Source organism: Dermacentor variabilis, chromosome 4, assembly GCF_050947875.1.
Source record: "Dermacentor variabilis isolate Ectoservices chromosome 4, ASM5094787v1, whole genome shotgun sequence".
In the NCBI taxonomy this organism is placed as follows: Eukaryota; Metazoa; Arthropoda; class Arachnida; order Ixodida; family Ixodidae; genus Dermacentor; species Dermacentor variabilis.
In genome coordinates this window covers 166,642,074-166,714,162 of record NC_134571.1, presented here as the reverse complement: position 1 = coordinate 166,714,162, position 72,089 = coordinate 166,642,074, and the positions used below count along the sequence as shown (strand labels likewise).

General features: G+C 44.0%; 1 protein-coding gene and 1 non-coding gene across 3 annotated transcripts; one reads left to right on the top strand and one right to left on the bottom strand.

Moving 5' to 3' along the window:
- The first annotated feature begins 19,173 nt into the window (after positions 1-19,173).
- On the top strand, positions 19,174-19,244 carry TRNAG-GCC (transfer RNA glycine (anticodon GCC)). Its single transcript has one exon. It is a non-coding gene; the product is annotated as a tRNA-Gly (tRNA).
- Positions 19,245-33,847: 14,603 nt separating this feature from the next.
- Positions 33,848-70,867, bottom strand: LOC142579921 (phosducin-like protein). 2 transcript variants are annotated; one of them, XR_012827502.1, is made up of 8 exons: positions 70,336-70,867; positions 61,556-61,681; positions 59,191-59,312; positions 53,690-53,795; positions 53,078-53,191; positions 44,443-44,567; positions 38,006-41,980; positions 33,848-37,974 (listed from the first exon to the last, which is right to left on the bottom strand). XR_012827502.1 is itself a non-coding variant. In XM_075690594.1 (7 exons), the coding sequence occupies exons 1-7, from the start codon at positions 70,510-70,512 to the stop codon at positions 41,890-41,892; spliced, it is 861 nt and encodes a 286-aa protein (XP_075546709.1). In that variant the 5' UTR covers positions 70,513-70,867; the 3' UTR covers positions 33,848-41,889. The 2 variants fall into 2 exon arrangements, 1 of the variants encoding a protein (XP_075546709.1); XM_075690594.1 differs by having other exon boundaries at positions 33,848-41,980.
- Between the last annotated feature and the right edge of the window lie 1,222 nt (positions 70,868-72,089).

Sequence of the window (72,089 nt, the reverse complement as noted above, 5' to 3'; positions counted from 1 at the left end):
CATTGAAGTCGTTGCGTGTTTGTGTTGTGCCTAAAACGAGCGAGTAGTGCAAGTGATGGCATAAGAGAGAAAGTGGTAAGCTAAGTCCGCGAAAAGTACTCCGTGTTGAAGAGTAAACCAGTGACTTCAGTTGCTCAGGTGGCTAGGAAGGCCTGATTAGCAGGTTAGCGCTGGGCATATTTGGTAACTACGGCGATAGACATATGTCTCGGAAATAAACAGAAGGAATTAGCTGCCGAGTTAGTTGAAAAATAACTTAATAGGAGCACCCGTATGGCATATTAAGGGACTGAAGAAGACAACCAGGTCAGATGGACGCAAACTGCGGCAGAGTTAATATGTGGTGCCCTAACGCCGCACAAAATAGAACTTGCCAACCAAAATGGCAGTAGCGGCGCGAACAGCACTGGATCATTCGCATGGACTGACAGCAGTATCTTTTTGCTGCAGGTTCGATAATCAGTTCATTCTGATCATCCGTCTTTTCCTCTCTACGTCCTGGGCCTACCTGTCACGTGGGGTCAAGTTTCGCCCTTCGGCCGCTACCCCGAGCAAAGCACTGACCTCAAGACAAAACATGCGGACTGTTCCTAGCTGCTGGTTCGCTAAAACGTTTTGACGTCATCAGCGAAAAGGCTACAAATACCGGCACCTTATTGGACACGGACCAAATGGCATGAACAGCACTCGATCATTCGCATGGACTGACAGCAGTATTTTTTGCTGCAGGTTGATGAAATCCGTTTACTCCTTTTGTAACTTCGTCACTGCACTTGAAATTGTGCCACGCCACTGCTGCCTTACAATAGCACACCAGTGTTTGTTGTAACTTACTGTTGGTGATCATGGCAAAAATAAGTAAACAATTGGTAAGTGCCCTTGAGTACCTGAAGAGAGAAATCAGAATCTACCTCAAGAATTTGAAAGATTCTCTGGAACGAGTCTTTCGAAATGAACTCAGATAAGTAAAAGCTAATCTCAAATTTACTGATGACAAATTTGATGATATGGTAAGCAATCTGAAAGCAGTTCTAGAAGAAAATAAACACTTGGGCACTGAAAATGACAACCTAAAGTCACGTTGTGATCAGATAGAAAGTCAAACGAAATCGAACGAGTCTCGAATCGTGGACTGCGAAGAGTATTCGCGACACGCCAATATAGAAATAAAAGGAATACCAGTGAATGCTAATGAAAAACTGACGGAAATCATGATGAAGCTTAGCGACTGTATTGGGGAACCCATATTACCGTCTGATATTGAGGTGTGCCACCGGGTTTGAGTACCAGAAAACCAAACTGGAAAGAACATTATTGTCCAGTTTGCCTCCGAAGGAAATAAAATGCAGTATTGGAGCAATGACGACGAAAGCGACTAACGGTTAGTGAACTTAGGTTTTCTGAATCTGTGCCCATTTACGTCAATTAGCACCTATGTCCTCAAAGTAAGCCCCACCTTGTGCAGGCCATTGCGGAAAAACGTGAAACGAACTGGAAGTTTCTTTGGGTGCGTGATGGACACATTTATGCCCCCAAATCTGAAAACAGTGCCAGACTAAGGATCACTAGCTCGAACGATTTGAATAAAATGATCTAAAAACATGGATGCCCCCATGAGCTGCCTCGGGAGAGGGTAAAGCATATTTATTAATAATATTTGAATGGCGAGAGCAGTGTGGGAAGAACCCTCAGTCCAGGGTCCCTAAGATGATTCCGACGATGTTTCGAGCCCGTTGTATCACAGCTCGGAGGACCTCGGGAGGTCAGTCGCGGAGGGCATCGTCAAACTTCCTTCTATCGCAGATCTAGATAGCGTTTACTGTGAAAATAGCGTTGCTGTTTTTCCTATGAACTGTCGTTCTGTATACAACAAGGCTGATGAAATACATAGCCTGTTTACTTCCCTTAATTTTTAGTTCCATGCAATAATATTTACTGAACCCTGGTACCACGATGATTCAACATATTTTGCACTAGACAATTATATTCACTTCGCTAATAACAGGCAAACTCGAAGAGATGGCGGTGTATCCCTGCAAATTGTAAATTCGCTTCCTGCAGCGACACTTGAGAAATTCACGTTCTGCACTCCGGACTGTAAAGTGTTAACCGCCCTCCAGACGGAAAACATTAAAAAAAATTTTCTCCTCCTTAGAAGCCCTTTTTGATTATGTGTCTATAAATGAGCATGTGCTATACCTTTCCGATGATATGAATATTGATATGGGAACCGCATCACCAAAGCAGACAGAATTTGCTTCTTTATTTTATTCTTACGCTCTTGTGAATGTAATAACTGCACCAAAGCGCGTAACTTGTTCCAATTCATCTACCTTAGATTTAATTATCACTAACAACGATAAAAGCACTATAACTTCCGGAACTTTGGTAACTGACATCAGTGATCATTTTCCAGTATTTGCCTTTATTGCTAATACCAACCCTAAACATGTATCTAATCACCGCTGCATTGATTCATAATATCTCGTACCTTTCGTAATGAAATATTTACAGCCGACTTCTCCCATACATTGTCACTATCTGATGCAGATGTTGCATACGATACACTAATGACCGAGTTAAAACACATATATCAAAACTTCTTTTCTTTAAAATGCTGTCAAAAACGAAAACCGAGGAAGCCATGGATTACCAACGCCTTATTGAAAAAAATAGAAAAAAAACTATATGCTCAATTCGTTTAATCCAAGGATCCCGTGAAATTGTCTCAATATAAGTAATATCGAAATAACTTGAACAAATAACCTCGTCTAGCCAAGTACGAATACTTCAGCTATTCGTTTTCAGATCATTCTAGCACGAACCCTCAGCATCGATGGCATCAACTAGGCAAACTACTTGGGCGTCACTACAAAAGTGGTCCAAACTGAAATATGAGCGATGGTGCTGTGCTGACAAGGCAGGATTTCTCGAATGCCTTTACCGATTTCTTTGTAAATATCACAAATACAGTATGCTCTCCTATTCGTTCGATAAACACGTCAATTCACCAAGCACCAGGAGTCTCGATGTCGATGTCCATGTCCCCTACAACAGAAAATGAAATCATTTCTGTATTCAGAAATCTTAAAAACAGTAGGGCTTTATATATTACCGGTTTTCAAATAAAACCTCTAAAATATGTAATTGATTTGTTAGCTCCAATCCCTACATACATATTCAACATTTGTCTCAGTAGTGGAGTACTTCCTAAGCAGATGCAGGTTACAAAAGTTATTATGATACACAAAGGAGGCGATACCTCTGAATTGCCAAATTATAGGCCAATTTCTATGCTACCGGTAATTTCTAAAGGTATACAGAACATTATTCACACGAGAATAAGTAATTTCTTAGATAAGCATTCCGTTTGGTCGAATGATCAGTTGTGGTTCAGACCAATAAGATCCACTCAGTTGGCACTGCTCAAGCAAAGGAAACTCATCATGAATGCATTTGGAGACAAGCTCCTTGTCCTCGGAATTTATATTGACTTTTCCAAAGCCTTTAATTTAATCAATCTTGACTTGTTAGTAAATAAGCTAAACCACTATGGTATAACGGGAATTCCTAATTCTTTGATACGGTCATGTCTTCAACATCGTAAACAAATTGTAGCACACAATGATGCTCTGTCTGATGGCCAATACATAAAAACGGGCGTGCCGCAAGGCAGCATCTTAGGCTCATTGTTGTTTTTAGTTTACTTAAATGATAGATTTTACACTAAGCTAACGGTGAACCTTACTGCCTACGCTGATGACCTTACGGTGCTCATTGCGGGTAGAAGAGAAAATGACTTATCGTCTACAGGTAATGAGTTGTTGCGATACATGTGTTAGTGGTCGCAGTAAAATTACCTAAACGTGAACGCAAGCAAAAATAAAGCCATGGTATTTCGAGCAAAAAACAAAGTTGTAAAAGATAATATGCTTCAGTTTGCGGACAACTATATTGAAATCGTGCGTAGTATCAAATGTCTGGGAGTAACCTTCTCGCAATCGCTTAATTTGGATGGCCAAATTAATAACATACGATCAAAAATGAACAAAGTCAATGGGGTGCTATGTCGTCAACGGTATGTGCTATCAACAATAATTAAACTAATAATCTACAACGCATTCTTAGTTCCGATGTCTAACGATTGCCACAGTGTCTGGGGCACAAGTACGAAGCATAATTTATGCAAGATTATTGTTACTCAGAAACGTGCGATAAGGTTAGTTGCTAAAATACCATGGTATTCCCACGAAGAAAACTATTATTCCCAGTTTAACATCATTCAAGTGCTTGATCTTTATGCCTTCAGGTTAATTCTAATGTACAAGAATGCTATCAGAATAAACAACGCAGATATGCTGACACTATTCAACCTTCAAAGCCATGTGCCCATCTACAGTGTATGCCACTGCACCGCTTGGTCAACACCGCTTTGTCGGACTGTGTAGCGATTTCAATCAAGCGCCTGTAAACTTCCCTGTTACCTTAACACACTTGAACGGAATAACATCTCACTGTAAGACATCGAAAAGTAGGTTAATTAGTATTTTGCCGCTCTTCCACTAATCAATGGTGTTTGATTCTGTTTCTTGAGTGTTGCGTTATTGTTTGTTACGTCACACAATGTAAACAAATGCAGTAAGGCAGTTCTCAATCTTGTACGTATACTTTCTGACTGATCCATACTGTAAGTATTTTTGCCCTTGTACGTTCACAAATTCAGAATGTATCCCAATGTTTCAAGTATTTCTCTGCGTTTGTCATGACTAAGCTGTTTCCTCGTCATACTGTCACGTAGGGCGTAATGGGGTTTTCTCAAGCCCCTGCTTGCGGCTTTTAGCCTTACGTCCGCTTTCATTCTGTTTTCTGTGGAAAGAGAGAAATAAAGGTTATTATTATATTAAAAAAACAATCAACATGGTCATACTTGCGTGACACGCCGTGGTGGCCTACCGCCAGCACACCATGGTGTTGCGCGATGTCGGTTTCTATTGGGTGCTTGAGATAAAAAACTAGCTCATAAGAAACAGGCGAGGGACGTTTTTTTACCCTACAAGATGACTTGCTGAAAAAATAAGCTTACGAAAAGAGGTATCAGCCGATTGAGTACCACGATCCGTGTTTATCTTGTTCAGGATGACATCAGCGCTTTCATCATCATCATCAGCCTGGCTATGCCCACTGCAGGGCAAAGGCCTCATATCGTATACCAGGCCTCGACCTGGTATCGCCATACTTCTCCAACTACCTCCGTCATGGGCTAATTGTGGCCATGTTGTCCCTGCAAACTTCCTAATCTCATCCGCCCACCTAACTTTCTGCCGCCCCCTGCTACGCTTCCCTTCTTTTGGAATCCAGTCCGTAATCCTTAATGACCATCGGTTATCTTCCATCCTCATTACATGTCCTGCCCATGCCCCCCCCCCATTCCTTTTTCTTGATTTCAACTAAGATGTCATTAACTCGCGTTTGTTCCATCACCCAATCTGCTCTTTTCTTATCCCTTAACGTGACACCCATCCTTCTTTCCATAGCTCGTTGCGTCGTCTTCAATTTAAGTAGAAGCCTATTCGTAGGCCTCCAGATTTCTGCCCCGTAGGTGAGTACTGGTAAGACACAGCTGTTATACACTTTCCTCTTGAGGGATAATGGCAAGCTGCTGTTCATGATCTGAGAATGCCTGCCAAACGCACCCCAGCCCATTCTTATTCTTCTGATTATTACAGTCTCATGATCCGGATCCGCGGTCACTACCTGTCCTAAGTAGATGTATTCCCTTACCACTTCCAGTGCCTCGCTACCTATCGTAAACTGCTGCTCTCTTCCGAGACTGTTAAACATTACTTTAGTTTTCTGAAGATTAATTTTTAGACCCACCCTGCTGCTTTGTCTCTCCAGGTCAGTGAGCATGCATTGCAATCTGTCCCATGAGTTACTAAGCAAGGCAATATCATCAGCGAATGGCAAGTTACTATCCAGGTCTCTGGGTGCCTACTGTAAACACGCTGTGAGTAGCATTGGAGAGATCATATCTCCTTGCCTGACGCCCTTATTTATTGGGATTTTGTTGCTTTTTTTATGGAGGACTACTGTAGCTGTGGAGCCGCTATAGATGTCTTTCAGTATTTTTACATACGGCTCGTCTACACTCTGATTCCGTAATGCCTGCGTTACTGATCACCTGATTGATAGTATGAATATGGTCTATTGTTGAATAGCCTTTACGAAATCCTGCCGGGTCATTTGGTTGACAGAAGTCTAAGGTGTTCCTGATTCTATTTACGATTACCTTAGTAAATATTTGTAGACAACGGACAGTAAGCTGGTCGGTCTATAATTTTTCAAGCCTTTGGCGTCCCCTCTCTTATGGATTAAGATTATGTTTGCGCATCAGCGCTTTATTCAGCGTTTATTTCTGAGAATCTCAGTTCAAGTTACGTTTATTTGCATAACAATGGCAGGCATGCTCAGGAAAAAGTGAAGGTGTATAATTTGAGGGTGCCCGAGTACTCTGCGTAGATTATGGACGACACTAATAGAAAGAATACAGCATTATAATGTAATAGAATTCTTAAACAAGTTCCCTCATCAGTACAGTGTAGTATAAAGGAATCACCTCCACAGTATAGCTGTGGAGGATGCAAATATTGGACAGGCTGCAAAAAAACATTCTTGTACGTCTGTAGTAAAGTGAATAGACCATTCACATCTTGGCAACAGGATAAGGTTACTCCTGAAGGCAAAAAGTGTAGCGGGCCAATCGGCCAGTTGGCTCTCGCTGTGATGAAATACCGCAAAGGACGAGATGATGCCACAACGCGTGACTGTGCGCCAACAAATGAAAACAATTTTTAAACCTAAGCTTTTTTTGCCTCTTCGACTTTTCCGCTTCTTCTGCTGCTGTCTTCCACACCGTGTCGGGTGTGTTGTGTGTTTAGAGCGTGCATATACGGAAGAAGTGTGGCAGAGAGGAAAGGCGACGCGAGATACTCGCTTCAACCTTTCCATAGTGTTGCATGTGCACAATGCCCCCTGAAACTTACTGGGCGTTGTCACATTAGCCTCTTGACAGCTGCAATAATCGGGGACCCCCCCCCCACACCGAAAAAGAACATCGCAGAAACTGCAGTCTTTTCCCTTCTACTAAGGCGCAAGTCCTGAGAAAAGGTAGATCGAATGGTAAAGAGGTGGAAGAAAATGGGTAGAACACGAGCGGTCGCTAAACGAGTGAATACCAGTCTTGGCACTCTTCGATTGATGTTCCCATACAGGGGGAAGGTCGCGACAGGAAGAAGGCGACGTGAGAAGGCAAGGAAATATTACCACTATATACATGACAACGGTTGCTGGAAAACGCGAGAAATTTAAGTTCAAGGCACGATACGGTACGGTTCTGCTATTTCTGAAAAACGAACACCATGCGAATTTGTCAAATGGACAACTTACCCAGGGTGTGTAGAAGCAGAGCCACCTTAAAGCACGCGGTAGGGTCTAGGCGATATAACAGAAGCGGTCACACGTCAAATTAATATTCCTGTGCCCGCCGCCGTAGATTTGTGGTTATGGCGTTGCTCGAGGTTGGGGGTTCTATCCCGACACGGCAGCCGCATTGAGAACGGGGACGTGATTTAAAGCGCCCTTGCATTTAGATTTAGGGACACGTTAAAGAATACGGCGTCAAAATTGATCCGGAGTCCGTCACCACGGCATGCCTCATAATCCGATTGAAGTTTTGGCACGTACAGCGCCAGAATTCAAATAATGTTTAATACTACTGTCACGATGCGATGTGAGGTGTGCGCCAATACGTATGCTCAATGCGCTCAGACGTCATGAAGTATGGTGCACAACAGCGCCTCAAACAAGCACCTCCCCCTGATTGTTCTGTGTACTACGCAGACTAACAGAAGTTGTGCACGCAAGGTAGCGTTTAAGATGAACTCACCACTCTCTTGTTGCACTAAACGTGGAAGAAAGTAGACATTCACCGTCAACATCACCCCTAATTCAAGCCAATCAGCGCAAACAGCACAGATAGCTTCGCTTACATCGACTCCCACAGTGCCTGGCATCCGCATTATTTTTTTAGATTGTGAATCATACACTTAGAAATGGCGCTTATTATTGGAATAGTTTTATTCGAAGTGGGAAAAGACGGCTGTCGTGTCCAAGGTAAAACTGATTTAAACGGCTTCCTTTCCATGTTCGGTGCGTGAATGCCGACTTCCGTGTGATCATAGTCGTCAAAATGGGCTACGATTGATAGCGAATTCAGGAAGTTGATGAACGGCAATAATGCAGAAGCTTGAATTCCTCAGGAAAACAAAATCCCTTTTTCAAGCATGATAAGGGGGTCGTGCTATGGTTTAAACGTCTACCGAAAATCCGCAAGAATATGAACCTACGCCGATAGAAATGCGGGAATTTTAGGAAAGGTGAAGATAAAAAACCATAACGCTGACAGAGTAGCCGAATTTTGGGTTAAATAAGTTGACTATTGAAGGAGTTCAGCTAAAACATGGTGGTACATGATGGTGCATGATGGTACAAAATAGGGCGAGAATGTGAGCAAGTGTTGAAGAGAGGTCCAGAAGGTCCTGCGGCTGACGCCAGCGCCCGGCAACTGTCGGGCGACTGCACGTATAAGCGAGGTGCCTGGTCGTCAGTCATTACAAGGTGACACACGGGTTTGAAATCTGGGACGCTGAATCCATCACATTAAGTACAACGCACTATACGGTGTCATTCATCGCCGGCTGGTGCCGTTGCACCTGCAATAAGGATGTGACCAAATTTCATCATGTGCCTACAGACACCTTCCTCGAATTGCCAACATAATCCAGTGATATCCTTGACAGCCGCTTAACTATTGAAAACAAGTAAATGTGAGGATTTTTGCACGAGGTCTTTGCGTATGTGGGCAGCCCTTCTGGCTTTCGATATCTGCTAGTCTACATTGCGGCTATATTATGAAGACGGAACGGCAACATGGTAGACACTATGGAGTACAGGCAAATCTCCCATGTATCGCTGCATAATAATCATAAATAGCGTTCTTCTTTCACGCACGCAGATAACCGGGACAGGACAGTGCTTTGAGGACTAAATGCATGTGCTGCGTGCGGCATACCCAAAGGTAGCGTTACGCTAAAAGTTGATTAACGGGCATCTTGACAAGAACAACTGAACACTTTTATTAGACATTCCCAAAAAATTTTCCTAGAGTTTACAGTAACGTGAGCGGTGTCCAAGTTACAATTCGTCGATAAATGACGAACGGACAAATGCATGAATTTTATATTGTCGGATAGTAATGCACAAGTAGCTATTTTAGATGTGAACAATCCTTTCTTTAGGAAGTAGCTGTAGCACGGAAATGTTGTAGCATAAACTGAGTGGTCAACAAGCGCCTTTTGCTTCTCCCAATCTATGAATGCCGCCTGTAACAATCATTTAATAAATAAAAGATATCTGGTTTCTATGCCAATGTTATACTAATGTACATGTTTAACTAGAGCGAAGATGTCATCTCTGCATGAAATGCATCATTTTTGACAAAATGTTGTCCCGCTTGGTGTCCTGAGAACTTAAACAGTTTCCAGAAGAGAAACATTGTGTCGGTGATGCTGCGGTTCAGGCAGAAATGATGTCCTCGTTTCAGTTACAGGTGGTGGATAAGTATGACGCCAGCATGCAAAAGCCAATGCTGTGCTACGATGAACTCCTAAAAAATAGATGGTTAACACCATGAAAAACAGCCTGGTCATCAGTCTATTCACACATAGAAAAAAAAAATTTTTTGTAATGTGCATGCATCGCCTAAAAGTGAATTGTAACTTGCTTAGTGGGTGCCCCTCGTAAAATATCGCCCTAAGCTCGCGTAGCATCACGCAGAAATAATGGCCATTTCTTCGTCATACAGCCTATTAATAAATTGCAGAGCATATCGCTTGTTACCGAAACTCAAAAATAAATTAAAAATGCTGCTATAATTTTCAACACAACTGTACAAATTGCCTCTCCGTGCATTGCAGCGAATACAGTCTAAATGCAGCAAGACACCTGCTTCATGCAGCGTGACAAAGTCAAGCTTTGTTGCATAATAAATTAGAAAAGAGTGCAGAATGTGTAATCAACAATATTGACAAATAAAATCAAAGGTTGCTGCGCATGCACCTTGAATATGATTGCTGTCGCAGCTATAGTAGGCCAGCCTGCCCCCAAATTTTTCTCTCTTAGGCCTCGTGTGAAGGTTCTTGTAAACATAGGCTAGAAAAATCTGCGTCACAGAAAACAAAGCGCGCTCAGGAAATGAAAATATATAAATTCGGACTTCAATTAGCAATATGTGTAAAACAAGAAGTTTCACTCGCATTCAAAATAAATTTAAGCACTCCTTTCTCTTAACCCATTAGGAAAAACCTACCAGCCAGATTTTGTTGACTGGTGGCAGACAATGGTCTTCTAACTCTGTAATTCCTTTGTGAAAGCTTCATGAATAGGACTTTCTTATTTGGACATTTTGCACTGTCCTGTTGTTGCCTTCGTACTTAAATGTGACATGATATAGGGCAAGAAAGCACCGTACAGAGAAATGGTGATGAAGTATAACAAAGCAACACTTTCAGAGCTATATTCCGTGTCAATCACTTTTGTTCCAGCTGACTCTAATTGGCCCACGTCCATCACCAGTAAGGCGTAACACTTGAATATAAGTCATACAAAACTGAAAGTACTTCATGATGTGATCAGACGAAAATTTTGCCCCCTCTTTTGGCAGTGAACGTTTGTTGTTTGCGTTAGAAAGTGCAAAGTGATTTGTAGAAGTAACAAAGTCATCAGTCCATCTATAGTCTCAGGTAATTCTTAGCACCTACGTTAGCTACATGACTTTTGAGAAGCCATTGTACACCAAAAAACTGTATTCAAGTGATGGCCCATTCTGAACAATTGCACACGCAGCGAAAGGTCAAACGTGGCAGCCTAATCAGAGGGCCAAGGCAAATAAGTTATTAAATTATAATAACACCGCTAATTTATGTTAGTGAAAGAGATGACAAAAACGTAATGGCTCGATGGTGGTTGCCGGTTGAGAACTTTTTATTTTTATTTTATATCACCAATGACGGTACATGTGCGTAAGTAATATAAAAGGCATATGCTTGGTGTACAAATGCACTGCTACACATAAGTTTTTTTTTGTAAAATATTAAGATTTAAAAATACTGCATAATAATCTACGTAGGTTACCCAAAGTGGAATCTCGTGGCCCTGCCGTTGCGATTGGCTCCAAGGGCAGTCAGATGGAAATGTTGCCGTTCCAATTTATATTCAATCCTTCTTTGTGCAAAACTTAGGCAGAAACACTTAATACTGGTTACGTGTGGAAATGCAAAGCATGAAGTCCCTTTCGTGAAATTAGGGAGCCTACATGCAAGCGCCGCTATTAAAAGAACGCTTCGTAAACAGGGGGCATGTAGGGTCCCTAGAGTGCAGCTCTCGTGAACCCCTTCTTGCGTCGAGCACGGTAGGAACGAACACATTGAAGGATGAAAGAGCGAACGCGGTGCGAAACGGGGATGAAAGACAGTGTGAGCGATGAGAACGCGAGGAGGAAAGCGGAGGAAGCCACCTTGGAGTACCACCAGATCGCGTTCACGTCCGCGCATACTCGGCAGCGGCAGCACCGGCCGTCCGGGGAAAGAAAACTAAGAACCAGAAAGCTCGTCTTAGCTCATAGTGTTCATCGCATGCGTTTCCCAGTAAATGATACGGTTGCATGAGCTACATACAGCTGCCGGGAAGCGGCAACGGTGTGGGCAGTCTATATACAGGGCGTCCCAGGTAACTTTTGTCAGAGTTTGAAAATACCCGAATGCCACGTAGCTGGACAGAACCAATGTAATGTTGTTTGCCGTGGCTTGGAGATATTCAAATTATTATTTTTACATTCCCCCTAAAATAGATAGTCTGAATTTTTCATCAACTTCCCAAATCTTATAGTTAGATTAAAAGTGTAAATGAACAAATTGTAGAGCGACATGAAAAAACTCCTGATACAGCTTTCTGTTGCTCAATGCGTGCTACGTAAAAGTGTTTTTCCGAGCGTGAAAGAAGTCCGAAAATGCACGCAAAATTGCCGCGCGACTGGCCGCTCCAGGCACTTTGTGCGTACCTGTCAGCTTTCCGGTGGTCGGTTGTTTGCGCAGTTACCCATATATTTCAGGATGAACCAACAAGCCCAAAAAGAAGTATTGATGACGTATAGAACTGCGCCCGAATTTCGCATTAGGTAGCATCGTGATCGTCGGTGAATTTTTTCCCGCTCGTTCCTCGTCCGCGCAAGCGTTCGCCAGCGTTCTAACTCCGTCTCGGTAAGGCCAACTCAAAATTCGCCAAGCCTGTCAACGTGCTCGCTTGCCCGCGAGGAGTTCATAACTCTAACAACCGCTCAGCAGCTTTGAACTGGACACTTATGCTTTTCATTTTATACACTCATGACGTGGCGCCACCTGCAACCCATCGGCTTCGCCGTCATAGGTGCTCAATGATGTGAAGCATAGGTGCACTCCGCACTTTTCCCACAAAACCACGTCTGGTTTTTGTTCCAATTTGCGGTCCTCGCAACATTTTGCAGTTCCGCCTTTTCGGCATCTTCTGAGGTTGGTCCGGTGAGAAGTCCAAGGAACGTACTTCTCCAGTTCGTCTAGAGTCGTGCACCTCTTCCAGGACCAATCACTCTCAGCCTAGCTGGGCGACTACGAGATTGTGGATCCTAACATATCTGTTGGCATTTTTGCAGATTGGCTTTATCACTTCTGCAGAGAAGGAAAGTAGAAATAAATCCCACGCCCTTTTAAAGTGTCTTGAAGTATCTTGACAACACTTAACGAAAAAGTTAGGTGTTGTCAAGCGCACACCCGAAGCCGGAAAATCTCCCCACTTAATTAGAGCCGTAGCGCAAGTGGGACTTTGAACTTTCGTTTTTGCTTGCTTCGGCGCTTTCGAAGCAGCTGACGCAGCCGCTGTGTCCACGTGATCCCACATACCACGTCACGCCGACGGCGGCGCCAGATCCGGCAGCCTACCAAGCCGTCGTTTAATGACCCGTCGGGATTGACCCAGTGATAAACAAAATGGCCGCACGTTTCAGCTTCGCTGGTTAACCATCTGTACGTAGTGCTTGGGCGTTGAATTTTTTCTTTATTTCCTTCATTTCGTTCTACCTAACTCAGAAGGAGCCTGTTCGAGGGCGCTGCTTTATGATGCGGATGGGAGCGCAGTCACATGGTATTCGCCATATTTCGCAAGGTTTATTTATCAGTCGGAAAAAATTAGTACGCAATTAGTACTTCGCTGAAAATATAGCAGTTAGATGTCCCTTAATTGGCTGTGCCTACAAATGCCTCATTGACACTTTGATGATTATGACAGTACGACTCGAGTTACATAATTACAATGACCTAATTAACTCTCAGTGACGAGAAAATTACCGGTAGCAATCCACTGTACTGGAAACAATATACACTAGGTTTTCTTAGAGTGACGCATTGCTTTTTTTTAAATCTTTGTGCATACGATAGGTAATGGGGACACCCTGTATATACTTATGACCTCTGCATGCAAACGACGATGTTTCCATCCCTAGTAAATGTTGTAACTTCTTATAAGTAATATTTTAATAAGTCATTAGCTTTGCTTACTGGAAAGAGAAGCGATACTGAGACACATATTTTTCACGGGCATTTCACACGCCGTTGATAAAAGACTCTTCCGAAGGGGTCACTAAAGTCTACATTTATTTTTTTTCAGGGTCAGAAAAAGCACGCAAATCATTTTGAAGCGAGGTGAACATACAGCAACATTTTCATTCTTTAGGCATAAGCTTATTACAAATAATTGTTAATTGGCTACCTCCATCTCTTTAAAAATATAATAAACTTTGTCCTGTGTATATACATAAACATACTGCGTGTGTGCACGGTGTTTACAGTGGAAAGTTAAAACAATGTCGAAGAGAGAAAATACGGATGAGGCAGCCGCCGCTGGTACTTCTAATGCGCTTGTTCTCCTATTGTCAGGGTTTGCAGAAATAAAGCAAAGTATGAATTAAAATCCATACTGCGCCATTGTTGGAGCAGGTCCGCGTCAACAATGATGCAGTAAGCTATTAGCCTGAATGAAATTTTAAGTGAAAAGGTCGAGACAAGTCAAAAGAAACTTCAAATGACGTGGGTGACAAAACTCTGGCAATGACGCGTCAGGTGGGGGGAGGGGCTCCCAGCATCCCCCCCCTCGGAAAACTCCGGACGGTTCGCGGGCTCGGAGCCCCCTGTAGTCGGCGCATATGCTGTCAGTACAACCATGGTAGCTAATTTATATACCGGAATAAATATTCGCGTCTGCGTTTCACTGTTCGATATATTCGATATGTACTATTCGATTCGTATTCGACAACGTTGATATTCGCCCACCTGTAGACCTACGTAGATCGAATGCAAAGGCGTAGCCAGGGGGGGGGGGTCTTATGGGGCTTCGCCCCCCCCCCCCCCCGAAATTTTTTTCGTGCTGTCGTGCGCGGCCAACCAAAATAACCCCCGGCGCCGGAAATCATGCTGGATTTAGTCTAGAATGTCCTTTTCATGCTCGAAAAGACATTTCAGCGCGAACATTGCGAAATCGGACTGGATTTCCCGGCAACACCCGTGCACAGGGAGTCACATATCGTAACGCAACGAGCCCCTCCCGAGCACGAAGTTTCAAGGGCGTTTTGATGGCGAGCGGGCTCGTCGTGGCATCTCGCGGAGGCCGCGATATCGACGGAGCGCATAGATTTCAATTCTGGAACTTTATGGGTATGAAGTTCTCATAAAGTGTTGATAGGAAAGATGCACTGACATTTCCAAAGTCGTGCTTTAGATTTTCAATTCCGTAACATTGCGGGCTTAATGTTGTTACAAACATTTGAAGCCAAAGGTGCGTTGACTTCTTTAAAGTCCTACATCGGACCATACAACGAGACAAGCCAAATCAATACACTATCAGACAAGTTTACAACGCACGCAGCGAGGTCCGACGAGACGAAGCGTTGTGGTGGTTCATTTGTGGCAGTGTGTCACAGAAAAGAATATCCAATTTTTTTTTTCACTTGCGCCAAAGCATCCATGTCAAGGTACTAAAGCCAGCAAAGGAAACTACGTTCTTATTTATTTTTCTACTTTGACTTTCATTCCTGAGAACACATTGAGCCTCTTCATTTTTTCTTCTTCGTCGTCTTCGCTTCCTTTTTTTTTCTTCTTCTATTTTTTTTTTTTTTTTTTTTTTTTTTTTTTGTTCTCGCTACCCGCGGGTATTGCCCCGATACCCGCGCAGCGCACTTCGATGCGCGTTCGTTTTTCTCTGACCGAGTGGATTTTCGTGTGGCATAGTTTTGGACGCTTTCTGGCTAGCAGATGAGAAAAAGAAACAAATGCGTGGCCGCTCGCCGCCATCACACTCGACGGATGGCAACGCGTTCGCTTGAGCGGAATTTCTCCGGAAAATTAGGATACGATGCCGCGCAGCATGCCTGTGGTTAACTGTGGACCAATCGTCTCTAGTTTTCTTCGATATTCCTTCGGTAGCCGCATTAGACGCCCAAAGTAGGCATTCGGTTATAGTCAACATGCCTTCCTTGCGTTTTTTTTTCAATTCCATGCCCCCGCCCTACAAAAGAAAAAGATTGTTGCGGCGCAGCAAATTGTCGCATGGTGAAAGTTTGATGTTGTTACTTCTTCTTTTGTGGAAAGTAACGGGCCATGGGACGCTTCAGTTGGCGGATACGCATTATATTATTGCGGTAGCAATTATGTGGACCCTCCAGGCGCATTCCTGTCATATTCCGTATAAAGTCCAAGGGGGATAACATCGCGACCGCGCGCCGCATGCTGCGTGTGCGAGTGAAAGCGTAGGGGGAGGGGGGGGGGGGGGGTGTCATGGGTTTGCCGTCGATGGTGGCTCAATCTTGTGTGCGCAAGGGAGAAAACCAGGGAGGAAGCTCGCCGCCTCCTGTCGCGCGCCATACATCAGAGGGAGTCGAGGGAGTGGGGGCTGTGGATCTGAGAGTCTGTGGTTGCGCAACATGTTTATTTGCCTTGTTTGACGCATTTTATATAGTGACTTTTTCTTAGGTACGTAGATTTATTGGAGACTTATATGTATATTGAAATATCTTGTTGCGAGGTTTTGTGTATACGTGCAGTGAACTTTGTTTCCAGTTACACTTTATTGCCTCCTATCAAGCTGTATCTTCGCATTTGCATATTCCATTGTATCTTCGCATTTCTAATGCACGAGGGCGAGTGAAATGAAAATGAGCCAACCCATCCCGCGCAATAATGGTTCGGTTCATTATCTGCGAGACGTTTACGAAAGTGACACACAGATGTGAGGATAAAAGTTCTTTAATGCTCTTGTACATTGGGTTGAACTTGGTTTCGTGGTATAATAGACACTCTAAAAGTTTCACAGCATGTTGTCGTGAGTTTTTTGACAGCTGAAGATGTTTCGGAAAAAGAAATTAGTCGCCGTGTGGCTGCCGTGTACGTTGAACATTGCATTTCATTGGCCACTGTGAAGCGTTGGAGCAAATGGTTCCAAGAAGGACGTGAAAGTTGCGAAGACGATCCAAGACCGTGCCAAAGCCACCGTGCAATCAACCCAACACAATTGCAAAGGCTAATTAGAAAAGAACGGAGGATAAGCATCGGTGAATTGGCAGGGCGTGTGAACATCCGTCATGGTTCGGGTCACACCATAATTCATGAACATCTCGGTTATCGGCTCTTATGTGCGCAATGGGTGCCCAAGATTTTGAACCACGGTCAGAAAACAGAGAGGTTAGGCGCTGCCTTGACTCATAAAATCCTGTATCACAATGAGGGTGACGACTTTTGTCTGCAATTGTGACCGGGAACGAATCATGGTGCCACTACTACGAGCCTGAAAGACGACGGCAAAGCTTACAGAGGAAACTTTTCAATTCATAACCCCCAAGAAAAGCGAAGGCCGTCATTTCTGCCGAAAAGGTGTTGACTTTTTTTCGGTAGTCAGGGGCCATAACTGATCGAATTTGCTAAACCTAGAGACACTCAATCGTTTCGGATATTGTAAAACGTCGGATCGGCTGCGTGTCGCAATCAAAAACAAATGACGTGGAAATTGAGGAATGGGGTCATTCTGCTCCACAATTCCCGTCTCCACGTCGCTGATGTCGTTAACATAAAACTGGCAAAGTTCAAGTGGGAAACGCTGCAACATTTGCCATACAGCCTAGACCTGTCGCCTTGTGGCTTCCACATTTTGGAGCATCTGAAAAAAAAAACAGCTCGAAAGAACCAGGATTGTGTCGGACGATGACGTGAAGGAGTAAGTTACAGACTTTTTGAAGCAGCAATCCAAGGAACCTATGAGACGGGAATCACGCGACTCGTTAGTCAGTGGGGTAAATGTCTAAATGCTTATGGAGACTACTTTTAAACAAAGTACGCCGTTAGTCATATATTCGCATTGGCTGACTTTCATTTGACTCGTCCTCGTACATTTGGCAGAACTCCTTATTTTTATATTTATTTCATTTATTCTACACTGATAGCCTGGGTGCCAGGCCTTAAGCAGGAGTGAGCATACATAATTTTTTGGCCAAATACTTGCAACATATAACATCACAGAGACATGGTGAAAAAAATATAAAAATAACTGAACAAGGAAACTATGCTGAAATAAACATGACGTTATCTATAATGAAGTGCATCATTATACAACCAACACAATAAGAAAAAAATCAGGTTTGGTGCCTGAGCCCATTCATAAATAGTTCAACTGTTTCACATTTTACAACATCGGCTGGTAGACAATTCCATTCACGGGGTGTTCTCCGAGGAGGAGGAAATAACTATTTCGTGTCCTGCGAGTTGGTGGGGAGAGCCAAAGGGTCCGCCTAGGTGACGGCCAGGAGTTCGTGGGTCCTGGCGGCATCCTCGGCCCGCTGGACGGCCCCATAGTTGATCCTCCAAAAAATAAATTTTTGAACGTATCTGTGGAATTTATAAAATCTGCAACTTTCTTAGAGGGACAAACGCGCATTGTACATTCTGACGATGGTTTTATATACGATGCCTTATCAATTCCAATTTTGTCATGAAAAACTAAATAAAAGAATTTCAGCCTTTCCGTACTTCTTCGTAGCCTTTCAAGTTCCGCTTTTTGAAAGACATGTGCTCTCTGTTGCGACTATAATTTCTGTGAAATTACTCACAATACACGACCGATGACAGCTGCTCCTGCGCCATGCATTCTAACAAAGGACAGTGTCATTGAGATTTTTCCCTGGTCATTGCACATGCACGAAAATATAAACAAAGTTCTTGAACGAAAGAGACAGAGAGATGCAAATGAGAAAAGCGCGGAGGTTAACAAAGCTTCATTAAAATATTCGTCCGCAACTTGTTCATTTCATGGCCTTTGCATGTTCCATATCAGCGGCATGCACTGCTTTGCTGGTTTCAAACTAATATAGTTCTAAAGTTTGTGTGATATTTTCTTTACGTATTAACTAGACAGAAAGCATGGAAGCATTGATATCAGTTATTTCGAGAACAATTTTTGAGACATACGAGTATACTATTTTACGAAAAAATACATATTTTACTCCTCTATCTGGACAGTGCGTAGCGTTCAACTATTCGTTTGCAGCATCTTTCGCAATGGCAATGCAGTTATTATTAATGTATTTGAACCCTCGACAAATTCCATGAGGAGGAGGCGGAGCCGGACCGTGATCCCTCCCCCCCCCCCCCTCCCGAACGAAATTTCTGGCTACACCACTGATCGAATGTACTAGAAAATGTTCTAGTACATTCCTACAGTCCTCTAGTTTTGAGGACAGTAAGATAAACTAAAATATAACGGATCACTGTGGCACGGCCCTTCGATAAAAACACACAATGTGTGTGTTTTCATCGATGAATCATCGAACAGCCTTGGCTTGTGGGATTGGTGGCGCAAAGAAAGGGATAACACGATAACGATACTTCGTGCTTGGCCAGCAGAAGTGAGCTCGCAGCTGCGGCGACCTCGATACACCCGGACGTTGAACAGCTGGCTGGACAGTTTCAGGAAAGCTCACGTCCGTCGGCGTCGGTGGTTCAGTGGTAGAATACTCGCCTGCCACGCGGGTGGCCCGGGTTCGATTCCCGGCCGACGCAGTTTTTTTTTTTTTAGATTATTTGTTTAAAGAGTTACTCTTTTTCGTAATCGTTCTCGTGCGACGGATGATTTAAGAATGTATTTATCCGTGATTATAAAATAAGTTATCTTGCGTGTAATCGCGGCTTTTTCAACCCGTAATCCGGCAGATTTCGAGAAGCAAAAGTCCACAAATTTCCGGAGTAAACAAGAACGTGACGTTTCCGCTGCGATGCGGCAATGCTTACGTTCGTCAAACTGGCCAATATATTAATAACTGCGGCAGCATTTCCGCTCCTTGGAGGGTGATAGCGCGGCGCCAATCTCCCCAGACACACCAGGGAATGCAAAGGTTGCTACCCCAAATCCAATCAAGCCATCATTGTAGTACGGGAGACTCTAGACTTGAGCGGGAAATTTTGGAAGCGGCACACATGCGTTGACTTGGCCTAGACGCGTGTGTTAGTGAGCCTTCGGTGGCTCTCCTAGACATGCAAAGAAACCTGGTTTTTTATTAACTGGTGATAGTTGTTATTTGCCCCTTGGCACTTTCCATAGTCATCTAGGATGTTTTCTGCAGCGTGTGTTTCATCTTCTTCAGCATGTCAATTAAGGCACGCTACGCGCAGATGCGACCTTTTGCTGCTGCATAATAAGTATCAGTCGCTAGTTACCGCTCGTCCTGTTCACTCCTTCGTCTTACGGCCCGCCTGAAGTAGCGGTTCTTCAAACGCGATGTTGTCGGATGGATACTGTGTTTAGAAAAAGTTTATTTCGACAAGAGACGATACGAACACTGAGTCATAATCACGGCACGATTCCACCGGGACGATAACATGTAAGAAACGAAACACAGCACGCTTTCAACGTAAGTAATGTCCGAGTCCTCACGCACCAACATATAAACACGTATACCCACGGAAAGGCACAGTTACACATAAACTAAATGCCACATGTACAAAATGATTTTCAATATATACAGTTTACACAATGGTTATGTACAATGAGGATGTGATAGAACATTTTACGCAATGTTGAAGTGATGCGCACGAGATGTGTATATACAAAAATGATCATGTATACGAGAAGGCACACACACAGCAATCACGGGCACCTGCATTCTATGCGCATTAAATGAGTACTTCTGATGGTCTGTCTACAAGAACCAGGCTGGACGAAAATTCAGCCATACGCGTCCATCAGCCACCGACAGGAAACGACATGACCACTGTCGAAGGAACTCTTCTTCTCCAAGGAAGAACAACTCCTCCGACAGAAACGACAGTAGCTCAGAGTAGAGCCTCCCCATAAGTGGAAACAGAGCACGGTGATGACGTCCCATGGCAACTGCCTTGCACTGGTTACGCCATAGACAGAAGGCCCCCGCAGCAATTAAAAGTCGCACGAAGCGGCCACGTGAGCAGCGACCAGATGTAATAAAGCGGTTAACTCCAAGGCCACGAAATCCAGTATGCACGGCCCTCCAAAATATCCTGGCAACGACGCATTGCGGCAGTACATGTTTATTGGATTCTTGAAGGGTGCAATTGGGACACTGCGAAGATGGGAGAATGCCCCACCGCTCAAGACTGTCCCGAGTTGGAAGCACTTGCCACCCTAGACGCCACATGAAGTCGCGTAGGTGGCCAGGCAAAAATGACGCCGTTATCGCACCCCACGACACATTATTTGAACGTGCGAGGGCGCTGGCGGAACTAGAGGAAGCAGTAAGGCTGGCATAGTATCTACTACACGGTTTTGTAGAACGTCTACATTAGGACATACCTGTTGTATGTGGCGATAAAATGCCACGGCCGTACAGTAAAACGTAGGTGCGTTTAACACTTGTGGTCCGTGATTTAAGCGTACGCCCGGTAACATGTAGCGAATTTTCGTGCCAAGGAAATAGCAAGCGAGTTCACGCGCTGGACACTGATCATGCTGTAACAGACAGAGCAGAAATCGCAGAGCAAGCAGCCGGCAGCGGACAGACACGGATGGGAAGGCGAACCCACCGCGTGAGCGTGGTTGCCCAAGCGCCGCGCGACAGACCAGTTCTGTACGGCCCGACCAGAAGAAGGCACCTAGAAGGGACTGCAAGGACCTAGTAACCCGTAATGGTGGCTGCACGATGTGACAAACGTACCACACTCGGCCGCAAAATACAGACTGCGCTAAGTACCATCTTTCTGATAGGGGTAAATCATACCCTTGAACATCTTCAATATTTCGCCTTACATCTTCAAGAATTGAGAGCCACACAGAGTATGATATGCCATTAGAGGTGTAGTCAAGGCCTAAATGCGAAGAGAATTGCTCTTTTGAAGGCGGAAAAGGGGACTTAGGCGTGTCTGTGGTGAACCAATGAACAAATAACGACATTTTGAAAAATTTAGCGCAGCACCTGAAATATTTCCGTACTCAGTGAAAATTCGAAGGCTACGGGTTAAGCTATCTTCATTCCTGAGATATAATGTGATGTCATCGGCGAAGGCTGTCACCTTCACAACACCGCTACCAGGCAGTGGGAGACCGCATATGTAAGGGTCTCTCACTATTGAGCGCAGAAATGGTTCAAGGCTGAGCACAAAGAGTACTGGGGACAGAGGGCACCCTTGACGAACGCCACGAGTAACGGGAAACGGTGCACTTTCTCGACTATCAAGGAACAATGTACTTCGGATATTTGAATAGGTATTTCTAATAAGTTCAACAAAATTTGACGAGAAGCCGAACGAGGTCAGTACATTAAAAATGTAGTTATGTTCAAGGCTATCGAATGCCTTTTCTTGATCTAGTGAAATTAAGAGATCACGTGCCGACCTGGTCAGCGTGTATGTCATTATGTCACGCGTAACAAACGAAAGACTGTGTATCTCTCTGCCAGGGACTGAGCATGCCTGATGGTGTCCTATTAGAGAAGGCATCAGGCTTCTCAAGAGCCGGGTGATAACAGCTGTGAAGGTTTTGTAGTCAACGTTGAGAAGCGTGATTGGCCCCCATTCCTCTGGACGAACTGATGACGGATCGTGCTTAGGTATTAGCACAATACGACCGTCCCGAAAACTAAACGGGAAATCAAAGTTCTCAAAGCATTGGCTCATAACAGATACGAAAGTGGCACCAATATCTTCCCAGAACGTTAGATAAAACTCAACGGGTAACCCGTCCGGCCCTGGGGCCGAGCCACGCTTCATGGAAGATAATGCTGCCTTCACTTCCTCGGCTGATGGTCGTGCACAAAGACGGTCAGCTACCTCAGGTGGAAACTGAGACAGCCCAGTAAGGAATGTATGAAATCCTTGAGAGCCAGAATCTATTTGCATGGTCGTACGCGCCATGTTTTCAAAATGCGTTACAAAGAGCGAATAATCACGCGTGGGAGGTGGTGTAAGAGGAAGTGCTCTTGGGGCTGCAGAACCGAATGCATTCGGCTGTCTAAAAAGCGAGTTTCTTGAAAAGCGCAGAACTTCGGGGTGTGCACACGGATTACGTCTGCATCGCCAAGCAGCAGTTGACAAAGACGATGCCGCCATGAGGCGTTGGAAGCTCCTCCGCAGCTCACGCTGCCAGGACCGCATCAACGGAGTCAGTTGATTGACCCGAAGGGCGATGCGGAGCTTCGTGGCAGTATCCGCCAGTTCTTTTGACATACGTCGTCTGAGCGCACGTCCTTCAACTGAACTGTGCAGACGCCACTGCACCTTGAGCGCATCCCATGACTCTCGGTCAGATCTAGAAACAGAGGCGCCCAAGACTCTTGACAAACAAGAGCGCGAGCGCGCGTCATGTAGAACGCGGATGTCCAGACGCCAGGGTTTTACTGATGAGGAAGCAGGGAAGCGAATTTCAAGTATTACTGGTTTGTGATCGGAAATATAAACAGGGGATGAAGGTAACGTTATCACATCAGACCGGGTGACATACTGAGCTAGACTGCTTGGCACATAGGCACAGTCTAACCTGCTTGAATTCGCACAGCGTGGCCAGGTCCAGGTAAATAAAGAACCATGAAAAAGGCTATATGTATCCAGCAACGAAAAATGCTGGACGAGGCGACGCAACTCCCGTGCGTTCCAATCAGGGCGACCCCAGCCCGGGCCTTGCACATCTGCTCGCGTGTCTAAGACGCAGTTAAAATCCCCAACGAGCACCACGTGACGACCGTCAAGGAAATACACGTCCAGGTCACGGAAAAAATTATTGGACCTAATGGCCTGCGCGGGTCCATATATGCACAAAATCCGTAACCTAAATGAAGATAGTACACAATCAAATGCCAATATTCGCCCAGTCCCATCATAAAAGACATGATGATCTCGCAAGAGAGCTCTGTTGAAAATAATAATGTCAACTCTGCTAGATCGTGATGTCGCCAAGGAGAAGAAACAGCCTAGGTTAAAAGTGCGTTTGAAAGTAAGGACATGTCCAATGGTGAAAAAATTTGTTTCTTGTAAACACAGTATGTCACAATTTTTTGCGCGGGCGACGCTGATAATTTCGGCTTGTTTTATAGGACTTCGGAACCCTTGTGCATTTAATGAAATAATCTTCAGGGTGTCAGCCATAATCAATTAAATGTATCACCAAACTGACCTGGTCGTGTTGTTCAAGTCGGCGCCCCGGGAACAAGTCCAGGGGTTAAGCAGTGCACGCGTCACTTTTTCGACCCTCTCGAAGAAGGCCGAGGTTTTTTGGGCCGCTGTAACTCGGCACGGCGATCGGGGCCGCCATCCGAGCCAGAGGCTGACGCACGAGCGCGTTTTACGTCTCGTGGGGCCGCCATTTCTATGTCGAGTTCATCCAGGCTTGGCGAGAGTCCAACGCTGCTATCAACTCCGAGGCTGAAGCTGTTTTCTGATGAGGATGATGTCGGTAGCGGTAGGACGGCGGGATTGATTTCATCGTCGCCGAGAACTTCGGCAGCTGGGGGCTCATTCAGATGTAATGGTTGCGCCGTTGTAGGAGATGCAATTGAGGCGGATGAAGCCACAGCAGAATTCGTGGGTATATCGACTGTAGTGATCGCAAGGTCAGGTGTTTTACCTGCGTTTAAAACTCTGCTGCGATCAGGAGGAGTGATGGTAGCAGCCGAAGTGGAGGCGCTTTCGGCCCCAGCACGCGTGTCCTTCGCTGCTTGGAAGGCCAGCGAACATGGCGTGTTGCGATCCGCCACGTCATGGTCTTCTTTTTCAGTAGAAGATGCCGGCGAAGATGATGATGATGATGATGAAGCCTCAGGTAATTGCACAAAACCACTGAGGGGGATAGGCCACGAATCGGGTGGTAATATGACTCAATAAATGAAATAAAATAAGTTGGTTAATAAATAAATAACACCCAAAAAGAAAGGAAAACGAATAATCCAATATGTGAAATAAACTATGAATACATGAGTTGAAGTATTGATCAATACTATAGTAAGCCTTGCGTTGATAGGAATGTTAAAAAAGGATATATTTAACTTGAGTAAGGTAAATTACGAATAATAATAGTAAGATTTGAACTGTGAATTTGTGCGTTTACTTTTTGAATTTTCTAAAGTACAGTAGAAATAAATCAATTCTTGAAACTAAAAACTATCAACAAGGCATTCTTTTTGTGCCACATAGGAAATTATAAATCGCTAGGCAAACGTTCCTGTGGCTATATCCCAAAACTGTTGCTCCAAGGGAGAGTATAACAGTGCTGCTTAATGGTAATCCTAAATTTTGAAGTGGAATTTCTAGACATACTTTTCGATTATTAGAAAACCGCCGGCATGATAATAAAAAATGATCTATAGTTTCTGGTTCATTGCAGAGGTAGCATAGAGGGGATACCGCCAGACCACATCTGTGCAAGTAAAAATTAAGTGTTGGAATACGGCAACGCAGCCTAGTAAATGAAACTTCAAATTTCCGGTGAGGACACCATTGCCGGTTCCAAGAATAATTTAAGTGTAAAAAATCTGAAGATTTTGCCAATGACAGAGCTTTTTTGTCCTCGCTCAAAGAAAATTGCCGATATCTGGCTGCAGTAATGTCCGCAGTTGCCGGCAGCACAAATAGCACAGGACCTGCTAAAGAAGCTCTTGCTAAGGAATCGGCTTTTTCATTAATATGAATGTCTCGGTGGCCAGGGACCCATACTATATGCACTAAACTTAAGTGAGGTTGGATTTAAGTTGGTTGAAGATTGGATTTTCCAGCGCGGCAGCGGTGCTACTATGCAGACCAACCCGTTTCTATACCTTCTGCAGGTTTCGCTCAGTTTGCTGCTTGTGCCATCGGGACCGACAGCGAACATTTCTACGCTGGATCTGCTGCCGCCTATCTTCGGATCTACAACTGGGAGCCAGAATGATAAAGCCCTGCTTGACATCAGCATTACGGTGCCACCAGGAGCCACGCTATCAACATCGGAAACGGAAAGCGGATCATCGTCGACGTCATACTGCCATGCTATAAATACAACCTGCAACAGGCCGTCAACCAGTGGGCGCGGCAGCGGTGCTACTATGCAGACCAACCCGTTTCTATACCTTCTGCAGGTAAGAAAACGCTATGGAAAAGTTTACTGTAGTAACAACGTCTGTCTGCTCCTGCTGTCGTGCCCACGGCGCTTGATCGATCTTGTGTACTTGATGCATGCTCTTTTTCAAACTCTTCTACTACTTAGCGGGGACGTTGAAACAAATCCGGGCCCAGATGATGTGACCATTGCAGAACAGCTGAAGTCTATTGCGAAAGATATCCAAGAAATAAAGAAAGGTAAAGCAGCGGCTAACCAAAAGCTTAATGCAATCGACAAAAAACTGGAAAAGATCGGAATGCTTGAGAAACAAGTTGCTGAGAGCAATGAAAAAATAGCTGCACTTGAAGAGAATGTGTCCTTTCTGGCAAGAAAGGTTGACGAACTGGAAAATAGAAGTCGTAGGTCGAACCTCATCATATATGGGTTGGATGAAGAAGAGGGTGAATCCACTGAAAGTCTCCGTGGGTCTGTAACTAGAAACATCTTTCAGGATATACTACATATTGAAGTCGAAGGCATTGAAAGGATTCATCGTCTGGGGCGAATGCGAAGTGACAGAACAACAAACAGGCCAGTCATGTTGAAACTTTTGGACTATCGTGATAAGGTGAAGATCTTCAAATGCTGCTCAAAACTAAAAAATTCAGGATATTCTATCAGCGAAGACTTTTCACGTCCTCTCAGGGAAATCAGAAAGAAACTATGGGACACAACTAAAACAAACCGTGACAGAAAGGAGAAGGTCTTCTTAATGCACGACAAAGTAAGCATCAATGGCCAGCTTTTCAAATGGGATGAGGAAATAAACGACTTCGTCGAAATAAAAAAAAGTGAGAAGAAACTAGAAAAAAAACGGAAATGCGAGCAATCCATCAAAAAGAACACGCAGCTACCGATAACCCTATTAAATATAAACGCGCGCAGCCTTCTAAATAAGATTGACCGCTTGGAAGCTACCCTTCTCGCCTTTAATCCAGATATTGTTGTGATCACTGAGACTTGGCTTCACTCTGGCGTTCAAGATCATGAAATCGTTCCCCCGGGCTATGTCATCATTCGCAAAGACAGGGAATCTAGGGGTGGGGGAGTGGCCTTGGTCTTAAAACGTGATCTACCCTTTACGCAAATGCCTGACATTCCTGGTGTAGAAGCCGTTTGGTGCAAAGTTCACTTGAAATGTAAATCTGTTAATGTGGGCGCGGTCTACAGGCTACCAAATGCTGAAACTGTGTATTTGGATCTTCTGTTTGATTACATGTATAAATATGTATATGGCTCTGTGATCATATTAGCGGGCGACTTTAATTGTCCGCTAGTTAACTGGAATACATTAAGCTCAACTGATGCAACAAGTAATGCCATGTATCGTATCCTATTCACTTTAGAGCTTGTACAAATTGTTAGAGAGCCTACTCGTGAGCAAGGATCATCCAATTCTATACTAGACTTGGTGTTTGTTAGTAACTACTTCAGAATAGATGATTGTAAAGTTGAAGTGTCAAAAGGAATTTCTGACCATGAAACGGTACTGTGTACGCTGTTCTTGCCAAACTTGGGTCGCCAGCGCGGTCCGACGAAATATGTGCGCGCATTTAACAGAGCGAACGACGCGGCTGTTATGACGTATCTTATTCATGAATTTAATGATTTTTATGATTTGTATGTTCAGAGTATCATAACTGTTAACGCCTTGTGGGTACAATTTAAAGAGCACGTGATGCATTGCATCACAAATTTTATCCCTTTGAAAAAGAAGGTAACATGCAAGCACAATCCGTGGATTACTCGAGAAATAATCCACATGAAACGGAAAATTAATAGGTTAAGGCAACGAAACGGGCAACGACCAAACTCAGAACTAAAGATAAACATAATTTCGCTCACAAAACAATTAAAGAATAAAGTACTCGAAGCTAGGAAACAATTTTGTGGCAATACACTTAACATCTTCATTAAAAATTCGCCGGCCATGTTCTGGAGGTATTTAAACAGAAAGAATGTTACTGCTAGTTCGCCTACACGTGGAAAGCAGCAAGCTGACTCATTTAACAATTACTTCCAGTCGATATTCACCGCCGATAACGGTGTTTTAGGAACATTAGCGTGCTATAGTAATGAGTCTACGCAACTTTCTGGCGCTCCGGCCATAAGTGCACCTGGGATTCTTTCTCTGTTGTTGAACCTTGATGAAAGAAAGAGTTGTGGTCCTGACGGAATTCCAAACTGCTTTCTTAGGCGCTATGCCGAACCAATCAGTGAATATCTCTACCTCATATTTTCTAAGTCACTTCAGGACAGCTGTCTGCCCGCTGAATGGAAGGTAGCAAAAATTGTGCCCATTCACAAATCAGGCGACGTAACGTCCCCGTCCAATTACCGGCCTATATCCCTCACATGTACCTGTTGTAAAATTCTTGAGCACATCTTGTTAAAATTTCTTAAAGAACATACTGAGACTAAAAACATCATTCACCAAAACCAGCATGGCTTCAGAGCAGGGTTATCCACTATTACCCAACTGGCAGAAATCTTTCATGACCTCGCAGAGGGAATCAATCATCAAAGTCAAAGTGATATAATTTTCCTTGATTACTCAAAGGCTTTTGATCGCGTGGCACATGCTAAACTGAATTTCAAACTAAACAAAATACTTGGCGATGGTCCCGTTACGAGGTGGATAGCCAGCTACTTATCGGAACGCCGACAATATGTGCAATACAATGACCATGCTTCTGATATCGTTCCGGTCATTTCTGGCGTGCCGCAGGGCTCTGTGCTAGCACCATTTTTGTTCATTTTATACATAAACGACATAACATACCACGTTGATGTGAAGGTGCGTCTCTTTGCGGATGACTGCGTGCTGTACCAAAAAATAAACACTCATGAAGACCAAATAAGGTTAAACACAGCTTTGGGCAACGTCATAAAGTGGTGCAATACATGGCAAATGGCAATCAACATGGAAAAAACTGTAGTGATGTCTGTCACAAATAAGAAAACAAAACTTAATTTCCCTTACGGTACTGGCAACGGCGTTCTCAGAACAGTAACTGAAAAGAAATACCTTGGTGTGATTATTTCTGATAATCTCAGCTCTAAAACCCAAGTACAAAACATTACCAAAAAAGCAATGAACAGTTTATACTTCCTTAAGCGCACCTTGCGCTTTGCGACTTCAGATACCAAGTTACTCGCATATAAAGTCCTTATCCGTCCAATCTTGGAATATGCAAACGTCGTCTGGTTTCCATATATGCAAAAAGATGTACACATGCTCGAATCAGTTCAACGAAAAGCTGTTCGTTTTATCTACCATAGATACCGGCGCACGGATTCTCCCACAGAGCTGCTTTCCAACGCAAGCCTAGACACCTTATCAAGCCGCGTCACGCTCCATAGACTGAAGTTTCTTTATCAATTAATTCATAACGCATTTAACATGGACCCTGCTACTTACATTAGTTTTAATCGTTCTAGAGAAACACGTCACAAGCATGACTTTACGATTAATGAATACTCTTGTGCTAACAACACATATTACTTTTCCTTTTTCCCTCGAGCCATAAGAGAATGGAACGGCCTAGATAAATCTAACTGCGCAGGATTCCTTGAAAAAGTTCGCTGAGCTCGCTGCCTTGTCAGTCTTGACAACAATCCAGACCTGATCATCACGTTCAGACTGTATTGATTTTGTGTTGTCGCCCACTCGGTGAGTAACTGGCATATTACTGTATACTGTTTGTATTGTTGCCCGCTTGATGTGTAACTGGCGTATTACTGTACTGTATTGTATTCCTGTATCTTGCTGATAAATCCACTCCTGTAACAGTCCCAGTGGGACTAACAGTGTGTTAAATAAAAAAAATTAAAAAAAAACGACAGACCGGACATCCAGATGGTGCTCGCCTCCACCGCATCGTCGTAGAACGCGCACCTATAAAGCGAGATATAAGAAGGAAGAAGAAGCATGTGCTTGCTGCGGTAAAGCTAAATCAAAGCTAAGGAAGCTATGGGGCATGTTTTATTAGAATGTGAAGACGTCTACCCAGCGGTCGATTTAGGCACCATATGGCCTCCTTGAAGCCCTTAAGTTCAGCGAGAGCAGCGCAAAAGTAAACATGTCCGTAATAGGGATTAGTAAGATATGAGGATTGGTGGAAGAAAAGTAGGGAAACGACATAAAACGGAGACGTACAAAAGCACAGTTGGCAATAGGGGATCAGAAAATTTAGTTGTAAGAGTTCAGTGTTTTTTTTTATTGTTTAACTTAGGTAGGAGATTAGGCAGTATAATGCCAAGAGCTTGGTGGCGCAAGCCACCGCCCCGTTCCAAAGGGGACGCTTATAACATCCATCCACACATCGTCCGCGTCGCGGCCCCTGCAAGAGGCCGCGTTTCTACCAGAAGGCTCGCCTTCGTGCATAGCGTTCGCCGCGAGCGTTTCGCGGTAAACATTGCGTTTCCAAACGCTGCAGCTGCCGGGAACCGTGAGAAGCAGTCAGGGACCTCTGAACGCTATCGCGCTCCACCCTTACAGGCGAAGCTTAAGCGTCCTTCAACTTTTTCCCCTCTTTTTGGCAGAAACGCGGCCTCGTGTGTGCTCCTAGGAGTGTGGACAGCGATGGATGGATGGATGTTACGAGCGCCCCACCATGCTCTTGCTATTATATTGTCTAATGTCCTACCTGTGTTTAAAATGAAAAAAGAACCCACAACGAATTAATTCACATAACTAAAGTTTCTGAACCCCTATTGTGAACTTCGTTTTTGTACGCCTCCGTTGTTCGTTGTTCTCCGTTGTTTGTCATTTCCCTACCTTTCCTTCACCAATCTTCAAACTGCCTCTTACTAATCTCAATTGCGGACATGTTTACTTTCCTCCTGCTCTTGCTGAATCCAAGAGCTTCAAGGAGGCCAGTGGTGCCCAAATCGACCGCCGGGCAGATATATCCACATTCTAATAAAACATGCTCCATCGTTTTCCTAGCTTTACCGCAGGAAGAACATGCTTCTTCTTCCTTCTTATATTTCGCTTTATAAGTGCATGTTCTAAGGCACCCTGATCTCGCTTTGAAAAGTAGAGCTTCCCTTTGAGTTATCATACATTGTTTCTTTTCTGATTTCGTTTTTTCCTCTTAAGTAGTTCCTCATGGCAGGTTTCTTTTCCATTGCCGTCACCCATGAGATTATCTCAGCTTGACTTTCCGCTTGACGTTCTTTGTTGCTGCGTTGCTGACCATACAGGCCGCATACTTGCTGGTAAGCTCCCTAGTTCGTTTCCTCCACTATGAATCAATGTTTTTGTTGTACAAATACCTGAACACTCTCCCAACCCATTCACTTTCTTCCATATTCCTCAGTCGTTCTTCATAATCAATTTTACTATGAGTTTCCCTCCCTTCAAAACTTGTCCAGCCCATTGTAAAGATGTGACGGAGGTGAGCGCCATCTGGAGGTGTTGCAAAGAGCAGGGTGCGCTGATTTATGGCCTCCGACATTGGCGCGCGCAAATCTCAGAGGCTATGACCACTCTATGAATGGTATAAACGCTGGAAAAGGGTATTGTGACTTAAGTTTCTGCATAACACAATTGTTTTCTTCTATATTTTAATTACAATCCCACGCTATCATGTCTGTAGGTTGTGTGTAAGTTGTGCTTTACGATTTTTCCGACGTATTTTACCTTGAGCAATTCAATTAGTTCAGTAACTTCCTTGCGCTACATGGAGCGCCTGTGTGGTTCGAAATTATTTTTGACAAAACGACAGTCGACGTTGCATGCCAATGCCAGAAAGGCTATCCAGTGCCATCACTGAACATGGCATTTCTGTTGCAGTTGCATCCATATGCGTCAATGTGCGCAATGTGTGATGGCTTTGTCTTGAGGGAGGCCCACTTCCTTGGGGCTCCTGCTGCTGATGATTATCTTCCATGCATATATATGGCTGTTTGAAATGCTTTATCAAAGAAGCCATTTGTTTTGCATTCTAAAGGAGGTGTGTTTCAAGATGATTCGGGTGCCCCCCTCCCCCCACCCGTCTTAGTGGCTGCACAAAATATAACAAACCGCCATACTTATGAGGTAAATGATAAAAAATTGTGACGTCTCGCTTCACCGCGAACTAGGCGTCGAAAGCACAACATATACGAAGCTATCAGCACTCTGTGCATTTTGTACACATCGCAGATCGCTGTGAAGATGAGGCCCGCGCGACCGCGCACTTTGTCCTCATCGCAGATCGCTTTCAAGATATAGGCGCCCACGCGGCGTATGCAGTAGTCGCCGGTAGTGGCAGGCTAAGCCCCAGTTTGACCTTGGCCGAGTTAGATGGTCAGATTTACGGAACCAGTCATTTTCTGGGTTTGCACCTGGAGTAGTTGAGCTATCGCTCTAAAATGTGCTCAGCCGCTCGCGCTCATCTGCCACCCACTTGAATTACATTGGAGCACGCTCGCCCATCCGCTCACACAGGAAGCCAATGCGCATCAAACCACCATTCTTTTTGGGTCACTTTCACACCCACAACGTAGGGCACGCGGGTGCCATAGCATCATATCGCATGTGGACTTATACAGAACATGGCGCGACAGAATCTTGCTGCTATGCTTCGGTGACCGCTCTCTGTCGCGCGGCGCGCGATTTGAGAGGTTTGCCAGCAACCGCTTGTTATTCAGCCATTCGACTACCTGCGACAGCGGTAGTTTCCATTTGCCTCGATATTCCTTCGCAGCGGCAGTTAAATTTCGTTATATTGAAATCATGTATAAACACCCTTTGTTATGTTAAGAGTTCGAAATTCATGGTTTTACAGAGAAAAATTATAAAAATCTAGGATACTTTGCTATATCGAGAATTTCGTTTAATTGAAGTACATTATATCAAGGTTTAACTGTATATATTGTTCAAATGTTCAGCAGCATGCTGCAGTTCACATGGCCATCTATCCTGACACTCCATGCCTGCATGGTGAGTATGCGAGTTCTCATTACCCAGGGCACTGGAGCTTGTTGACGCATAACCACAGGAACTCCTTCAAACAGCTTGTATATGGCACGGTGGTCACAGGCAACATAGCCAATATACTTTTAACAAAGACTGTACCTTACTACATATCACGCAATATATGTACTGCATATCTTACACAGCGCACTGACACTCGGTAGACAGTCTCGTCTAAAAGTGTGACCACCCAGATTTGCCATTTTTGTCATGCCACACCGGTCTAGAATACATGGCAAACCGCAAGTGCGTTCAAGTCGCCACGAGTAAGTGGTGCTTCATCATCATCATCAGCCTGGTTACGCCCACTGCAGGGCAAAGGCATCTCCCATACTTCTCCAACAACCCCGGTCATGTACTAATTGTGGCCATGCCGTCCCTGCAACCTTAATCTCATCCGCCCACCTAACTTTCTGCCGCCCCCTGCTACACTTCCCTTCCCTTGGGATCCAGTCGGTAACCCTTAATGACCATTGGTTATCTTCCCTCCTCATTACATGCGTTTGTGGTGCTTGTGAAAGGGCAACCAAAAGTTATGATAACAGTGACCATGTGGCCAGTTTTCCACCAGCACAAATATTTCCTTCATTACTTCACTAAATTAATGCAGCACTCAAAGGTGTTATAGAAGTGTCATTAAGTAGTATGTTTTCCTGGTGTCCAGGGACAACAAAATGTCACACCAAATTTAATCTTCTAGTCAATGGAAGCCATATTATAGGCCACAGACTAGTAATGTTTAAATTTATCATTTAATTACAGGCACTTAAAATGTTACTAATACAGCTTCTTGAAAGAGACACCTTCATTGAATATTTGGTCGTGATTCTAGAAGTTGGAGAAATCCACCGTGTTTTATTTTCTTGTTCAAATGTGTGCATTAACAAACCCTACATCAGCCCATGAAATTTTAAAGAACTGAGCTAGGCAATTCATATACATTACAGTTCACTAAATGAGCAGGGATAAAACTCGGGGATACATAGGTACCCGTTTATTGATTCATTAGAAGCCTTTATTAACGTGAACTATCATTCCCAACATGACTGGTTGCTGAGAGATGCTGTATGCAAGACGCGAACTTTCAATAAAAATATCAGCACATTTTGCTCCACCAGAAATCTTTATTTTCCTTCAGCGATTAAATCTTTGATGCAGTTCTTGCCATGACACTACAACACTTCATTTTAAAAACTGCCGCCCAGGTACATAAAGAACAAGGTTAAAAAGACACAGAAGCTTTGACATGGTATCATGTGATGACAGGCTGGTAGAAAACCACCGATATTACGAAGATGCCTTAACATGCAAATAATACATTGTTTCCTCCTAAGGACTGCTGTTAAATGTGCAGTATGTGTGGTTACAAACCAACCGGCTCCAAACATTGAAAGGATTCAGTGGGTTCTTCTGATCCATGCATGGAACTCTAACACACCGACAAATATAAATGCACGTTTACCCTGATAATGAAAAGGCTCTGGCTTGGGTGACAAAAGCCTGCAATTAAAGTTCATTGTGCACATTCGAACCACTCCAAAGTTAGATGACGAGCATAACAAAGACCTCCTGGAGCTAGGTCAAGCTTATGCTGGCAAGCCTAGCACTGTGCGATTCCAAGCCAACATGGCGCTGCACATGAACAAGTCGTAAGCAAATGGGAAAATAAGGATTCCTTGATCAGTCATCTCTAGGGAGAGAGATGATGCTTCGGAATGTGTGCTCCACGTTGTGCGCTGAGGCATGTTCAAGCAAGGCTCTGCCAGACAAAAGTTCTTTGTGCAAGTCGAAAACCTCGCAGGCTCGCCATGATGCACCTTTCCTAGTCACGGCATGTAACGTACAGACATCACAATGGGGCACAAGAGAATGAACTACATGACCACTAACAACATGCGCACATTGAGGATTAAGGCACAATCGTCACAGTGTCCACGAGAATCAAATTCAAGGCAAATACAACTTGCCAAGTGCTGGCGCGTCAGTACTGCAGTGACAAGAAACGAATGTCGACTCATTGCCTTTTTTTCTTAAATTCCAGCAAATCGATTCGCTTATTGAGTGATCCTGCACTCATGAGTTGTTGATTGGTCACTCTCACCCTACCGTCTGGTCGCCTCATGGTTATCTATGGGTGCCATTTTGGTTACTGTGAAATTCGGCCGTGTGATAAGGTTCTCCCATCTTGGGGCTTTGAGCCAATCATAGAGGCCGTAGCCAAGCAGTGAGGCAATCAGAACTGACAAGATGGCAAAATCAACAATATGGCAGAACTTCACAATTTCCAGGACTGGGATAACACGATTCCATCCCAATGCTATTCCTTCTTGTGCTCCACCAAATTTATCACTGAGATCATGTGACTGTAAATAAACAGTGGTAGTCGATCATATGGTGGATGATAAGAGAGGCACAGAAACAAGCAAGAGAAATCCTTGCATTATGCCAGCCCAGAATAACACCAACTGTTGGTAGAGCGACTGTCCTGGAAAACCAATGTTGCCAAGTTTGACACCCAGAGCGGGAAAGAAATGTTTTTTTTTTTTTTTTCATCTGCAAAGCTTTCTTTCCGAGGAAATTGCATGGTTTTCATTTGTGGCTTCACACTTGGAAATGGATGTCAACATTTTGCTTTAGCGAAACTTGCTTCGGGATCAGTCTATAGCTTTCAGCACATCCTTTGCCTGTGCATTCTACTGGACACTACAACCAGCTTCAACATGACAGATAGACAGAGCATGCCACATCACAAGGTATCAATCCTCTCTATGCATGCAGGTACGTTCTGATGGTGTGACAGACCAGCACCAATATTCATAAAAATGTGCTCCATGCTAGGGCAGCTTGTAAAAGCAGGTTCCAGCCTGTCAGAACATTGGGCATATTATCGGTTAATGCGGCCAGTCAATGGCCAACCACTCTAACGAAAAGGTTTGGTATTAAAGCCTGTTTCTTAATGTACAGGAGTGTTTCTCTGCATTGCACATTTGTGCAACTGATGGTATAAGCAGTTCATCGTTAAAGTAAGATGAAGTGCAAGTTCCACATGCTCGTAACCATCCATTGCATATGAATTTTTTGTGACAACCATCTTTATATTTTTCATCCCACAAAAGGCACAAAACCATGCACCTACTTGCAGACTGCAAAACTGACTATGCCATTTGCCTGGCAAACTGGCTTGGAGGAAAGCTAGCTTTAGAATTACGAAGCACGCCTACCTGTTGGTCAGTGGCCCTAAAATTGGGTGCTCAGACTTGACTTAAGATTATGCATCTTGTTATTTACTCATAATGGTGTTTACCAATGTGGTAGTAAGGCCTAATAATTAATGCGAGGCCAGCTCTGACAAAATCATTTACGCTTGCCACAGGTGCAAGCTTATAAAGGCAGTACAAATTATCAGTTATAATATTTAGAGAAAAATGCCAGTTTACCCAGTTTTGCATACTTTCTGCAGTTATGTTGCATGCAGGACTAAGAAACTGAAACAGTGTGATAAAGCCAACTGTTCTTGCCAAAAAGAGGTTTGTCTCGTACGCGTTCCAAAAGGAGGATTTGCATGGCAAAAAACTTCACTTTTAATTCTTAGGCTCAATGGTCATTGAAACAATTACTGCACAGAATATGCTATCTGAAGAACCCGGAAAAAAAAATATCACGCACAAATTATTTTTGTTAGTTCTTTGAATTGAGGGGCACAGTACAATGGCACCAACTGATTAAAATCAACTTACGGTTTCTCAGCATAAATAATTGCATAAATGTGCCAAGTTTGGTGCACGATTAGCTAAAACGCGACATTCCTTCACATGAAGGACCATTCTCATGAAGGGACATGGCCTTTTTGTTTGGAGACGGCTTCAAAGTGAACAGCACGCTAGGCAAAGGAAGATGTGAAAGACAGGCTTTCATACTGTGCAGGTATGACTTCACAGTAAGGGCCCCGCTTTCTTTCTTTTCTTTTCTTTTTCACAATTTAGCCCTTGCAAGGGATCGAACCATTTAGTCAAAATGGTGCCAGCACAGCCGGTTACTTTTGCACAACCCAAATCCCCAGATGAGCCATTGCATCAGAAGTCAACGTGCAACTCTGGCTATCTAGTAGCGGCACGCGGAAGTATGCAGCGCAGGAAAACTCGCCAATGCGCGTGCGCAGCAAAGGGCCACGGAACGCGATTACTTTCCCGCTGGAAATTTTTTTCTCCAGATTTTGGGCTGCCAAGATGGGGTGGCAGTTCTTGCGCAAGTCTATACGGTACTTGTTGACTGTTGTTTTCGTCTCCTTGCACAATCGGACATTCGCGCAGGTTTTGTAGGATAACAAGAGCATTTATGTAACAATGATTTGCATTCTGCTTCATCAGTCACAATCCAGATTCCACGAAGACGGCTGCCTCACCTAGCAGCATATGATCACGTGTAATTAAGAAAGAGATTAGCCTCGTAATAGTTGCATGTTCCATGAAAGGTAATACAAAAAACTTCATTATTTCTAGACTTTCAAGAGCCCTGCCATCTGATACAGTCCTGGTGCTGTGCAAGCACTACCGTGCACATACAGAATGTTATAAAAAACTGAACATGCAACACTGATGTGTGTAAAAAGAACAAAATCACAAATTTTCACACAACACAAAGAAAGAAATTCACCGATGATTGCGATAATCCCTAACGCGAAATCTGAGTACAGCTGTTTGGGTGTTTTGAATTCACGATATATTGAGACAAAGAACTTGAACATGAACTGCAGGGACCGCTCAGCAGCGACTCTCAGCCTCTGCTCAGACAGCTTGCTTAGCAGCAGCGGCAGATGAAGCGTTTCCACCGATTGCGTTGCTCATCGTTCAGAAAGAAAGCGTGAATCCAGGTACGCGTTGCTCACACAGAGCGCATTCGCTAGCGGCGGCAGTGCAAGCAGCGCATGAGTAGAGGGTCCAAAGCCCACGCCAGCGCTTTGTATCGATGGATGCGCTTGCCACACGAGTTAGTGATGACATCATCAGCATGGAGCACGTCCCATGCAGCATTCCGCTTTCTTCATCCCTCTTTCACCATACTCTCCTCCTCCACTTTCCTTCCCACGCTTCTGCTGTATCCTCCCCCTCGTGCTTTCTTCGTCATCGCCACCTTTGATCCTCCACTGAGCTCTATGACCGCTCTCTTTTTTCATCCTTTGGTGCACACATTCGTTCTGCCAGTTACGCTGCCGATCAAGCAGGAACGACCGCCTGAGAGTTACTTCACTCACTCACTCACCGCCTGAGAGCTGTGCTCTGAAATTTGGCTAAGCACATAAGAACCCAGTGCTACATAACACAGAAAGGGTTATTGCATCACTTGCACCCAATTCAGGATATTAGACGAAAATTGAAATGCACAGCTCAAGTTGACCAGAAGTGAAGCGTTGTATGGCAACCAATTATGAAAACCAGAGCGACATTCACGAAAGCCGCCCACGGTTCCCATAACGAGGTGGGACATCAGAATTATGGGATCAGAATCAAGTTTCTCATGCCAAAATGAAGCTCTGTGTGTTGAAAAACAAAAAAAGCTTGCTACCTCTGGCAAGGTCCCTTGAAAAGTTTCTATCAGAAAATAAAAACCCAGAATTCACTGCAGTCTCTTCGCTGCGCCTAATTAGATATTGCCGTGCTCACGCACACTGATATACAAATTTTAGTTGTAGTAGTTTTTATCCACAAAACTCGCATCAATTTGCGATTGTGTGGCCCTGCCTTCCAACCTACAACGTTAGTGATACCATTAAGCTAAGGATTCCGATGTACTATGCCTATTTGCACTTATATTTTGTTCAATATAGTCGAATTCAGATTCAGGAAATAATAAAAACTTTCCTGCATCCTATGCACTCGTGACTACTTGACATGATATGAACACTGTCAAATTCGTGCAGTGGAGGCGGTCACAGCATTAAGAAGGCACACTCACCATGGACATTATGATCCGAAGATACAGTAGTTCTAAAAATTCAATAATTTGAAAAGTATAGGATGTAGCAAGATGCACTTTTCACGGAAATGTACAAAAAAGCACGCATTCTATTTCAATAATAAAAAAATCTTGCATTTGTAGTTGGATTTCTCACAGAGTGGCAACGCTGTTTTGGCCCAAAGTGCAGTTGGTGATAAAATGAAACTAATCAGAATATAATTTTTTTTGTAATAAATAAATCATGTTTTTAAGCATTTCTGTGAAAATGGTATTTTGGTTCACTCTATGCGACTCTCATGAAAAGTTTTTTTTTATTTTATTACTTTCGGACCACCCTACAGAAGGGTGCAAAAGTAACTTTCACATAGTGTGTGTGTTTTTTTTACAATGGTCAACAAATACAAGCCTGCTTAACAATACACGTGCTTTCAGGCCTCATACGTAAAGCCTGGCAGCCCAAGATGGAAGCAAACAAATAATTACAGCGTGCAAACTAAGACAAAGGAATACACTGCAAGTTGACATGCCCCACATCGTCAACAAGTCTCACCCTCACAATCATTTCATAGCTTCCCTGAACCTCTTTCACCATTTTGTAGCAATCACGTGCATGGTGCATGCTGACGTGACAGCCAGGTCACGTTGTGCCCTTTACACTGTAGGAGCATTACTGGCTTGTTTCACGAGCCATTCAGCTACTCACATCTGCACATATTAGAGCAAAGATACATGACAAGGAAACGTGCTCCGCGCAGCTTTAAAGGGACACTAGACAGAAATACCATATTCACCCAATTCTAACACGCATCTTTGCTTTCCGAGAAAAATGGGTCTGAAAACGGCTCATGCGTTACAATCAGGGACAAAAGAGAAACTACATTCAAGCTGTTGGCTACCATTAAAGCCAGCATCATTGCCATTGTAATTGCAAGATGGCAACAAAAGTTTTTATGCGGGTTGACAATACTGCTGTGATGCTTTCATTACAAAAGCTCCTTTTAAAATGTTCATTCACATGCTAAGGTTGCAGTTATCAATCTAAGTGCTTTTGCCTTCTCGGCATTCCACAGTAGTAATGTAGTTCTGGCGTGGGCCACCATCCCATCCGTGATGGTTGGAGAGTCATTCGAGAAATGTGGACCATCAAATGCAACAAACTGCGCAGAGGACCACATGTTGTGGTCCATACACACAAGATAATAGAGCAGTCTCTGTAAAGGTGGCCTTATCCTTGTCCGATTGCAAAAATCAGAGCGACTCTTTTGCGACTCTTCTGTTATAAAACCACGAGTGCATTATATTTGGGTGTACATCGTTTTCTTCCATTGAAATCATAAAAAGCTACGCATGTGTTACATTTAGGGGACTGTCAGAATCGGGTAAACATGGTGACAAGCAACCGTCTGCCTCCCACAAACCAGTGATACTCAACATTACCAAGCTTTTCTTTCTCAAGGCTTCAATACTGACGCCTTTGCCAGCCACAGACCACGACCAATGTTAGGGTGCAAAGTAACCCGTATAAGTACAAAACAGTGACACATAATGGGTGAGATTAAGTACAGTTCATATTGTATTTAACTGATGTATTGGTACAACTAATATAGCTGATTGCATTCTTGCAGTCAGCCAGAGTTTACCGCTCTACCACCAGAGTAACTTGAAGAGCTCAGGCTAGTTTAATAATGCTCCAATGCTCTGCACCAGGACAAAATTGTTAGCCAACGAAGGGAAGTGTAAAGCTTTTCCTAACAGCTACACAGTGTAACTTATACAAGTACTAGTACAGAAGTACTAAAGAAAAACATCGCACCCATACCCAGTCGACTAATTAATAAAATAGAAGTTGGTCTTGTTGAGTGCTGCAATGGAAATTTAAATGCCGTCACGAACTGAACTGCAGAAGAAAAGTAGGCTTGCCATAGCGAGGGGGGATGTAGCCGATTGGTGTTCTGGAACCCGCACGGCTGCTTTGTTCACCCACCGTCGTCTGGACACGAGCCGGCTGTTCAGTCTGCATGGCTGACCCGATTTGTATGGCTGATAGTGAACAAAGAATTTTTGAGTGTTTGAAGCCACACCCCGCATGACATTGCCTCTGACCCTTTCAGTTCAACAACGTGCTTACCAAAAGAAGCAAGCCAATTTTTTTTCTGGCTCAGAATACAAGGCTGCTTTTGTGCTAACTCAACTGGATGAGAATGGTCGAGCCTGGCTTGCTGCTTTGAAGTTCAAACAGGAGAAGGCTTACAAAACCACACATAGCTTCAGTGGTCCCAATTCAGGTACCCCGTAATATTGTCGCATGATATGAAAAACCTGGCATGAATGGCAGAACGAAGCTTCTCTAGTTTACTTTTATTTTCGTGCTGCCATTTCTAGTCTGTCCAGCAAAGCAAGCAATTTACCTTTAGTGCCAGCTACACTATCACCAATTTTTTTTTAAAGGGCAAATCAGCTATGCTTACAGGATCCAATGAAGCTTTTATGAATAATGATTGGCAGTGAGAGATTTAAAGCAGCTACTATGCATTATGATGAATACTTTTTGAGTTACAAGTACAGCCGCACAGTGGCACTGGAACCACTTCAAGGAGTGAAAACTTGAGGAACTTTGCCGAGTACCTTCTTGTGTACTTCATCACCAGTAAAGTTAGCCTTACACCACAGAAATGGAATGGGGGCCAAGGCAGCCACCACCCATTTTGCTGTACCATAAAGACATGCCCAACACATCTGTACACATACCGTTACAATGTTATGCGCACAGCACACCGGGAAACAGCGGGAGACCATTCCTGTAGCAACAAATGCTCAAACAGGTGCGGTACATGGTTGCCATGGCTGCCGGGCACTTGCTTTGTGTTGCTGTTCGCTCGATCCGCGGATGCATCCCATGAGGGCAAATGTAGCTCCGCGCTGCAGTCAGTCTGGTGTCGACATCCTACCAATGCTTCTCTGGCCGCCTCAGTGCTGCCACAACTGCAGATAAGTTAAACAACCTGCCACCTGCTTGCTGTGAACAGCAAATGGAGATGATCTTCAGTTGACGACGGGGCCGGCGATACTTGGGGAACAGCGCGAAAATACTGGAGAAGAATAGACAACACAGGGTGCAGTCCAGTTTTCTCACGCGACTCCCAAGTATTCTCGTTATGTGCCAACAAGCACAATTTTTCAACCCTTCTGCATCAGTGGTCATCGTCGTCGTCGTCATCGGCGTTGCTGGAGGGCTGATTTCGTTCTGCAAGCCGCAAGCTCTGGTCAGGAAGAAAGCCATGCCTGGTGGGAGAGGTGCGAGTGCAAAATGTTACTCCTCCTATAATACACATTGTATACATATCATACATGTGGTGAGCTGGTAATTAAGACCAAGGCATGTACTGGGCGCTACCAATTCAAGTGAAATTTGGTTATTGGTGTTTAACATACCAAAGCGACAGAGAGGCTGTGTGAAATGAAACACCGTATTTACTTGCCTAATGATTGCACTTTTTTGTAAAAAAAATTGATGCGAATTTAGGGGTGTGATCATTACACAAACTAAATTTTAAAGAAAAAACTTTTTTTTTCAGCACGCATTTGCTGCAGGATGACAACAGGTCAACAACAGGCGGCTGCCGCTGTTGGAGTGCAGTACACCGAAAGAAAAATGGCGGTTGGCGGTGGAATCCGAACGCGCCGAATGCGATTTTTTTTCTTCTCGTGAGTACATTACGTGCATTGAAACAGTTTCTTCTGTACCAGTAATGAATAATATTGTTAAGTTTGTGGCAATAACGCAGCCATGTCCACTTTGAGGGGACAGAAACAGAGATGGGCGCGCTCAGCTGCCAGTGACATAGAAACACATGGCCGGCATGCTGCGGAAACTGCGGCATCCGTGATCACTACTATCCTAATACGGCACGTTTCTGCTAAGGGTAGGCGAATATCTTAGCTGCATTACAAGCGTCGGCGTATGAATAGGGTACACTTCTAACGTATCAGTGTAAACGTGGCTACTATCGTTGCCGCTCACGTTTTGTTGCGTGCCGACGAGTGCAGACGAGAAGAATCGAAAGGCACCTTTTTTGTTGTTGTTGTTGACCACAACCATTATAAAGCATACAAATAATAAAGCCAAGGCAAGTTCGGCTGTAGCTTCTTTTTTCTCGTGGAAGAGTGGAAAGTGATGAAAGGAATGAAATGGGGCACCCGCTTAAGGATGTTTGGGGCGTGCAGACCGCTTCGTATGTCTTGAAGAGTCGTTCATGTAGCATTTGACAGCATTCGACAGATGGTAAGCGCGATCATCATTACCTTGACTTGGCACACAACACATCGCTGTGGCAAGTTTGGGGTGCGATTATAAGGTGGGAAAGAAAAAACTAATTTTGACGGCAAAATTCAGGGGTGCGATGATTACGCGAGTGCAATCATTATGCAAGTAAATACGGTAGCATACCTGCCAAGCAGTGAAAATTGCGAACAAAAAGGGGGAAGGGGAGGAGAATAGCATGCATTAAAATAAAAAGCTTGCCTTAACAATTGCCCTGCATGGGATACGTATACACTTTATTAACAATGATTTCAATTGTTTACCTTGAGACACAGCACAAAAACAGCAGCAAACTTGTAACAGCAGAGACCGACAAGCGATCAAGCGACACACTGTAATTTTACGGACTTTGCAGTTGTCGACACGGCCAGCTTCAGGAATTTGTCTGAATAAACTTGTTAGAAGTAATTAAGCATCTAGCACATGGCAACTTACAGTGCCACAAGAGAACCAGCGCAGGTACTATCACAATTTATATTCTGTACGCGTTTTTTCTTTCAGTGATGCTGCACGGCCCCATCTGACATGAGCATGACTTATTTTTTCCTACAACTTGGCGCAACATTCGTAAAATCATAGGATGCGCCCAAGATCACGGACTTAACAAAAAGTTCACCAATGTTTATAATGCTCCCTAATGCCAAATTTGAGCACAGCTCTATTCGTGTTTTCATTTTGCGATATGCTGGCTGGTGGGGACAATCTGTCTCATGCAGCACATTGCAAACGGAGCGAAATGTGACACGACTGACTCGCTAATCGGGAGATCACGAGAGGCGGCGCGCATTGGTGATGCGTGGACACGATTCACAGCAGCCGCTGCATACAGACTTCCGCTCGTGCAACGCTTTGTTTCTACGTGTCCGACACACACTACTCTGGCGCCATCTCATAGCCATTGTCGCCGCAGAGCGAGTCTTGCGTGGCACTACGCTTTTCTTCCCACACTTTCGCCATACCCTCCCCTTTGCTTTCCTCCTCGCGTTCTTTTCGCTATCACTGTCTTTCATGACCTGCTCCGCTCCTCATTCGCTCTTTCATTCTTCACTGTGCTCGTTTGCTCGGTTACGAGGGTCACTGAGGTTTGCCGATGCAGAACACAGGAATGGGCGCCGAAGAAATGCGCTTTAAAACTACAGATGTTTTTTTTTTTTTTCGTTACATCTCGTCACGATGTTGCTGCCGTGGCTTGGAATCGAATCTGCGATTTCATGCTAAACAGTGACACACCACAGTCAACTAGCCACTGCGGCGTGGAGAGAGAAAGAAAGTCAGGATTCCGCAAATCTATGACGTTCTTAGAAGATAACAATGCTCCGTGCTGTCAAAAGTATTCAAAACTCGAGGTCTACTGCGTCGGCAGCAAAGATCAGCCTGGTCGTTCTATAAATCCTAGCACCGAAAAACCAAAAAAGCTGCTCACTCAACAAGGAACGACTCTACGTCCACGGCGAAGAAGTCGTCGCCGAACTCGTCTGTGAGGCGTACAAAGTTGCCAATCAGGCCTCCGTTCTTGTACACCAACAGTGCCGGCACTCCTTTACGCTCCTGCAGGATATGGCATGGGTGTCAGACTGAAGCAACCGCGTTCAAATGTGACACAGGCACATTTTCAGTATAGAACAATGGCATTATACACCGTTATAAAATAGACAACGCTAATGCAAGGCTTGCAGGTCACCACTTTAGCAACAAAAACGAAACTCTGAACAAGGAGCCACCAGCATAATGCATTTTATCCTGTAGGTGACATTTCCCATGTCAAAAAATCCCCATGCAAAAAAGACAGTAAGTTGCCACATAGTAAGTTGTACTGGCAGTGCTCTCTGTCCATATTTGAATTAGCGGACGTTGGTAATGTGCGATTCAGTACCACAAAAACACAGTACTTATTGATAGGCTACGCCAACCTTAGTACTGATATGAACAGCAGGAATTGCACACGATGGTTCCGATACCAAGGCACTGATTGGAGCCACTGCAGCATCTTAAGCACACTTGGCAATGGCACCCGCAGCCACAGTGATAACGTTGCCGACCATGCTGGGCAGCCAGCTTGATGTATCAACCACTGGTTTGAAGCCCATTATCAAGTTTCAGAGCAGCAAGGAGTCTCATGCTGGTAAATATTAGATGGCAGCTACTGCTGTTTAACAGTTGCCAAATACAGTAGAACCTCATTCAAACGTCTTGGGAAATAATGCAACAAAACAAGGTACTAATGGAGGCACTGTACGATCACAAGTTACTAAAAAATTGACAAACTCTACTGTGGTTGGCATCTACGTATATGTGAAGCGTTGTGCGAATCATTGCAGCCCGAGACACCAACACGAGCCGAGCTCGTCAAGCTCCAGTGGCCCCGAGACATGCAATGACACTTTGACAACTTCGGCAAGCTTATGCTTGTGCTCCTCGAATTCTGCCTGGGTCCACAGCTTCTTCGAGCAGGTCATTTTGGCGGGAAATTTTAACGTGCTCACTCTGCGTGAATCGTTGTAGCATGAGACGGGGGTTGGGCTGGTAGGACCAAAGCGACCCGAGACACACGCTGTCGTTTTCCTATTATGTAGTAACGTGAAATATAAACGAAATCAAGCTGGTGGGCAACACGTGAATACAATGCCTACGATGCCGCCAAGGTGATACATGACGCTCCCTTTGCACTACCTGCAGCAGGGAACAGCAGATCGTTTGGGTTGTCGCCTATTAAAAGCGTGCAGTACGTTTCCAATGGCACTACGGCCCACACGCTGTGAAGCAGATAATGAAGATGCTTATTACAGCGCTGTGTATGTCGTCTTCGCAGTCCTTGTCTTTCGCGCTGTACGTTATTTTTGATCATGCTTATTGCAACAAGGTTGGTGGTGATAGCTGTGAATGCGATGTGCGATGACTCAGGAGATTTGCTGGCACCAGAATAAGAACCTTAGTGAGCAACAGTGTTCTCTAGTCAGACAGGTGGTGAGTATTGCAGGGAAGCTGCTGTTCTCGGTAGCATGCACCTCGCGCCTTTCCTTATTTGCATGGCATCTAGCAGCCGGAAAACATATCATGTGACCGCAGTTTGCTGATCCACTGAACAATGGTGCCAAAAGGTCATGTTCTTAGGGAATATATGAACTGAAAAAAATAAGCGTAACTGTATCGGGTCATTTTTCGTGTTCTCGATCGCGAACGTAGGCGCCAGGAAATTGTACATAACAGCATCGTATCAATTGTTCTACTGTAGTGTGCTGAGAGTTGGAGTGCAAATGAGCCTTAACCAGTAAAGCTAAGGGTGTGGACGGCTCACAAGTGTGGCGTCATCCATCATCCGTGAGCACTTATTCCAGGATAAGCCATCATAAGCAAAAGCCACTCATATACATAGGGTGCGTGGAATGCTCTGAATTGGATTCAGTTGGATCGTGCCAGCAATCTTGTAATCTGGCAATTTCATAATGTTGTCAATTTCGACATCGAGGCTACTTGTGTGGCTCCATGCTCTCTTCACTGCTGAAACAATATGCATAGGATGCACTGTACTTGCCCCCATGACCGACTAAGGGGCAAACTAGAATGAAATTTCACTCTGGGTAAATTTGTCATTAATGAGCATTATATACCACTTAATCAATCCTGGAAAGCCGCGGGGCTAGTAATTGCATAGTTTTCTTGTTAGGAGCCTTTAAATGGTGCCTAAGCAGACGACGGGTGCCATCAAGTGGCTCTCGCTCACACCGCCTCCGAGATTTTTCAGTGCACTGCGGTCGCCACCTTATCTCCAAGTCATGTGTCACTTCCTGCGTGTGGTAATAAAGCTGTTTTATTCAGTTTCAGTTCAAAAACGGCTATTTTTGCTAGCTTTTCGCAACGCGTCCATTTGTCTATCAAATGTCAAATTTCGCATGAAAGTTCCTTTATATCCACACCATGTTATCTAAATCATGGGCAAAGGCGCAGTCCAAGCTTATGTTGCAGTTGACCTTTGACCTACATGCATGAAACTGACGCTGAATTTGTCTTATGCTATACATCTCTACATGTGTGTGAGGAAGCCATTCCATAATTACAAATTATCTTGATTTTTGTTAATAACTGCACTGAAGAAGGTTTTCACGGTTTTAGGAAGGCCTAGCAGGAGATGGCACATAATTGCACAGGGTTTAAGAGGTCCAGACTTTCAATGTCAAATTCGGAAATATTAGAAATGCTGGCCAAGAACATGCCGGCTGGAAGCACTTGAGGGCACAGGCTGAAATTCAGAAGCAGAAGAATCACGTTGTTATTAGAAATCGTCATCAGCGTATGTGGAAGAGCAATGTTCCAATTCAAAAGCACGTCGATGATGGGGCGAAGCACATATTCACCGTCAGGAACCTGTGGCTGAGCGGTCAAAGTGACGTAAGTAACTTCCCCGGGTGACAGACGCACATCGTGACGCGAACACAAGCGCGGTGGGGCAGTACTCGGAGCATCGGCAAGTTGAGGCAGTTCTAACTGAAGAACGCCGGTTGTGCAGTCGATGAGAGCAGAATGAGTGGACAAAAAGTACAATCCAAGGATAACGTCGTGAGGGCAGTTGTCGATCACAGCAAAGAGAGCAGAAGTAGGGCGGCCGGCTATACCTAAACACGCAGTACACTTTCCAAGAACAGCCAGCACGCCGCCGCCGGCCACATGAAGCACTCAGGCAGCTGCTGGGGTGAGGACCTTCTTTAAATGTCTACGTCGGCTAGCACTCATCACAGATACGTGAGCTGCAGGATCGACCAGTGCTTGGACAGGTATGCCGTCTATTTTAACGTCAATTACACTTCTCTTTGTGGGCACAGACAGAGGATTTGCTGCAGCAGTAGGCAATGCAGCACCACCTCTGAGGGCTGCATTTCTTCTTTTTCTGAAAGGGTGTGGCCAAAAGCCACAGGGGATAAAAGACGGCGTGGCTGCGGTGAACGGGAAGATGGGCGACGCATTTGCGGTGAACAAGATTTGTGTCAGCGCAGCGATGGTGAGCGACTGTACCACGTGTTCCTAGCAGAGTTGTCGGTGCTGTTAGACTTGGCGGTAGGCGAAACATTGCGGGCATTTCCATTAAGACGGCTCAGGTTGGTCGGCGTGCAAGGTCTTGAGGGCCACTAGTTACGAGAGTATCTGGCAGGCGTGAGCAATACGGTAGCAGGTGAAACATATCGCCTGGTCTTCCGCGGTTCTCCACTGAGTCGGGTTGCCATAACGAGGGGAGAAGCCTCGGGGTGGAGCGAAAATAGTAGAAGGATGCGTTCGTTGCCTCTGGGGTTGGCGGCAGCACAAACAGAATGTAGGCCAATGTTTTCAAGTTCCTGTCGAACGATGGCTTGCACGACGGGACTGAAAAAGAGGTAGCATCAGGGCTACGCAAACAGAAAGCTGCGGGTGCCATCGCGTCCAGTTGACATCGAACAATTTGCAGACGCATGCTGCTGTGCGGGCTGATCTTCACACATCGACGTTGCGGCAGTATTGGGAAGCCTGGTGAATGGTTGCAGGACGCGTCGACTTTTGGCCTGCTCGAATTTTCGGCACTCTTTGTTGATAGCATCGACTGTAGAGCAGCTTTTGCACGTGAGCAGAATAAAGGCGTCGTCAGCAATTCCCATGAGCAGATACCCTACCTTCTCAGCTTGTCATGTCGTGATAGGCATTGCGACAAAGCGCCAGCCCGTCCTGGATATACAAAACATAGGACTCCGTGGGTGATTGGGCACGGGAGGCCAGTTCCTGCTTTGAGGCAATTTTTACGGCCGGCTGGTTTGCCAAACGACTCTGTTAACTTCTCTTTGAATTGGTCCTAGCTGGTCAGCTCCTCTTCATGGTTTTGGTACCATACCTTTGCCGTGCCTCTTAGGTACAACAACAGGTTAGCTAGCATAGGCGTAGGGTCCCATCTGTTGATTCCACTCAAGCGTTCATACATGGCCACCCACTCTTCAACGTCGGTGCCGTCAGTCCCGCAGAAAGTTCCAGGATCCTTGCATTGCACCACGACAACCGAAGGTGACAGCGATGTAGCTGGCGATGGTGACGTAGGAGGAGGCAACGACATTGATCCCGCGTGCTCACCGTCACTCATGGTGCGGACGGTGATGCAACGTCCACTGCAGAGCTCCGTTTGCAGTCGTGGTACCCTGCACCTCCACCAATATGTTACGGGGATGTGAGGAGTATAGAAAGAGTGTATTTACAATATATATACAAAATGAGTCAGAGTAGTTAAGACGGCTGACCAACAACAACACGCAGCAGCCAGCGTCCCCACAACTTTCTTCCTCTCTCTTCTTTCGTCGTTGCGTAACAATATTGTAGGGTAAATTGGCGATTAGCTTCATGTGGCCTTGAAAGAAAGAAAATTTGTTTCTGGTGTTTAAAGTCTCAAAACTGCAGAATGATTTATGAGTAGGGGTGTGCGAATACCGAATAGCAGATTTCGAAGAGAATATTGAATTGAATGAAGAAACAAAAAATGCCACATATTGAATCGAATATTAGAATAATTGTTACAAAACTTAAAGCTAGCACATTTTAGTCAAGAAAACACAGTGCTGCACATATTCGGGAGTCTCCTGGCATTGCGAAACAAGTATGTAGTATGCTATCAGTAAATTATGTACATGGAAATCAAGATATACAGTACGGTCTGCTCTTTCTAAAGGAAACACCAAACTAGTGTGCCAGCACTGATTACAGCTCAATTCTAGCATGCGAAGGTCTGAACAATATTTTTTTTAATCAATAGAATTTCAATTCAACAGAGTCAAATGTTTTTTTTTGCTCTGAAACTAATAAACTAGTGACATCCTGTTGTATTGAATACCAATGAGGCTCTTAGTTTAATAGTGTACCTGTGTTTTGCAGCCATCTTTTATCTATTGCACAGAAAGTTTTGCTTTCCAGTTTCTCTCCGAATTACTGAAGCGCTGTCCCAACTTTACAGTAGGTGGGTTAATCTAAGGCAAAAATACCACGACAGACAAAAGGACTGCATATCATGTGACTCAATCACCGTCCCGCGTGTAGCTGGCGCCAACAGTAAAGTTGAGGATGCACCATCCACGCCATTTAATTGTCCGGCTTGGCATTATTTGCAACCTGTCAAAAATTCTGAAATATGGAGGGTCACGGCAAGTTTGCGCGATGCTCACGTTCCCTCCCCCTTTCCATACCTCTCGTTGATCAGCTGTCCACACAAATGCATGCAACCGGCCATGACGCTTTCGTGGCCTCTGTATAAATACAACACTATAGTCTTGTACGGGGCTGTACAAAAAGAGACCAATGTGCATGAACAAACGGCATCGAAAACGAAAGGCTGCCGTGAACAGTTCTGTTGCTATCCCGTGGATTAGCCTTTGTCTGTGTCGGTTTTGTCAGTTTTTCAAGTGTCACGCAGCTCTTGTGAATAGACCTGCATCTATTCAGCCCCAAGCTGTAAGCTTATTCGCCGACACCCAATGAAGCACCACCAATTAAGCCTAACGACCTAGGTAATGTGGCCATTGTGGTAATGGGCCGTAAGTCGTCACGGAATGCTCACCGCTAATATGTTCGTACAAGTGGCTCATCAGTGATCGGTCCCGACATCACACGTACGGGTTGACTTGACGGCTTTGAAGCAGCATGAAGTTTGTCACCGCATATTCAACTCAACCCACATGCCTATCGGCAGCTAATCAGCCCGATCTTCACTTTCTTACTTCACGAAATATGTGCTGCTGTGTTGCCAGTCCCTTTCCATGCATCGCGCTATCATTTCAATCGGTCCTGCCAACCTGGACGAACCTTGTACCGACAAAGGCGGCCACGGCCGACTTGGCGCCATTCTGCATTTGGGCGCTGTGTGTGCGATCACACATCGGCCAACATTGGGGAGCGCTCGCAGTGACAAAGTATGCTACCGCGTCAGCCGGGGTGCCCTGTCCGTGACTTGCGTGTTTCTTTTGTGCCGAAAACAAAGTGAAGTGCTTGCATGGCCGGCATCGAGCATCAGGGGCTCCGCGGTGTACGCGACCTGTACCAATGCTCGGATCTCCACATCGAATTTATCACATATTCAAGAAATCTAATAGCAGATATTCTATTTGTGCACAGAATTATTCGAACGATGGCTAATCGACTCGATTCGGTGACACACGCGTATTCGCACACACAGTTATGAGGGCCATGCAACATAGAGGAAGACTATGGATTAATTTTGGCCACCTCCAGTTTTCTAACATCTCAATACAAGTACATGTGCATTTTTAAATTTCACCGCCACCTAAGAGCAGCTGCCATGTCCAAGAATCTAAACAGTGACCTTGCTCTCAGCAGCACACCACAACCAAACCACCGCCACAATGGCTAGGCTCTGTAAGTAATAACACAGGGTTTCTTTTCTCTCCCTCTCTCTTTCTTTTTTTTTTCTGCCGCCATTAAAAAGGCCCTGAAACACTTTTTGAACACAATAAGAAAATGTTGCCAATCTGTAAAAGAGGCTCCTGTGAACATGCGAGCCAACTAATATTGCAGCACATGCAGCAGGGAATTTATAATCTCGTGTCAAAAACTTTGGCAAACTGCTCGCACTTTCCTCCACAATGTCGTCATGCTGCATCATCCCAAGCAGCGATGCCCATCGACAGCATTTCGTGATTGCAAGAACGTTTGCAGTAATGCTATTATTGGTAGTTTTGAATACATAAAAATTATATACTGGGTGCGCGAAGTACTTGAGGACACGGCTTTGAATCATCATAGACATTAACATTCTCATTCTATCTATCTAGGCACTTCGTCTTCTAGACTTCATCTTCTACAAATCATCTATCATCTATCTAGCATGTTTACTCAAGGATATCGGTTTCCAGGTGGCCACATGAGATGAATTCGTACGCAGTCCTAGTTGCCTTACACACCGACCACGGCGACTTCCAAAATTGCTACCTTCGTGAATATTACCCAGGTTTTTCTTTTTGGGGTAAGACAAAAGTTTCATGTCCAATTATCACACAAGAAAAAAATAATTAAGTGAGAGATAAGAGAGAAATAAAAGCTGCCAAAGATCAAACGCCATTTAGGCAGCTGTGTTTTTCCAGCAGCTGGACGCCACGATGAGCAAGAACCCTGAATAGCTAATCATGGGCATTGTGGAGCACTCTCAAGAGGTAGATTCAGCCGCCAAGCTTTCTGTGCACGATGTCATCAGGTGCCACTCTTATGTAATTGATTTTCTTGCTCCCACAGGGCCTGCGTCACCCAAGAGTGGGCGGCCATGAACTTGTGCAGCCACATCACCCTTCATGTGACATCCTAATTCTGAATACAAACATGTCACGCCGCTATGTATGCAGGGTGTCACTGAGAGGGAGAGTAAGAAATGCCACACAGTCCTAAAAAACTCGCCAGAGGCCTTTACTGTGGAAGCCCTACCCCAGACGAACGCGCACTATCTGATCTGAACATGCAGCCGTCATTTAAGCACAATTCAGTCAATAAACGAGCTTCAGGGCGGTTTTATCCAAATGCCGTAGAAACACAAGAAACGGCGTGAAATATTTGGAACGAACATATCGAGTCTTGCCTGACATATTGTTGTGATTCGGGAAGTCATCCTCATGCCCCCAAATACTTTGGGCATACGGTATGTCTGTGATCTTAAAAATACAGAAAAACCACTTCATCTTTGCCCTGCCGGCCTACTGCGTGTGGGCTCAGAGATAGCACTAACGAGCTGTGTAGCGTAGCCTACTGCAGTCACCACAGGGTGCCGCGATGAGCCCTCTCGCCGCTGAGACACTAAAATTTTGGGCAGAGCTCCTTGGCCTGTCCCTTGCGTAGCTTACCGGGCACTAGCAGAGAAGAAAGAGAAAGCCACTCATTGGTGTGATGTCCATGTCTAACAACCCTGCTTATACTTGAAGTATTTGTGAGGTGACGTCATTAAATGGTGAAGTCATTCTATGATTACAGAAAAGTGTTTCAGGGCTTCTTTAACATTTAATTTAGCAGGACAAGGCCCCGCGGTACAACCTGTCCGCAAGTGCAGAAGCTGTCCTTACAAAATGCCGGCTCATGCCAGCCGCAGAGGCCTCGACAGTGCAGAACTTGACCTGCGGGTACTCTTCCGCCAGGCACTGCAGGCAGCCATTCATCGCTTCGCAGCCGGGCATGCCCTGTGAATATCAAGGTAGTCCGCATGCCGGTCACGTACAATTGGAAAAGCAAGTGGGTAGCCATCTAAAAAAAAGAGCACCAGCAGGCAGTGCCACCTCAAAAGAAGCAGAAGGTTCAAATGAACAAAACACTAGAAAATTTTATTGTTTTGCACTGAGAAGTATATTTCTGTCATTGAAACAATAACCATAAGTGCTCTTAAATACAGACTACTTTTTTTAGTGTAACCTGCATAAAGAATTTCTGGAAAGGGAAGCGTGACAGACTGGGCTAGTTGCGACTTCCCACGGCGATTGGATGCAATGCAAATGGAAGACATGGGACGCGGAAAGATGCGACGAGAACAACTGTTGTGCAAATACCCTTGTCACATCATTCAGCATCCTGCATCTTCCATCTTAAAGGGCACCCAGGCACCAAAGAAAGGGAATCCTTGGGTTTAAATTTATTCTATTACAATGTCACTGCATAAGTTGGATTGTGCTGAAGCAAACTACCTGAGCATAAATGTGCACGATGACGGTGACGCCAGACTTTTCCCGGTCCACAGCGTCCAGGAATGCTTGGCCGTTCTCGAGACGAACTAAGTGGCCAAACTTCGGCCTGCACAAAATGCACCACAGCTCAGATTCACAGTTCTTCTCTCACATAAAGCATACTCTTATCGTCGTCACTGCAATAGCAATCCCACCATGAATGTCAATCGATATTATGAGTCACGGCCACCCAAGTACCAGCTAATCGGGAGACGCCCTAACATAATAGGCTCTAACTTAATTAATAGCCTGGGCCCAGCTTCTCTCTAAAGACCACATTAAAAACCAAATGCAAAGAAACCTTGCCCACTATAAAGACCTTTTTCCTCAGTGTATAGCAACCTCCATTTTTATTCTGAACTCTGAAAGTATATGTTGAGCTTACTGCTGTTCCAGCCTTCCTTAAACTTCAAGTACGTTTTCACAAGCAAGATCACATTTTTCAGCTCACATTGTTCAATTAACTACTGTGCAATGCTGCCTGCATGCTTTGTCGAGACCTTTAGATGCTGACAGGCAGTAAAACCAGTCCATGACTCTTCAGTACCCACGCAACAATGGTACTTAATTTTCTCTAAGCAAACCACGCAGTTTTCTACTAGTTATGGTTAATTTTAACTATGGAAAAATGACATCATCATTCACTGCTATAAAACTGTGGAATGGTTTACCCATCAACATTTAATCTTCATCCTTTCATATATTTAGTTATGCCCTTAAGCTGTTTTATACATGTAACTAAGTTTACATCATTCATTACACTACATTTGCCATCTGTATGTATTGAGTTATTTTTTATGCACTATAGGCTTGTATACAGACAATTCCTTTTCGTTAATTTTATTTTTTTATGTTGTATTTTAGCGATTGTGTGTTTTTTTTTACTTAGATTCCTCTCCTTTAATACATATCTACATTGTTATTATTAACCGAGGGTCCCATTGCAGTCTTTGATTTTGGAACCCTCGTCTGTATATTGTCTCTTAACAATTCATTGTGTTTAAATAATAATAAACTGAAGCTAAAACTGAAACTGAAGCAAAAATGTGAAGTGCTTTATTAAATAATGCCCACTTTTTGAGTGAAAATGAAGCACCAGCAAACCCAGAACCATCTTATGAAGTAATTAGAATAAAAATGCTGGCTATTGTAAGGTGCAGGAGACCAAATGCAAAATTTATGCTGTAAAACCCAGTGGATATGCCACAGAAAGCCTGAAACTGGACAAAATACCACCATTATCACTCCCGAGATGGAAGTGACCACAAAAATCTGAATGCTGTCAACCCACTCTACCATGCCCGCATTGTTGCTTCACCACATGTATTACATGCGTGGTCTGTGGCACTGCAAGTTCTGCAAACAATTATGCAGAGCCTACACGGTGCCTACTGTGCATTACAGTACATTATTGGTAGGGCAGACCAGGTTTTAAGGCAAAAGCCTTTCTAAGCTCATGGTGACGTTTGTGTCAGCAGACGTGACCGTCGGAGTGTTGGCCGAAGCGTCATAACGCCATATGACGACAGATTAAAGTTAGATTAAAGAATGAAAAATGATCGATAGTGACTTAGCGAAGGATAACGTTATAGCAGAGATTGGTAGAGGTTAATAATGACTAGTAATGACTTGTAATGACTCCTAAATGACCAATATGTCTAATGTGGGCTTGTAATGACCACAATTGATTAGAAATGACTAGGAATGTCTAGTAATGAGTAGTAATGACTAAAATGACTACTAATGACTACGAAATGACCAATATGTCTAACAACAATGTGTAACGACTACAATTCATTAGAAATTACTAAAAATGCTTAGTAATGACCAGTAATGACTAATAATGACTGGAATTACTTGTAATGACTAATAATAACTAAGATGACCAACATGTCTAACGACGGCTTGTAATGACCACAATTGATTACAAATGACTAAATATGCTTAGTAGCAAGCAGTAATGACTAAAAGAGAGAAGAGAAAGAGAAGAGGCAAACAGAAAGAGGTGAATGATAAGAGGAAGAAGAGTACGCTTTCACCGTTCACCTCTTAAGAGAGATCTTAGGAGACCCTGTAATTTATTTTAATAGACACTATGCCTGCACATATTTATACAGTTAAATCTCGATATAACAAACTTCAATATAACGAAATCCTTGATATAACAAAGTACTTAACTTTTCATAACCTCTTGTCCATGGAAAACCATATACTTAGAACCTCATTATAACTGCGTTTGTATACCATTTCAATACAATGCAATTTCACTGCCGCCGCAAAGGAATGCCAAGACAATAAATGGAAACTACCGCGGACGCAGATGCCCAAATGATTGAATTACAAGTGGCTGTTTGCAGATGCACCTCTCAAATCACGCACCGCGCGACAAGAGCGACCGCTGAAGTGGAGCCCCATTATGTTCCGTATAAATTCCTGTTCTGTATAAATTCCAAGTGCGACAAGATCCGATCGCACCCCTGCGCACTGCGTGCTTTAAGTGTGAGTGCAAGTGTGCGAGGGTGAGACAAGAAAGATGGTGGCTTTACCCACGAGTGCCGCCTTGCTGCGCGAGCAAAGGGAAAGAGAGGGAGGGTAGCAAGCTCACGGTAATGTGATCAAGCACGCGTGAGGGGACGGGGGGTAAGTTGACGTGCACCTCGGCCGTGGTGGCGCAAGGCTGTAAGCGCGGCTGTGCGCGTACGCAGCTGCGCACTTTGCTTTAGAGGTAATCTGCCGCTTGTGCAAAGAGTGGGCATGCCAGGACGGCACGGCATCATGTAAGCTGTCTTTCAGCGCATTTAGTATTAGAGGTTGCGTAATCTCGGTTTTCAGTGACCCACTGGAGCGAGTGGCAGACGAAGCCTTCACTCCCCGCTGCCGGCGCTTTTCCTGATAGCATCATCCCAGTGCTGGCGACGCTATCAGCTGCGGGGGCGGAGTGCACGCAAAAGCGTGGCTAGCTTCGTTTAATTCGTACTGCCAAGAAGATGTATTATGAAACTGTATTATTCGTTGTCGATTTAAAAATTTATAAAATGAATTATACTGTCATTCAAGTTTGCGTTTTTTGACTGCCCGATAATTCGGGAAATTCAACAATCCCTTTCCATGTAAGAAAAATTGATCGGCAGCTGTACTTATTTGCATAAAAGGTCAAATTCCAATAGAATTAAATTTCAATAGAACGAAGCAAACTGTTGATTTTACCGACTGCCGATTTTAGCGACTTCGTTATATCAAGGTTTAACTTTTGTCGAAGTGTTGCTGCACACAGACGAACCACATTTAGAGAAAGTCATACTTGCAGCAGAAGGGTTCAGTAAATTGTACCTTTCAATAAATTATGCTTTCCATGCAACAGAATGCAAATAATTGTTTTCAAATTTCCCCATAACAGCCTCTCTGGCTAACATACTGTGAACCAGCATCCTAATACGACTTCAGTAGAAATGTGCAAGTGCCCAAATTGAGCTAAGCAGACATAACCTATGCAGCCACAGATGTTAGTGAAGCATGAACAAAGCACCATTGCCATGGTTCACACCATGGTACAAAACCATGGTACAAAACCATGGTACAAACCATGGTACAAACCATGGTACAAAAATTTTTTTATGGTACTGTAAGATATCTCTGATCATCTCTCTTCCTTTTTTCGAATGTAAATATCTTTTGCATGCACAAATGTCTCAGCTATTTAGATGACAGACTGCTCTCGAAAAAAGAAAAGATCCTAGGAATGTGACTGAAGTATTCTTGCATGCTTAAGGACCACAAAAATGAAGTGAGCTAGGGTGGTTGCTTGGGCTAGTTGGTAATTCATTATAAAAAAAAATGATGTACAGCATGATGGACAAGGACTGCGAGAGACTCTTTTCTCTTCGTCTTCTTCCTGTTCCTCAACAGAGCAGTGTATGTCATCTCTCGCAGTCCTTGTCCTTTGCGCTGTACGTCATTTTTTATTCTGACTACAAAAACCTCATCGTGATTTTTGAAGGTGACAGGCCTATACGATCCCCTGTGACTGTGTCAGAGAAAGTTCCTCCACGGGAGGGTGCACACTGACTAACCTCTTTTCGTATTGTTCTCTTTCTTCCCTAAGCGTAGGGCAGTCAAGCAGGCCTGACCTTGTTTAACCTCCCTGCCCTACCCTCCTTGTCCCTTCCCTCTGGCAAAACCAAAGCTATTGGTTGCAGCAGCAGCTTTTATTTTCTCCTGACAATGCGAGAACAGCACGCATGCCAGTCGCCCGAAAATTTTAGCCATACACATCAAACGTTCTACAGCATTTGAAATAAATTAAAACACCACATGCCTGGTGCGAGTCCTCAGCCCGTGTGATTCATTCAGTTCAACATTCAACTCCTTTAACACATAAATTATAACAATATGAGACCACTGCCAAATAAAACCGACGAAAAAAACAACCAATCATGTTCCAATAGAAATGAAAGCACCGTAGCTCATTACAGATCATTAAGAAGTTCAATGTGCAGAGATAAAATGCTTGTGTGGAAGGTGACAAACACAAACTGATAACATTATTAAATAAGCTCCCTAAATGTCCCCTATTGCTTAGACACAATATAGATGCATGCTCACAGCCACATGCACGCATACATGCGAGAGTTCGATAATGTGTAAGATCAGTTAAGCAAGGAAAGGTCAGTGATTAAATAACATTAACTAGTATTGGGTTTTAATGGCCAATAGATGCAAAGTGGTCTACAAAGGACACTGTAGTGGAGAGCTTCAGATTAGTTTGCACCACCTAGAGTTCTTTACCATCGCCACCATCATCAACCTGTCTTTGTGTCCGCTGCAGGACGAAGGCCTCTCCCAGCGATCTCTAATTACCCATCCTGCGCCAAGCTTACCCCATCTTATGCCAACAAATTTCCTAATCTCGTCACTCAACCTAATTCTCTGCTGTCCTCAACTGTGCTTCCCTCCAATTGGCACCCATTCTGCAACTCTAATAGACCGCCGGTTACCTGCTTTACACATTACACGGCCTGCCAAGCGCCTTTTTTTTTTTATCTTAATGTCAACTAGAATGGCGGCTATCCCTGTTCGCTCTTTAATAAAGGCCACTGTCGTACTGTCTATTAACGTTACCTCTAACACTTTCCCCCTTTCTTAACATACACCTAAACCTGACTCGTCTTCGCATTAGAATGCTGCCCTCGTGCCCGGGAGTAGACTCCACAGCCTTGTCCTCAGCAACAGAATGCCATAACAATTGATCCACCATGGCGGGTGAAAGCTCAGCCACGAAGAAGGGCCACGAAATCACATTATCTTTTACTCGAAGCCTTATCTTTCTTTTTGCGTTGGTTCTTCTGTTTGGAGATGCAAGGTGACACCCGGGAACACAATGAAGAGAGAAGGACAAAAAAAAAAAAGAAGAAGAAGAGACACGTTGGCACATGCACCCTGCAAGGACTGAAGAAGTGCGTCACCTGGCATTTATCTCGGCCATCATCTCCTCCATCCGTTTGCGCATGTACTCGCGCAGGAAGTCGTCGTCCTCTTCCTGTGGCACTTCCTCTTCCTTCTTTGACTTTGACTTCTCAGCATCAAGCTACATGTGGCAGGGAATAAATGTCACCACAAGCAATGGCCACTGCTCGATACTGTAACAACACCTGCACAGCCTACTTGGAACAGCTATAACAAATTAGACCACGGTATGCAATGACCTGCAATGACATACAATGAAGAAGAATCTCAACATATTAACATTATTGAATTATTAGATATGCAGTGTAATTCATGTTCCACGAGTGCCCATGTTTCCTATACACTGCAAGAATTAAGTACTGAGGTTTAACTCAGCAATACACAATGCTGAGCTAGTCATTCAGCACCTGGCAACACGAAGAGTGCCAATACAAACCTCCATTAGAGAAGACCACTTTGCAAACAACTTTACTAGAAGCAGACCCAGTTAAACTGGAAATACAATATTCATACCAAAAAGGCTCCGAGCAAAATAACAAGACACCTGGTGCAATAACCCAACTCTTGTCTTTAACTAGCAACACCAAATGATACACGGGCAATATGAAGAGTGCTGGCACAAATTTCCAAAAGATAACAGAAGCAAACATCGTTATCAGGGAACACTGAATTTCCAAGTAAATTGCTAATCATTCTTGGTCTAATACACAACTTCTGTTTTAAACTGGCAGCACTAATTGCTGTATGGAAGGCTACTGCTTACCCACACGCTCAGTAATGATTGCAAGTATACGGAAAGGGTTATGCTCTGTGACACCACACATACAGGTACGAGCATCAGTGCAATTTCATTTGAACTGATGCAACTGTTTTATAACTGAACAATTGTCGTTTGCATAATTAGCACGCCAGTTACTTCACCAGGCGACACCAACATTTTGAAATATTTACCTGGCTATTTGGCACAATAAATTTACAGAATGGTAGACTTCAACCTTGTCTGATGGAACAGCACTGAGAAAAATGAGCGGGGTAAGTTGGGACATTTTGTGTGCTGCTCTCTGCAAACTGTGTTCCTAGCTTTTAAATAGTATGTACTTGTTTACAATACAGTTAAACAAGTTGTGTAGCATCTTCTCTTGAACCCCAAGCAGCTGTCCATTGCCTGTCACGATAAGGCAAAAGTCTCACATATCCTCCTCCACAAGCAGCTGTGGGCACTGCATATTCCTGGAGGTCAAGCAGAGGAGCCGTGTTTTAGATCATGCGTCACTTTCAAAGAGCGTTAATGGTGGCATTTTATTTTCGAATTCAATGGTAGAAGCGATTGTTTTTGCAAGCTTCTTATGATGCATCTATTCGTATTTCAAATGTAAAATTGTGCACAGAAGCTCCCTTATGTCTACACAGTCCGAAATTAGGCTTTTCATGGGTTACAAAATTTCATTGCAGTAGGCCTTTAAGGTGATACCCTAAGATATGGTTAACGTATAACTTCACGAGTAAAGGCCAACTGCAATAAAATTTTAGGTCATGTAAATAGCCTAGATTCAATTTTTAGGTGACGTAAATAGCCTACATTCAGATAAAATAAAGATACAGCAGCCTCCTTGTAAAATTTTACGTTTGACAAATGTATGGTAGTTTTACCAAGAAAATTAAGCTAGTAAAAATAGATGTTTTTGACACCAAAACTCCAGAAAATGTCACCATTACCACTCGCCAGAAATGATGCAGAACTCGGAACTCTGAAGACCAGTGCAGTACCTGGGTATGAACTCCCAGATTTCGTGGCGCCCATGGCGTGCCATAAATCTTGGAGGCCATGATTGGCAACTGCATGATACATGTATACGTAGAGCACCATCTGCCTGTGCTACTTAAGGGCTGTTAATAAGGAAGTTAGATAATTACCAGCCTTGCAGCTATGCTAACATTGCCTTTAATAGTTATATACTACTTATTTATGACCCATTCAGCCAAAGTGAAGTTTTGCTGCACTTGGCCTTTAAGTGCAATTTTTGTTTCTCTCTCTCTGTCATTGTCTCTCTTATTCTCATTAACATGTGTCTTGTGCATGCGGTGGTATATTTTCCTTTTATCGCCTAATAAAGGCATGGTATATCTTTATTTGAATATTAAGTCTATGTTGTTTGCCACCCTCTGACAGTGGGCCTTGAAATAATGAATGATAATGAAATTAAACATAAATGAAAAATAATAATGAAATAATATTAATAAAAAGCTGAATTTCTGGGCAATATTGCTCTGTCTCTCATTCAGCCCAACTCTGTTTTCGTGCATGCTGCTCCACAATGCATTCAAGCCGTCTTTGAGCCCAAGCCGTGAGCAGGAGGCACCCACCTCGGAGCGGCAGGTGAGTGACAGCTTCTTGATGAGCTGCAGCCGCTCCCGTTCCTGTTCCTCTCGCCGCTCGTTCTGCAGCTGCTGATAGCGCTGCCAGTCCTTCAGCACACCTTTGGGTCCCGTCTGCACAGTCAAATGGGAACTGTTGGCCTCCCCAACAGGGTTGCCACCACGACAGCTAAAAAAAGTGACGCCAACAAACACAATGCCGCAATGCACCTTCACACTGCTTGGAGTCGGCCCTCCACTGGTTTACTTAGGTATTTGTTTACACTCAACCCCGTATTCAGAAATGCAACCTAAGTTGAAGCCCATGCTTGCCTTATTCTAAGTGACGCCTATCATGAACAAGCCGAAAGAAACGCAGTGAGCATCTTTGGACACATTAACACCAGGCGTCATCTAAATTAAGTCAAGCATGGGCTTCGACTTAAGTAGCATTTCTGAATACGGGGGTCAGAGGAAGAAGTGTTCAGGAGAGGAGGAGGAAGCCCATTCAAAGAGCACCGACACAAAATGTTTGTGTGTATGTCCCCACCCTTTTTTTTCTTGCTTTCTAAGGTATCTGTGGAATCCATAAATTACAACGCGATCGAAGCATCAATTCCTCAACAGTGTCACAAATAATTAATTACAGCGCATCTTATGTGACCCGTTCAAAACATGCATCAAGTGCAATGCAGCTTCAGGTGTACGTAAATAAAGGAGACTTATTCAACTTACTGAAAGTGGAGGTTGGGCCCACATGGTATCACAAACAGCGCAAGAATGCGCCAGTCAACTTGGTGCAGCAGTTGAAAGTCATACAGTGGCCATGTTGCCAAAAGCTGCCAAATTGGCCGTTCCAATCCTTCTTTTCTCTGAGAAACTCATGGGAACTCGCTCTCGCCTCTTGTCCCATTGAGCCTTGAACAAACTGGACCTTTAGCAGCACGGCCATAGTGTACACGTATGTGTCAGTGGTATCTGGTACTACGACACCACCGCATAAAGTTTCAGTGACCTGAATGGTCTCCTTTCTTTTTCCATCTGAAGCTGTGTTGCACTTCGTGTACTTATTGAACTGGCTGCATAAAAAAAGGTAATATAATACACAAAATTTTTCCACCAGCAGTCCTTTAAAAATATATATATGAGCAAATACGTGTGCATAGGCAACGCACTAGGGTTACTTGAATCGAGTGCTAAGGCATTCTTTCAAAACTTCATTTTCATCAAATTGGTGTAAAAAAAGGGTTTTCATAGAGAATGAACACAAAATTTCCCTTTCTCGAATTTCACACCAAGATCTCGGTGTGCTGGTACAAAGGCGATGTTATAGATTCCAAATTGTTTCCACATTTTTAACACCTTGGCACCAGAAACATTTCTCCAAACTTATTAGGCTGAGTTTTTGCTTCCTGCAGTCTATGGGCCTTCACAATATACTTTAGGAATGCCGCCTCCTGCTGCTTTATAGTGTATGCAGTTTGTTTTTGCTTGTCTCTCTTTATTTCTCTCTCTCCCAGTCCACTCTCTTTCTATTTTTATCCCTACTACTCCTTCTCCCAGTGCAGGGGGTAGCCAACCAGAACTACCACTGGTTAACCTCCCTGCCTTTCTATGCATTCTTTCCCTCTCTCTCTCTCTCTCTCTCTCTCTCTCTCTTGCTTCTTTGAGGATTCAATTTAGACTTTTTCTTGCTAATAATAGATTAACTAGACCAGAGTTGACGCTGTCAATTCACAAACTTCACGGCAGTGTCACCCCCCATCATTCATTTTTGTGTACTTTCTGGCTTACCAAGCATCCTATAGTAGTAGGAGTGTGTGTTTTGCTATTGCAGAATTGTAGTTTGAAAATACAGATTAACTAAATACTGCTCTTTAGTGTGGTTTTACAGTGATTCCAGAGGCCAGCTTTGAAAATGTAGACAATGGTTTTGAATGCAACAAAGGGGAAAGGCAGTACCACTTAATGATAGTTCAGGATGAAAGAGCATGAGTACAGCTAACGTGGCTGTTTGGCACTTTCGCTTTGTGTTGGTAGTCCTTACTTGAGGAAATGCATGATGTCTAGAGAAAGAGGTAAGTGCCGAAGAGAAGGTTAAGATAATAAATTTAATGAAATGGGCACGAAGTCAAAAGCCTTGACGATGCAAGGGAAAAGATTGGGTAGATCTAGATATGATTTCATTTGGTTGACACTGGCATTGTGAGAACAGTTCAAAACAATGAAACAAGCAGTGATGTTGAATGGGTTTAATGCTACGAGAGAGCTATTCGTTCTGGCTGCATGCTATTCCTTACTACCTAGGATTATAAAAGAAACTTACTGGACTTACTGTTCTATAATGTGCACTCAAAGCATGGCAGATGAGCTTTTTAGCACCCCACCAACTACATGATCAAGACATGGGGCTCCAGTATCTCAAATATAAAAACAAATTAATTATATATTAACCTACTGTGGTAGCTTAGTGACTATGGCGTAGCACTGCTAAGCCGAGAATGAGGAATCAGCCCCGGTCGCTGCGGCCACATTTCAATGGGAGTGAAATGCAAAAACGCCCGTGTCCCGTGCATTGGAGGCACGTTAAAGACCCCCTGGTGGTCAAAATTAATCCAGAGTCCACCACTACAGCATGCCTCATAATCAAATTTGGCATGTAAAATCAAAATTGGCATGTAAAATCCCAGAATTCATTAAATTATAGATTAAATGAGGCCCATGTGACAAGGGGTGCAATGCTTCATGCTGTATGTTATGTTCAGCAGGCTTCCTTGTTACATCATATAAATCGGAGGTGGCGGCAGTCACATGATATGAAAGTATGCTGTAGCGTAGGTTGGTCAGCCCGGTGCAGTCAGTGCACCGTGACCATTCCGTCAAAAGCTGGGCACTACCACCGCATCAGCCATCGTTTTTTTTTTTTTTTTTTTTGCTCCTTTAACGTGCACTTCCCCACATTCGACAATGATTAAGGTTGGCCTTTCACTGTGACTTCCCTTAACATGGAGTGCCCTCACTTTATCTCCCCTGTTATCTGTCGAGTACACGACACCGTCAGCTCCTGTTATGGTGTGGCCTGCAACCATCACATAGAGGTGACCAACTTACATGTTAGTGGTCTGCGATGTCATGTGACTACCACCAACGATTTCTGTGTGTAGCATGGGAATCCGCTTGACACATTCAACTCTTGATGCTCCTTGACCGTAGACACCCTTGCACCACAGAACTCCACCAATTGTTCAATCACACACCAAGTTAATCAATAAATCCAAAGCCAAACTTCACTTAACATGCGTCCTTAGATAGCCACATTAAGATGTCATATGACAGTGATTTGTCGCATGCTCGAAGAAGCTCCATACCATGGTTACTTAGCACCTCTCTAAAAATACAAATGAAAGCAAGATGAGGAAATCTGTGTCAGTATATGTTTAACCATTTCCAAAATGTTCTGCAGTGCAGAGTAAACGAGATGAAAACTCTCAATCGAAAAGAACTTCCTTGGCAGACATGCAGTTACAGATGATCTCTATACACACTACACAAGCTTCCCCACATCATTTCAACAGCCTTATATAACTTCATGCATGCGGCAGTAACCAGACTCACCTATTGCATTCTCCTTTTCTGAATTGGTGGCCATATCCACACATCTAGCAGACGCACGTAACAGATGTTACAGCATCGGCTTGCTACTCTGCTTAATGAACTTTACAATAAAGGTATTGATGTAACAACGATGACAATACGTAAGCCAAAAGACACATATCTGCAGCTGCTGCCCTGAGGAAGACAAGTCCCCTTGATGGAATGTTGGTGCAGTGCGACAATTCTTGTTCAACTACTGCTGTGTCTACTACTACATGTGTCTTGCTTGGAGGATACATGTCTGTGACCCATACGTTCAATGAATGGGTGGCTTTTCCTCTTGGTGTCCTTACTGCAAAGGTTTGTGCGAAGGCTTCCTTATATGTGTCCTCATGGCACATGTGCAATGGAAATAGAGCTCTTAATATATTGTCACGTTGTACCAACGGTGAAGAACAAAGTAGTGCCAACTGTGAATCACGTAACTAACTCTTTATTGGGTAACCTTGTGCCCAGCAAAATAGGTAACACTGAGGGACAACAATAGTGGTGAGTAAAGTCAGTGACCGACGAAAATCTGATCTGCGGTTCAAACGCATCAGCTTTTATACATGGCTCATCGAAGGTTCCGGCGTAACTGCTGGTACCTGCGTGCCTTCCAGAAAATACTACACACTTTGTGTCGTGTATACAATCAGATTACATGTTTCAGCGACAATAGACACAACAGATAGAATTAACGATAACCTTCGAGTAAGTTCCACATCATGCAGGCGTGTCTTGCTTTGAGCGATAAAAGTTGTTAGCAGGTGAAATGCAGTGCCCAAGAAAAGGATAAATGTGTACATGTTTCAATAGTGCCTTCAGTTGTATTTTTGTTTGCCCACAAGAAAGATGTGCACATTATTTGTACATAGTTGTAATTACGTTTTCTTTATTTTATTGCACCTCTCTCCCTTTACCATTGCACCTTTACACACACAAGTGTCCGTAAACAGTGTGTTGCAGTTGTGTCAAGGGGGAATTCACCTCATCAATCTGACGAATGCAGTAGCTTTTAGTGAATGCTCATTCCTTTCATGGAAAGGAAAATAAAGGAAACTGAAATCTGATGAGGTAACAAGAAAGATGCTCCTTTATATATGGTTTATAGTCTTCTATCACAACAATGTGTGGTAATATGCATTTCAATAGGCATACATGTAGCTACTGTGCTATGGTGTATACCTTTAAAAGAGCACATGTCATGTACATTTGCACTACTAAAGCTATTTCTGACAAGACCTCATGAAAGCAATGTAAAGAAACTATTACTTCAGATTTTTGGAGTCAGCAATGCCATTTCAACACAAACAAACTATAAGCTTCTTTTCATTTGGGGGTTGTCAATTGAATGCGTTTATCGTTCTTTGGTATGCTGCAGGTTTTACTGTGTGTGTGTTTTTTCGATTACCGTCTAACATGTACATATGTGTATTAGCAGGAATTCAGCCCTTTTACGGGTTAATCTCTTGTGTTTTCTTGCTGCCTTTATGTAGTGCTGTGTCTTTGGCTCTATCACCCAAAATCACATGTTTCTGATTAGTTTTAGACAACCTTCCTCGTGGCATAAACAGAAAAAAAGAAATGAACGGCCTCTGTAAGCAAAGACACTAATACAGTGAACATTTTCAATGGTCTTCACATCTTCACTACCAAGAGGTGTTGCTGCACAATGGAAGCCAATAGTTAACATCACTGATGTGATGCGCACAGCGGGCAGTAAGCTACTCGATCCAAACGACATTGTGTTCCCATAAAAGCTGCTGCTCAATGTCACAGCCCCTTGGTCTGACCCTGTGCAAAAATTGCGTAAAGTAAAAGTTCATTTTGAAGTTTGCAAACCTAGATGGTTAGCAAAGAGGCATCAGACTTCTTTTCATAAAGACTGCAATTTAAGACACCTCAGCACTTGCGATTTCTGGAAGGCAGGTTTAACCGGGGTGCAAGACGGTAAGGTGACGCCTACATACTTTGAGCTACTTGTTTTCACTCTGTGGGAAGGGAAAATCATCGTGCACTGGCACTGACATATACGCACTGTACCAAGCCAAGGCAATTGTGTCCTCGTTACAGTATATACAGCTCTCCAACCTCTGAGACCTGTTGAATGCTGTGCTGTTATTAGAAACACGAACAAATGAGAAGGGAAGACATCCATGCATGGACTGGTGGGCAAATAGAATGGACGGATATTATGATGATGTATGTGGTTTGGTGGCACAAGGGCCGACGGATACTGTAAGCACCCTTTTGAAACAAGGTGGTGGCTGATGCCATCGAGGCCATTATTTTCAGATTACTGCTGCATTTATTAACGACTCTTAATATCCATAGATTATTGTCAAAAATAAATTTATTGCTCAAAAAGGTACTGCCTTTTCATTGTGTGTATTTAAACCTTTACACCACCAATACTCTGACTGTGATCTACTATTTTTCACTGCACATTCATTAAGCTTTAAACTATTATTCTTACAGACCAAGGCCTTGGACAGGGCTATTACACGCTCATCTATCTACAGATGGATACTGCAACGTACTAATAAAACATGCTCAATGGCTTCTGTACTATTCAGGCACATTATACGTGTACTGACACAATGTTCAGAGACATAGTGCACAGCCATTTTAATTACTGTAAAGCTTTTATGTTTCGATTTGATTCTTCGCCGTTTGATATATTTCCATCACTGGCCTGTCCATCATGCCTATCTCTAACGTTTCATTTAACCGCCCCCTCCCTACTGCTGCCCAAGCTCTTAATGCTACATTTACTGGTCAGTTTCCTGCTTCTTTTTCTCCACTACGAGTCGATGGATTTTTATACACAGTAGATACCTAAGTAACCCCCAGCCACCAATCTATGTTCTTTCATATGGCTCAGTTGTTTCTCAAAGCTTTTTTTTTTCAGTGAGCCTCCCCTATTTCAAGGGTTCCCATCTCATGTCTCCCTGTACAGCCTCTGTATTAGTTTTTCTGTGCACATCTAAGGCTAGCCTTCCCACAGCCTTTCGATTAACCAGTAGTCACGACAGCACTTTGGATTTTAAATATAATACTGAGTTTTCATGCATAAGTCCACGAATCACAACTCCTTTCCACACACCTGATACCTGTTGTGCTCCCATAGCGCTCTATATTTCATTATAGCTGTGTTCCTCTTGGCTTCCACTTTGAGTATTTGCTCCTGTCTTACTCTAAAGTGTTTGTAACTTCAGCCCTCAGTATTTCGTTTCCCTGTAACGTGGTCGTCTCATCACAGGCCATCATTAGATACCATGAGGTCCGATTTCCTTCCATTGTCGCACTCCTACCGGCAAATGTTTGCTAGGAACTGAATAAAAAATTCAATTAAATTCTAGGGTTTTACATGCATGTTAAAGAACTCCAGGTCATCCAAAATTAGAAGCTGAATATCTTTTTGACTATCCATAAACAAAACAATGTCATCAGTAGAAATTGAATGTTTAGGCACTAAAGAATGCTGTTTTAGGCACCTATAATGAGCGCTAAAGCTGCCACTTAAGGCACCAAATACTGTCCTTTAGGTACGTATAGGCTCAATAAATAAGAACTTCTATCTGAGATACGAGATGTGACATCAGAAAAATTTGCTATAAGAACTGTGCATCTGGGGATAAATTCTGGTTTCTTAATTAAGGAACACATCCCACTAAACCCTTCTTTTGAGAAATTCACTTCATTTTCCCAATAAAATGGAATGAGAAAAATTGTGTAGGTTACAAGATTTACCTAAAATTTAGGGTGACTGGATACCAAGAAAACGGTTGCGAAGAGAGTGACGAGCAAGCACCATCTCAAGATTTTCGGGTTTCATGTGGTGCTTCCAGAAAAGGAATGCTCAACCTCCACCAAAGTTAGGAGCACATATTTCTACTTCGTAACCTTCGATGATCCAATGCCCTCAGGAATTAAACAATATTCGCTGGTCAAAACCTTCGACAGTTCTTTCAGTGTGTGTCTGAGATAGATTGTACACTGCAACTAACTCTATCAGCAACAGGTTCATTGGGAATGGCGGCTTGAATGTCCAAAATAAGCCCTACACTCCGGGTCACAGTTGCTCCCCGCGTTCGGGTTTCTTGATGATGTCAGGTAAAAACATGAAGTGACCACATAAGTACGCTAGGTCACCTTCAAGTGCATTGCCACATAGCGCAGTTTCATTCCTGACAGTGATGCTCTCATCTGCCACAAAGCTGTTAACAACAGCCTTTTTGCCAGCAAAGTGATTCTGGTAATATTCGGCTGCCTTTAGCCAAGTTACTCAGAGGGTGATAACATTATGAACAACATAAAGGTAAGCCAAAAGATGGAAATGGGCATTTTTCAGGCTTTGAAAATCCAGTATGGGCACCAACATCGATAGAGGCATTTATAAGCACCATAAGAGTGCTACTAAAATGTTTCTAGACCTACAGTTTGCCTTAATGCATTAAATAGGCACAATTATTACATGGGGGGAAAATAGGCATCTTGCCTAAAGTTACAATCTCTTAGTCATAAGCGCACATCAAAGCCGGTAGATCCCAACCGTCTTGACATGACAGTGTTGTGCACCATACACTTTGCCGCAAAATATATGGCACACACAATTATTCCTCGTGGTGGTAACCGCTTCGAAACGAGCTTGTAGCAAGTCAAAAAGAAATCTAATGGCAATATATATTACAAAATTAAAAATTTGACCCATAGTGGCTCCTAGAAACAATAATGCGACTGCAATCCTGCAGATACTGCTAAAAGCAGTCAACTAATATGCTTTAATAAGTATATTTACGCAAAACACGGGATCCAGAACGATCGCAACCGTTTCAATCCGTTCCAACTAAGGAGACCTACTGTTCGGGGAACTGAGTGAAAAATCATAAAAGCGTCGACTCCATACAACCTACGAAAGGCCAAGGCGAAGAGCAACTACCTAAAGGTACTAGTGCCTGCTTGATTACACTGGCTGTTGTGTTTTGACAGCCGTACCATTGTGCGTGCGCGGACGGCGGAGAGTTTACACGCTTCAGCTGACTGCCGCCAACCCGCTTTTCGAACAAAACAAAAACACAGAAAAGTAACGAGCGCCTTGACGTGAATCCGTGCCGTGTACGTTCGACTCGGCGCGTTCGCGCGGCACTCACGTTGACAGAGCATCCTTCGCGCTGCTTGAACTCGGGCGGCGGCGGCGGTGCCTTTTCCGCGGCGGGCACGTGCGTCGGGGAGCCGTCGTTCTCCGCCGGCTCCTCTTCGTCTTCGCTGCTGCTGCTGCAGTAGTACTGGAGCTTCTCGCCCAAGATGCGGTCCTCTAGGGTCGCCATCGGTGCGCAGCCGACAATCGCGACACAGAACTCAAACGCGCCGTCCGAGGAGCCGTTGCCCTGTACAGCTTCGCCGTTCCCAATTCCGTTAGCGACGAGATCAGCAGAGGCAGCGGGGGAAGCCACACGACGCGCTGCACCATTCGAACGCACGCTTGCCTGTCGCGCTCACCGTAGCAGCACCGGTTGCCCGCGGCGGCGCGCGCAAGCAGCGCGCAAACAGGGATCACGGGATATCCGATCTGAACGGCGTTTCCGGCTCGGTCGACGGTTATTTTCCGCTCATATTTCGCTCGGGAGCTGCATGGGCTGCATTTCGTGGCAGTGGGATATTATTTAGAAGTACGCCTAGAAGCGAGTGCTAAACATAGAGCAGCAGTATTCAAGAAGCGGTGACGCCATCTGTGCGAGGAAAACGAAAGGCGTATTGTTCCACGGCGAAGGGGAACCGCGGGAACGACGAAATCGTGGAATGTGGAGCGGTATCGCCGCGTGGGCGCACGCACTAGGGAAGACAAAACAATTTCCTTAACTGAGGCCATGACTGAAGCGGTCATTCTATTCTTGTCTGCACCAATCCGGCTTTGCGACGCACCGCGGACGGCGCGTACTTCAGTTTCCTCTCGGTAGAGCGCACAAGTACTACACCTACCGCGAAATCCATCCTCTGTGTAAAATTTGAGCGCGAACAAACCACCGGTTGAGCGAGAATATCAAATTGCAATCTCACTTAGTATGGCCCCCTATCAATGCCTTGCTTATGATCTACCCAAGATATGTACACACAGCAATATGTGGATGAGTAGGTTTGTACATTTTGTGTTGGCAGCAATCAGCGTGCAGACTTCTATAGCGCTGCGAAATTGCCTTGGGAAAGTAAAAGGTAGCAGATATACAATTTTCTTTCACTGTCTCCTTGAATACACCACAGTTTGGCCACTTCCATCTATGCCAAGATACTGTGCAGTCACAAGAGCTGCCACTAATTGTGACGCAGGTTCTTGCACTTCATCTTGCTGTGCTGCTCATGAGCTGGCGATCATCATCATCAGCTTATACCTATTGCAGGACGAAAGCTTCTTGAAGTGATCTCCATTACCCTCACCTTGCATCAGCTCATTTCGTCTTATGCATGCTAATTCCTTAATTTTGTTGCACCACTTCCACCATCCTTGACAGGTACTTCCCTTGGCACCCATTCTGTAAATCAAATAGGCCAGCAGTAATCTGCCCTGTGCATTACATGGCCTGCCCAGCTCCATTATCCCTTCTTATTCTCAAATAGAATATACCCCCGTTTGCTCTCTAATCCACGCCACTGTCCTCCTGTCTTAAGATCGCACCTAAGGTTTTTCATTCCATCGTCTGTTGCAAGGTCCTCAACTTTTTCTCACGCTTTTCCAAATTAACGTCCAAGTTTATGCCTCATATATGTTAGCGCCTGTATAATGCAATGATTTTACACTTTTCTTTTCAAGAACAGCAGTAATTAAGCTGCCAGTCATAATTTAGTAGTGCCTACCACATTCGATCCAACCCATTTTTATTCTTCATTAAATTTTCTTCTTCCTTCAGGG

What these genes read in the sequence shown, in the direction of transcription:
- LOC142579921 (XM_075690594.1), bottom strand. Translation starts at nt 70,512, where the DNA reads ATGGCGACCCTAGAGGACCGCATCTTGGGCGAGAAGCTCCAGTACTAC. An exon ending in CTGGCATGAGCCGGCATTTT is followed by an intron (nt 44,568 to 53,077) that starts GTAAGGACAGCT and finishes CATATCCTGCAG; the next exon opens with GAGCGTAAAGGAGTGCCGGC. An exon ending in GTAGAGTCGTTCCTTGTTGA is followed by an intron (nt 41,981 to 44,442) that starts GTGAGCAGCTTT and finishes CTCTCCCACCAG; the next exon opens with GCATGGCTTTCTTCCTGACC.